At 39.2% G+C, this 72089-nt stretch overlaps 1 protein-coding gene across 1 annotated transcript; it reads left to right on the top strand.

Annotated features, from left to right (window-relative positions):
• Positions 1 to 54378: 54378 nt before the first annotated feature.
• On the top strand, positions 54379 to 66192 carry LOC139120410 (mannosyl-oligosaccharide glucosidase-like). The gene is made up of 2 exons (XM_070684805.1): positions 54379 to 55216; positions 58639 to 66192. The coding sequence occupies exons 1-2, from the start codon at positions 54419 to 54421 to the stop codon at positions 60553 to 60555; spliced, it is 2715 nt and encodes a 904-aa protein (XP_070540906.1). The 5' UTR covers positions 54379 to 54418; the 3' UTR covers positions 60556 to 66192.
• Positions 66193 to 72089: the final 5897 nt, after the last annotated feature.

The raw sequence follows: 72089 nt of genomic DNA, 5'->3' as shown, positions 1-72089 counted from the left end.
GTGCGAGCGTGCAAGCGCGATGTGCCGTATATTGATGAAGCGGCGCGGCATTATTAGTGATAGATCCGAATGGTGTCGTAAACTGTATGTATTACCGATAACAAAAGGCTGGACAAATTTAAATCTTGTAATACTGTGTTCTGCTGAACGGCAAACTGAATTGCCGCTCATTCAATAAACATGAATATCGCTTGGAACTGGCGAGCTGATAGCCACTTGCGCAGGCGCAGCGATGTAATGGGGGTCGCAGAGGGAGAGGCCCTTGTCCACTCCCGGCGTATATTATTAAGTGTTTTCATTATTTCATGAAAGACCTCAATATCTCACACATTTAAACCTTTTATTTATATCAATGTGTCATCATTAATGCATGAAACAGATTAATCGCCGCCAATATAATTTCATCAATAAAATATGAGACATAATTGAGTCGGCAGCGGTTCGAAGAGTGTTAGTAGTAGGGAGAGAGTATTTTATCCAAGAAAAGTGATGTATTTGCCATGACGTACGGGCCGATTTCTCTATTTACCCTTAAAAGCATTCCTGGCGGACTTAAAACCCTCGTCAATAATTCATCTTAAAACAGGCCCGCGCTTTTAAAAAAGAAACCATTTTAAGTAAAAACCCTCTCGCCTTGCCTATGACGTCTTGGGCCTTCGCCTTCCATTTAGGAGTGACGGCCAAACAGGGCGGCGTTTCTACCTGCAATTCACGTGAGGACGGTGCCCGGGCTCACCTAGGGAACTGCAAAGAGAGCGCGAGATTGCAAACAGCTCCATAACCAGACCGCATTAAAAGCAAATTTACAGAGATCGCTTTTGAGAATGGCCTCTTAATGCACGATCAACTACCGGTCCATCACCTGGCTAATAAAAAGAAACGAGTCGGCAAATAGAATGTGACATGGGTAAGATGGCTCGTTTGAAACTTAACCTATCACCCTTGCATACCCGTAAATCTTTCTGCGCGCAGACGGTTTTCATATGTGAGAACTGATATTCGGCGAGATTTCCAACTGGCTCTTGTTCAATAATTGATAATTCCCTTCATTGCTTGTAAATTTCCTCGTCGTGTAAGGTGAAACTGCTTTTTTTCCACTGGCTAGCAAATAATGAAGGCCCTGCTCTTTTATTACCTCTAAAACCCGTCAGGTGAGAAACACGTTGCATATTAGCACAAGCGTTCAATTTTAGATTGAAAAGACCGTCCGCCTTTGCCTCCTTTCGATTTATCATTTTTGCAAGTAGACTGGGGAGACGCCTTTGCCAGATTTAGATAGGCGCGTATAGGACGTGCGCCAACACCTGGTGTAGTTGAACTTTAAAAGACACCAGAACAAATGAATTAGTTATCCATCGATCTCTGTTCGCGAGCTATCCAAAGATTGATAGACCTAACCTTTTCTACAACGAACACTATCTATCTATCCATCTGTCTGTCTGTCTGTCTGTTTGTCTATCTAGCTAGCCAGCCAACTAGCTATCTACCCTCCTACTAATATGTCTATCTGTATGTATGTATGTATGTATGTATGTATGTATGTATGTATGTATGTATGTATGTATGTATGCATGCATGCATGCATGCATGCATGCATGCATGCATGCATGCATGCATGCACGCGCGCGCGTGTGGGCGTGCGGGCGTGCGGGCGTGCGTGCGTGCGGGCGGGCGGGCGTGTGGGCGGGCGTGCGTGCGTGCGTGCGTATGTATGTATGTATGTATGTATGTATGTATGTATGTATGTATGTATGTATGTATGTATGTATGTATGTATGTATGTATGTATGTATGTATGTATGTATGTGTGTGTGTGTATGTATGTATGTATGTATTATGTATTATGTACGTTAAGTAAGTATCTATGTATATGACTATGTAATATATGTTAACTTACCCGAAGGCAGGTCTTACACGTTTGCCTCCATTTAAATTTATCTGATATCTTATTTACATATTCTGATATACACATTCTAAAGTTCTCCTCAGTAGTTTTCTGTCTGTTCGTCTTATTAATTGAAAAGTAGCTGAAGAGGTTACGAGATACAACGAGATGTAATAACCTGTTAAGTGTTGGTTTTGTTTGATCGTGTGTTTGCTAGCTTGCTTTTTGTCCGTTTGCTTGTTTGCTTTTGATTTTGTATTTTTAGAGGGAAATATAACACGACAACCATTGATGGTGCTTCATCCAACGCTAAGGGTAGAATCAAAAACTTGAATTATCTTAATTAATAATTTCTGAAGTTTTTCCATTACCCCCTGATCCCTTTAAAAACAGTTTCTTGCTATTGATCAAGGCTTTATTTTAATAATGTTGTCTCGTCTGAAAACTTCTTCGTCGGATAGGAACTTCTATCAGTCAAAACGCCCCCACTCCCCGAACGATAATTTAGTAAACTAGATTATTTTATTTGACATCGACAGTTTCACGGCCTCCCTCGTCCTGTACTGACTATTCGATCTGACGAGTTGGATATGTTAGTCATCAAATTGCTGTGCCCAAATAGCTTACCATCTTCCCTGGGGCATTGAATATTCGTGTCTCAAAGTAAGACAAACGTAGTACTTTGTGTGCAATGGGCATTGTGGAATTTCACATACAGGTAAACAATATTGTGGCACAGTTTCCCTTGTTTGTGCTTATAAGATGTATCCTCTACCACCACATATGCATGCATGCACGTACTCAATTGCTTTAACTGACGTGGGAACAGTTCAACTCACTGAACTTGGCAAGATTCCCGAAGCCGACCGAATCATGTTGAATTATGCGGATCTGGTCTACACAATGGACGACCCTGATTTCTTCCGTTGGCCGCGGCTTTTGGTCGACCCCTAAATGAAAGCACCGCCACAAAGTAATAAAAAAGTTTCCATACCATGAAATGAGGCGTAATTTCCACTTCATGCCGTCAATAGCCCCGGTAATTGCAACCAATCTTTGGTAATTGATCGCTCACACCGACAACATGTACTTGTAATTAATGACATTGTCTGACCATCACAAAGATGCGCGATTAGAAAAACTGGCAACAGAATCTAAAGAAGTTAGAAATCGTACACTGACAAATTATATCTGTACGGAATTTTTTGGGGGGGAGGGAGAAATCGCAAGTGAACTAAAAAAGGAAGCCTGCACTGAGTCTAGGGAGTTGATTTCCATATAGTTTCTGTCCTCCGTTACGGATGAAAAGCTGTATGAAAAGGAACAGCAATGATTGAGATATTTACAAAGTAGATATGTATGGGCTTCTCGTCGATGGCCGATTTAACAGTTTTGTCCATTTACAATCTTGAAAGATATCTGATTGGTTATTAAGCTGCACGCTGCCACTAAATATTGCCTCTTTCTCATTTTCGAGAGTTTTCTTTGTGCTTCAAAGCTGCCAACATATTCTTAAATGGGGTCGTTGACCTCGTGACAAGCCTGGATAATAATGCTTTGTACCTTTTAAATTCATGGACCTACCATTTCACATCAGATCATAATCATACAGACTTTGAAAGATTTCAACCGGAGATATATGTATGTATCATTTATGTGTATGTATGAATGCATGTGTATGCATTATATACAATGTACACATGTTAACATTTTGTCGTTCGCAGCGCGTGGATGGGCGAGATGACGTTTCAAATATTTAACAATATTTGCATACAAACTTGGTGATATCCTTTTCCCTTTGATCATGCATGGTAAATATTAATGTTTTACAAAGTTTATTGGCACGTGGATATTTGCAGTTACAATTGACTAGTCCGAATTCAAATTCACGGAAGACCTCTCTGTATTTCTGGCGGCCGCGCACAGGGTTATCGGTGACATTCGCATATACCATCAACACCACCAAGCTCCGCATAATACTCTTACTCACAAATCTGGCCATCTAGGGATACAGCGTCTCTTGCACTGCCCTTGGGACGCGCGGCTGATCGGCTTTGCGGACAGCATCGTTGCCCAGTACAAGTCCGTCGCATGACTGATCGGATTTGAGGACGCCATTGTTGCCCATAACTTGTAAGAGCTTTGGCTTTGTAGATGTGACAAAAATATATTTTAAATTAGCTGAAAAAAACGAATGTGAATTTCAATAGACACGTGGTCCAGATATCACGCGTCAGAATATGTAGTGATATTTGCCAACTTAAAATGGACGAAGAAGAGCTATGTTACACATCAACGCCACATTAACACTATCTCACAACACTCACATATAAATTGGGTCCATTTCGACAGTCTCAAGCTTTCGCCGATTGATTTTGTTTATTTATTTACTCATTTTAAAATATATTAAAAAAACCGCCAATTACCGAATGTCCCATGTCGTAACGACGAAACATATATCTATTTGCGACCAGACAAAAGTATATAATTCAGTCAAAATATACTGTTTATCATTCCTAACTCTTTTTTTAATGTTGACTTTTTAAATTACCATTATGCTATCCGTTTACTGTTAGGAAACTGGCCAAGGAAAAGTATCTTTTTGTCTCTTGGGAAATTCTGTTACTCATAATGAATCATTATTTATCATCCATGTTTGGGAATTATCGAGTCCGGCACAGCTTTGCAATTTTGGTGTTTTCGGTCACCGAAATTCTGCAATAGACCCGCTCATTCTACGTCATTGAACATCGGTAATTGTCGGCTGTCCTCGGCTAGGGTTTATTCGATGTCAGAGACTTAGTTACTAAGAAGGAGAAATCGGTGAATCTTTATCGGTCAGTCGAATAGAAACTCCTCAATCCGCTTATTATAGGATATTATGACCGGGAGATCACGATGATGATAAATATAATGAAATCGGAAATTGCCGGGAAATTTGACAAAATGTTTCGCCTTTGCATTCAGGACTGAGAAAATTGGCCACAATTGAAGATTGAGACGAAATTGCAAGAGTGGGCGGCCGAGTATGCTATTTGTTCCTATTATCTAACTTTATTTGTTAAAAAGACAACGCTTTCAAGAGTTTTAACTCTGGCAGCTACGATAAACATTGACCTCAAGGCCTAGAAATGTGACGCAAAAATCATTTCTGGACGCTGACAACCTTGACGAGAGTGCGCCAGAAATAACTGATAGAGGCTAGAAAAATATTACTTAAGTCATATTAGAATATACAAAAATATGCAGATAGACATACAGATTGAAAATTAAGCGGCGATTCGCAGTTGTGTTTTTTTAGGGGGTTCGAAAAGGGCACTAAAATCAATAATCCCACGTGCCCACGCCAGTTTTCTATTCCGGACACGAATCTTCACATCATTGAACAAATTAAATCGTAAAAGGCCGAACTATTGTTTTTACTCTGACAATTTAATTAAGCATAATCCATTTGCTCTCATGAGTTGACGATTAGCAGCGGCTTTTATTGAACGCAAGCTGCAATCAAATTTACATAGTGGACAAGATAATAACGGCGGTCCGACTGGCGTTGTGGTCATCGTCAACTTTCTTGGTAATGCCAGCGATGTTAAGGTATTAATTGTAAGTGTGTTTCTTAACGGTGTTGACCTGTCGCCTTTATTTTTAACGGAAATTGACACCCTAGTAACGCTTTCACATTATACAGTGGAAGTAATTTCATTGGTATTCATATTTTGTTGTTGTTCTGTCATATTTTTGAGTTGCCGAGTAGGGATATTCAAAAGTGACGTGAGTGGACGTTGATTACTTAGAGTATATTTCCACTTGCTGTCTTACCCTGGGGAATAAAGAGTTATTTTAGAAAATTAAGTGCACGATGCACGCTAACAGTAGCTGAATATTCCTTGGAAGTTTCGGACATGCTGTGTGTGCTGCGTGGCGTCCAACCGAGCAGACTTAAATATGAGGGCGAACAGGTGGGCTGTAGACCTACGAACGCTGTAAGTAGTGCGTGTGTTGTACAACAGGGCAAATTGAGCCTGTGCAGTGGCGCTGAAGCCTTAACAACAGAACTGTGATGTGTGTTGGAGGAAAGAGGCAAAGGATTGTGGGCTGAGGAGCATGTTCTTTGCTAATGTTCCCAGTAGGAGAACTTCAAAAAAAAATCCCCGGTGTTCGACCGGCAATACAACAACATGTGCACGCGGCAAGTGTTGTCGGGCGATGGTTCCTAAGCATTAGTCGCAGTGCCAGGGGTCAACTCCAGCAATTGTATGGAGCTTTGTCGTCCTTTTTCTCCGCGAAATTGGCGTAATTACAGAGCATTTTCGAACGAGCAATCTGGGCGACAAAAAGGTCTTTATGCGCCCCTTCTCTGCAATTTCGCTCCACCATCGCGAGAGAACGGAATGTCGCAATGAGACACAGAGTCCCCGTTCAGCGTTATTCATGTTAAAATTGAAGAAAATCGTCAGATGACGTCGCAAGGACCTACCGAGGCGACCGTCTCCTCCAATTTACTGAACCGAGCAAAGGAAAGCCTCAACTTGAACCGGAATCTTGCCTTCTCTCGCGACAGTATGGTGACATGCATAGTTGTCGAAAATTGAATTTGAGTGAGCTCGCAATTAAACTATCACAAAAAGTGGACTACAATTTCCCCCTTCAATCGGAAGAAAGCGAATAGCAATTTTCCCCCGTGAGTCCCACTTCCCGTCGGATTTGTCCTCCTTGTAAAACTAGTTATAGAGTGAGAGACGGGCCATGGCGACGGTGTGTTATCTTTCTGGCACAATAGAGACAGAGACTTAAAGATTTTCTTGTTGAAAAGGTACGGGCAATTTACCCGCCTTATTTCTTCCTATTTAGCCGGCTCTGAATTCCCCACTCATGCTTAATTGCCCCGCTCTGACCAACCAGGGACCGAACGGGGGGAACAGAGAAAACAAGCGACGGGCAATTAAAGACCAGCCCACCACGTTTGCATAATTCTCCGGGGGATGTTAGCGGGGCTATTGTCCAATGTTAAGCTGGTTAAATTGCACAGTAAATTGAGCGTCTCGTCGACTGCTTGTCTGCTATTGTACTGAGTCAAGAAGAATAGCAGACGTCCAGGAGAACATTTCGGAAGGAGAAACACACGTTGTGCCCATATCTCGTTCAGAGTAATTTTACCCAATCCTACGTTCACATGGTTTTCCCCCTTTTTCCGCGGAGTGTCTCTAAAAAATAAACGCCGCATCGGCGCGAAAATTTTGACATTTGCGTATGTTGTTCCTTTTCGGGTTTCTTATCGCAGACATCTTTGCTTGGCAAAGTGCTCGTATTATAAGACAGTGGCATAGTCGCTAAAGCAAAGCCCCGGAGGAGAGTGATTAGGGTTTACCGTAATTTAGAACTTTTTGTTTGATCCTTGTCTATTGTCTATTGTAGCGTTTATTGCCCACACATTTTGCTGTGTGTGTTTTCGCCAAATTATGTTGATTTTCGAAGTTCTCACCCCGATGGCGCCACGCCTAGCAATTAACATGGGATTTTAAGAGGGCAATTACGAAAAAAACGTCCCCAGCAGAAAGAAGAAGGCTTTCACTGCAGTGGTGACTCTCATTTCACCTTTTGTGTCGCATAGTTAGTATGGCGCTGAAGTTCTCCCAGTGTAAGGACACAATAAGCGTTATCGTGGTATGTTAAACTTATCCAAAACAAAAGAGCTCCATAGGAGATACACTTTTGGGAATCAATTCAATTCATGTCCACCGTGTTTACTTAGAAATTCTTCAAGTGTTTGCTTGGTCATTTAGCACGTTTGTTTTGTGAATTTAGAGACATAAAGAGATTGTGTTGGTTGTGCAAACTAAGCGGTGAACGCACAATGCGCAGTTAAAGTACACAAGCTGTGGACACACTCGCTCTGTTCCAGGCCAAGTCTCGTTCACTGTGTAACAACTGATGTGACTTTTTGTCCTCAAAAAATCATCACCACTAACTTTCATGCAGGCAGACACCATAAACTTTACGAGTGTCTGAAGGTAAAATGAGTGCTAACGATGTCGCCACTCCCGGTATGCCAGTTCCGCTTGAAATGGCAAACCACCTTTTTATTTCTTTTGTTTTTGTTTTTTTACCTGCATCAAAAGAACCGAGAAAGAAAATACAGTTTAGTCGCACTTACATTAAATGCAGAAGAAAACCGAAGTCCTCGGCTTCAACTCTTACCGTTTTGTCAAAGTAGTGTTTGTTTCATTTATCCGTAGTATTTGCGTTTCTATTCTGAAACGAGTAACCGAAATACACCCTCCTAAAATACAAATGATGCGCAGAAGGAGTACACCTAAGTGCAGACGACACGTATAGCATGATGCGACGAGATCTTCTGAGATGAAATCAAAAATAGCCATCGTACGCTCCTCCAATTATGTGCTTCACACCTGATCTACTCCTGGGGTGGAATAATGAATTGATACCACCCCGTCGCAACCCTTTACACAACAGAATCATTATCCCTCTACGCTTGGGGAATCCTGGCGTCTAAATGAAGGGAAAACTCTGACATTTCAACTCAAAGTGAGATGACGGAGGAGTGTTTTTCTTGGAAAGGTGGGGTATAACCAGGGAATATAATCTTACACGCAACTCACATGGGGTTTTTAAGCTTGACATGATGCTCATACTTCGAGCACGAGACACACTTACGGTTTGCAAGGTACAATTTCGATTTGGCTTGAGAGAATGTCAATACCCTCGACAAGTGCTCTTTTGCTTGGTGCTTACCAGAACGGACCACTTCAATTTCCAATTCCATTTCTATGATACGAAATATTAACAAAAAAAAAAAAACGCAAGTCGATGAAGTGGAGCGATTCAAAGTGTCGTCTAATTTTTTTGCCATTGATTTTCCTTTTTAACCCGGCAATTTGGGCAATCAGACGATACTTGTACATCGATCTTCTCGGGAACTGTGACGCCCGGATACAATATGGCAGCAGTGCCATCTTTGTGACGGTGAACAATACTTCTGAATTCTGCCAATAATCACCGGCGCTGGGATTGTATAGGGGAAATGGAACGTGCAGTATTGGTAATTGTCGCTGAAAAAAGTCAGAAGGGTTTGTCGAGCGAATTGTTAAGCGCCAATTATCAGATTGTCAGCAATTAATAAAAACTTAATGAGTGGAAGTTGTGTTCATTTCACAGTGGGGGCGATCATAAACATTGCAATCACCACCCTTACCTGTCAAGCCACATCAAATCAAGTCTTTGTTGGACACCCATTCACGGTGCAAAACCGCCCCTCAGTAGGGATCAGTCTTGACGTGAATGGCGCACATTTTGCTCCAGTGACTTGCAAGCGATTGTTTTCGTTTTAAGTCGCTTGATTGACGGGGCGAGTCTCTTTTCTTCCACTTTAAACTGGCGTCGCTTCTTCAAACATCAGCGAAGTGCACATCTAAATTTAGCTCGGGGAGATACAGAACTTTCAATTGGAGGATGTATGATCTCGGAGGACGTTTTAGCATTCTACTTCGCGTTGTCTTTTGCCAACAAAGGAAAAAGGGACGATATCAATACACAGCGTTTGCTTAGTTCTCCTTTTTGACATTTGAATAATCCCGCTACAAACTCTTTGTTTCGAAATCCAACGTTTCGGAAAAATTGCCCGAGTTATTCGCTGCCTCGGGATTGAAAATAATGACAGTGGACTTGTCCGTGGCGTCTGCCTGCATGGCTGATAGGAGTCGCCAAGTGTGTGGTCAGGTGTTGTCAAAACTACTAATTTGACAGGTAAATAAGTATGAAACAACGTTACGTAAAAGGCCGTCAGATTGGATCCGAATCGTCTTCACGATCGGCGTGCCGTTGGAGGGTTCACTATCTGCTCTTCCTGGTTCGGAGCACGATGCCACCACGATTTCGTATGCAGTGTGCATGGTGTACGCCAGATCTGTTTGTATACTTTCTCTTCATCCTAGCACTAGTGTATGCTCAATATCCAGAAAAAAACATACGATGATAAAACTCGAGGTTAGGGAAAAGAAGATGAAAGCCGTACCATGAAAAAGGCATTTTAACGCAAAGTATCCACCATTGCTAACATAACCAGCGTCGGTAGTTATGTTCGCGGCAATATAATTTCAATTCAAGTGAAATTGGAGAAATCCAAATCCGAATCTCAGTTAATAGGGACTCTTTTCAAACATCATCATTATTTAGGTAATTGCTCTGAAAATACTAAATTAACCAGCTCGCCAAGCAGACCATATCGACAGTTTATGAGTAGACTGAAAGATTCATTCTTTTATGGGCCTCCGCGTGGTTAGGGTCGGAGTTTGAGGAGACCCATACACAACTGAAACTTTCAGACTGTCTACTCGTCAAGGAGCCTTTTTACAATTTCGTGTCCGGATCCATATACCTTCCCTACACACACACTCTCTCTCTCTCTCTCTCTCTCTCTCTCTCTCTCTCTCTCTCTCTCTCTCTCTCTCTCTCTCTCTCTCTCTCTCTCTCTCTCTCTCTCTCTCTCTCTCTCTCTCTCTCTCAGTAACCAAGGTCATCTGCGCATGAACTAGAAACCTTACACCACGACTAATCGCATCGTCAAGTGGTTTACATGTTGCATGTTCTCTTTGGAAAGCCTTGAGAGTTGAACCCGCTTATTTTTTGAAATATCCTTTCTAAACTCCTTCAAAATAGCGGCTTGTGATTTTAATGCTCCCGAACACACGCGCCTCGAATGTTATCCCCTAGAGCATTCACATATCGTCGAATTACGACCAAAGTTTACCGTTCAGGTCTGGAGGGCTTTTGCTCTCGCCCTCCTGTTCGGCGCTATTATTCCAACTATACCTACCAGACACTATTGTAGATTCCAGGCAGCACAATTTTAAAATAACTTTAAAGACGTTCGTTTATTTCATATCTCTCCCCTGTAATCAAATGAGTATAAACAGGAATGGTATATTTCTGGCTTCGCTGAAGCTACCGAAATACCACATCGGCCTTCAGGGACTAATTAATTCAACAAAGGCGCATTTCTAATGGGCATCCAAAAAAATAACCCCTTTCCTCGGGAGTGGGGGTTCATCGGTAGAGCGAGGCAGCAAAATCATAATGATGTTAAACTCGTTCCGATTAAAGTTGCAGACACAGGGCAGTACACAAAGGTACCGTTTCAGCATACGGAAAATAATAAGTGAAACTTTGATGAGGTCATCATGCTGCCGACTTTACAGCTCTTGAAATGCATACAGTGTTGAGACTTCTTTTCTGAAATTTTCTCTAAAATTTCACAGCGATAAAAGCGTGGTGTCTATATGATGGAGATTTTCATCCTTGCAACCAGAAAAAATAAAGATCGCCGGCTTTTAAGAAAACTGGCACACGCATCAGGGAAACTAGACGCCCAAAGGCAACGCGGCATATTCAAAACGTACCTCATGCCGTCCAGAACCCGAGGCTATACGAATTAGAGATCTGGCAGAAGGAACAAGCACCAAAATTAATATAAATCGTAGTCATTTGACTAAGTGTAGCGAAATGACTATCAATTACTGTGATTTGATTGGTTATATAGAGATAGGACCGTTTAAAGGGTGACTCAAATTTTTCTTTCAAAGATTTCTCCGTTTTTTTGGATGTGAATCTACAAAGTGGTCGTTCGACAGAGGAAGAAAAAAATAATAGTATATCTGGAAATAGACTATGGCGCCATTCATTTATAATGACGTCACATCAATACAAGTGTATTGACAACTTAATTTTGTTCGTCTCTGTGTGCACAATGACGAGGAATCAACGTCTGTCGTTGCAATTTAAATATGATTTCAGATATGTTCTCCCTCTCCTAACCCAGTTCACGGCTATTCATTGGATCAACTTAAAGACAACGCTGCCTGTGACTACTTACCCGTGAAAAAAACTTGAGGCGAAAAGAGTGGAATCGGGCAATTGGTCGTTGAACCATTTCAAAAATAAAACACGAGGCAGTTCACAGTGCATCACAAAATCAATTAACTCTCCTTAGCGTTTAGTACTGTGGAAAACATTGATTTGTTTTTCAATGACACCAAATTTGTGTCATTTATCGATCAAAGAACCACTCACACAAAACGGGCTTCCTTGTTCACGTGTTTATTTTCCTGAGCCGTCGGGTAACATCTACATCTTTATGGTTTAAGCCGTCACTTCGACAAGATACTTCTTTCCACACAACCACCGAGGTTCATCGGTGCTTCATTTGCAATGCATTATGGGAGGGTGCCGTTGTGCGATGTCCCAGTACCACCGTCACAAGTGTGGAAGTTGCAATAGCTTGTAACTTTTATTAAAAATTCGTTGCATGTTTTTTTTAGTGTCACCTTTTCTTCGATTGCTCTCATCAAGATGTGATTCTTCGCTGATACTCTGTAAAACAAACACCAAATTTTACTGCAATTTTTCTTTCAGTCATGGACAACACACTTATGCTCCTGTTACCATAGAATACCACCAGAGCTAACATTACTGATATTTAGTGGTAAAAATAAGAAACTTGATGCGGAATGTCAACCCGGGAAGTCAAGATCTGGATGTTCTCAGCATTTTTCCCCGTGGGACTGATTGACACGCCACGACTGGGGTGTTTCCGATGAACACATTTTAGAAAGTAATGAATACGAGAGGGAAAAAAGATCGCACCGAATTCCTTCAGGGCAAAAAGATGCATGGGCTCAATAATATATTCCTGGTTCAAGCAGTCAGGATGTGAAGATAGAACAAGCATTTTTGAACAAGACAGACACCGGTATACGATTGCTTTATTTGGAATGGTATCGGCCTCCGGGCACTTAAAGTTTTTTACATGGGAAAAGCCAAAGTACCGAATTCATTTATTGCATACGGCATACCCACCATCACATTGTCGCATTTATATCATCCTGATATATTCCATGCAGACCTACACTTCGTTCAAATACAAATAAAAAAAGAGTATAAGATTCCGAAGATATCTGTATGCTTAATCGACTTCCCTTTACTACAAGATTCGAGGGTTATGATACACTCCGAAATATCATTTACTTACCACTTGTTACTGTTACTGCTGCTCGTTTTCTGTTACTTTGGTTCGTTCAATACTTGAGGGGAAAAATTATATGTATGTATATATATATATATATATATATATATATATATATATATGGCATTACATATGGCATTTTATATATATATATATATATATATATATATATATATATATATATATATATATATATATATAGAATGCCTTGTTTAAGGAACCTCTATAAACCAAACACCTCTGTAAACCGAACAGTTTTCTCGGTCTCTTTGGTGTTCGGTTTAGACAGTTTTTATACTGGTTTTACTACTTACAATAATGTTCATGCATCTGGCAATTTTCAGACTAACTTTTTATTAGGTACAAATTAACTTCGCGTACAAAGTTATAACATCTGTTACTTATAATAACTTTTATGTATCTCGCAATCTGTGGACTAACTTTTCATTAGGTCTTTACTCTCATTTTTATGGAATTGACACACACGCACAGATATATATATATATATATATATATATATATATATATATATATATATATATATATATATATATATATATATATATATATATATAATTACGTGTGTGTGTTTAGTTTCTGTGTTCTGTGTCATCAAGTTGGAAATGAGATACAATATTTCCCTCCCACTTTTTGTGTTTCACTTGCAGTATTACGTTTAAACGGCTTTACACAGGGACACGCACTTCCACAGCGAAATTAGCTGTACGTTCAATGTATCTTACTAACTCTTCGGAAAGTTCAAACCAATAGCGCGCAGCGGGTCGGTTTTCACTAATCCGCTGGTCGCCAGGTGGGGTTACCATTGACGTCCCATCACTTCTTTCGGATTATCAGCCGATGGTCCCTGGGGAGGACTGTTCGTAGTGTAGGGTTACAATCGGTATCCATGGCCGAAAAGACGTTTAGGTTGTCACGGTGGAAAGTCGACTCTGTGGGTACGTGCGCGTCTGTGCATGTGTATGTGCGTATAGGACGTTCTTCTTTACAACAAAAAGCGGACTGACCTATACCAAGTTCTGACTATCACTCACGGTCAATATCAACAGGTGGCAATGTGTTCATCTTGTAGAAGATAAACTGTTACAACTGGTCTACGACTCCTTTACGGCTGGTGAACACCGTTTCCCCAAGGGTAGTGGCTACATTTCTGGAATAAATCACTAGATAGATTCAAATCATGTTTTGAAGTCGGATGGCTACGGTATCCAAAGATATCTGATTTAATCCATTTCGCTTTTCATTTTCGAAGGTGAGAGTTCCTCCCTCCTCTAGATATGTTTTCCAACAATAGAGTCTTTCTGTCTGTCTGTCTGTCTGTCTGTCTGTCTGTCTGCCTGTCTGTCTGTCTATTTATGACTGTTTCTTGCTTTGCAGCAGTCTTCTCGACATTACATTTCAAGCACCATGTCCGACAGGTGGCAGTGGATCAGAAACACATGATCGCAGAAGTCCCTGTTCATTCGTGCTCTTACTTGCCTTGCACTCTGGGAGACACCAAACTCGAATAGGGAGGGTGATGTGAATCGTAGAATGCCCAAATAAAACACGGGTGACTTTTTGACAGCTCGAGAATGCATAACTTAAAATCAAGTTTTATCGGAAAGCCGTTTTGTAACCTGTAAAAAAACAAACCGAAATATAATTGTTATTGGTGACGCGGCGGAGATAACAAAAGAAGCAAGATGTAGATCGCAAAGCAATTTTGATGGGTGTGTGTCATTCTGTTAAGAATCAAAGGCAACCAAGCCATTATATTTTGTCTTCCAGCGATTGAGACAAAATCACGATTGGCTCCACAGGATGTCCCCCTTTGTTGCAAACCGTCGATATACAGTTTGTCCTGCAGCGGAATAGAACCTCACAAGAGATTCGCATTAATTTCGGACCCATCTTCGGCGCAGGAAGTTCCTCCGGGCTGCGAAATTTACATGAAATGATAAGAAGTGTGAATCGAGACGGCAGAAGAGGCGAAAAAAATCTACACAATGGATTTTAAGAGTCCTTGAACGACTGTTGGCTGGCTATACAAGTGCCACGCTTCTTTCATTGTTGTTGCCATATGGTCGAGTCAATTCGTCTGTTTTGTTACTGATGAGCACTTATAGTATACTCGTCTCTGTCACTTCATCGATCGCCCTCTCTACACGTGATAACATCGCTTTCAAAGACGCTATGTATATTATGTCAAGGAAATGACTGAGAAGTTCTGAATCAGAGCAGTTTCTATCAGAAAAAGATATTAATTTTTTGTGTTATTTGACTAAAAACACAATATTGATGTGAGTGTCCAGTGATATGTAAACGGTGTTATAATGTTTATCAGTGCATGGCGTATCACTGAAAAAGGTGTAAGTTATGAAGAAATGCGATATTTCGATTTTACTATTATGGGAAACACGTCATGGTCGTGACGTCATGGCCGGGACAATACTCGCTATAAACTCTCTGTCACTCACCAGGAAGTCAGATTCCCACCGTTCACATAGACTGAATACATTTCCTGTGCAAACAAAATAAGAATACAACCCGTGTAAAATGAAATGGGCGAGCGGCGGTCGCCCTTTTCCTCCTTTGTTTGGCGTGTAAGTAGCTGTTTGACGTACAGCATGCAAAGCCCTAGAATTATGTCTTGACAAATTTTTGTTTAAAATTGTTTTTCGTGCATTCTATAGCGTAATTGGATTGCCCCTTGCTTAAAGTGCAGACACATCTTAACTTATTACAGTCCGATGAAATGGATGTTGTTGATTTGTCAAGATATTAATCCTCTCAATGAATATTATCCGGTGACAGTCTCCACCGTTCGCCGTCAGTTTTCTGATATTTCGATACCGCGTTAATCTATAGAGTTAAATTTATGACTCAAATTTTTGTAATAACCGCTGATTATGTTAAGAAAAACATTCTATGTTTGTCTTTGTATGTCTAAATGTCAATAACTTAGGGGTTTTCTACGTCTAATTTCATTTTTCAATTATGGCTTTTCTATACATAGGGTTATTCATTCTTTCTGTGGCTGCCGCGTGGCGCTGTTTATCGGCAAATAAATAGAAAATAAATAAATAAATAAATAAATAAATAAATAAATAAGTAAACATGTACACATACAACTTGCTTCAGCAGATGAACTGTAGCATGATTCACAACGGTTAGTAACATCCTCGACTAAACCATTGATGACACCCGGAATGTAACGTAAATAAAGTGAAAATACGAGTAACCTTATGAACACATGTGTCAAATGTATATGCCGCTGCCTCTGTTCGGCTGGTAGCAACAATCCTTCTCTACCTTTGACGGATAATTTGGAACCCTGTGCGTTAGGTGTAAACAATTAAATAACTTCATATATGTTCAATGCTTTGGTTCTGTTTGTGTGATACAATTTGTTATTTCTTCTCCCAAAATCACGTCGATATGGCTTGTGTTAAATTAAAGTCTTGTAAACGCAGCTTGTTTTAGAAATTTGGCCTCCTTGTTGACCTAAGTGGTATACCTGTGTGTGTCAGGTGCTCAGTGATATTGTCGAGAAAGGGATTTCACTCACGTGTCTCTTTTCAACAATAACACTTCAGAGTTGTATTTTCAACTGCGCCTACTCTCTGTTACTCTGTTACCTTCAGGAGAAGATCTTCGGAAGAAAAATGCACTCTCTCTCTCTCCAGAATAAAACAATGGACACATTATCAAGAGTGACAGCTGTCCTTCGTTTAAAATGGTTATTACGATACATTCGAATTGATGACTTAATGGCGATATAAGTCAGATTTTCAAGTCCAGTGAACAAGTTGTGATTATTATCTTCCTTCCGCATCTTCCCTGCTGATTGCCAAGTTCAACAGACCAACTCTGCTCGGATGTCATGTCTCCCGGGATATTTACCTGGTGTATATTTAGTATTCCTGCAGTTTTGTGTGTTGTGGTGTATTTTTGTAGGTCTTGTCAGCATTAGGATAGGTAAAATATGAAGGGCAAATGTCTTCCTCGGCAGGAAACAGCCTTGGGAGCCGTGATGTTTGTATTTGCAATCGCCGTGGTTTGAAGTGGAACCTGACTTATATAAACTAACATGGAATGACACTAAAAAATATGAATATAACAATTATATAAATTTTACGATTGCTAGTCCATGAAAGTTGAAAAAACTACGAGTATGCATACAGGTCATCGGATAGGCCAATTTTGATCATCGTCATTGATTTGAGCATATTTGTTCATTATTGTTCGCCAAACTTACTGTATATCAGAGCAGCAAGTTATGACGACGTTCGGAGGATGATCATTGTTAGTTTAACCGCCACAATCATCCGGAAATACGATATATTCGCGCCCCTTCTGACAATCCCGTGAATTAATTGGACCACCAGGGCGCATGCTCGGACCCAATTAGCACCCACATTGTTGGCTTCGACGGTGATGGGTTTTCCTGTAATAAGGACTAATTTTCCGGCACGAGTTTTTGAACGTTGTTGACGCTGAACACCGATCATTGGGCAGCTTGTTACAGGGAAGGAAATTCCCCCTGTTATGTTTTTTTTCCACGTTTTGACATCTACTGTATTATGCGTCGACGAGGAGATGACACCGTCCGCTATTTGTAATTTTCTCGTGCCCCGAAATTACCCATCTCCGCAGCTTCGTATTCTCCTGGCGTGTATCCGATTCAAGGTGTAAATTTCAGCAAATAGCAGGCAAGGGATCGACTTTCGACCAGTTAAGGCCGTATCTTCCGTTAAAGTGCGTTGAAAGGCTATACCAATTAGGAAGCCCCTCTTGCCATAGGAGAAGGTGATTTCGGCGTAAACGGCGGAAATTGGTACATGCCATTAAGCCTAAGTGGTCTCGATGAAAAAAGGGTCGACTAGCAGACCACAGAGAGAGAAGTCAAAAATGATCAACAAAATTGCAATATTTCTTGCAGAGACACCACTTTGTCATTACTGAAGTAAATTGATTTTTGAAGGGGGGAATACAGGGGAATGTGGGTTTCTGATGAAGTCCTGGCCATTGATGTGATGTAGTGTATTGTGCTCTTTCCCCCCTCCCCCCACCTCCAAAAAAGGGGGAGCACTTTATTCGGCGGAGGGCAAATTAGGCGAATACGAAGCCTCTGCTACTGTGCCACTTGTTCATTTCACATTCATACGATGTCGATTACAAAGGGACACGCGACATCAAGTAGTCCTAATAATCGGTGAAAAGCTGATTTCATACACAAACCCCCTGTGTTTGATTTCTTCTTCTACCCGTGTCAACATCGGGGTATAATGAGCAGCAGAGGGTCTGCGCAGTAAATATAAAAACCGAACGACTGAGAGATCGAGTGGCCTGCGCCTCGGCGTATTGAAATAACAGAATGCGATCGCAATCTCGTAATGGGAAAAGAAACTGGCGATATCGGCACGCAACACATCTCTTTGTTTGTGTCCATATCATGCTCTATGTTTTCGTTTATATTAGAGATGTCAGCATCAACGCTGATGAGACCATCTGAGAGTGGTTGACAGCCATTGCATTAAACCAACCAGCGATTCTTTTGATAACGTCTTATTATTGTACATATTTACTTCCAAATATATCACTCTGTTATGGACATATTATTTTTTTGTGCTTCTTATCAAATGCTGAAATTTCTGCTTTTGAACCTACTACAGGATCATGGACTGATATGGACATCGTTTTTTTATTTGTTTTCCTTCGGTAATTATTTATTTGCTGAAATAAACAATGTTTTGAGACAAGTGACCTTGGAGTTGATCAGATGAAGCTTAGTCGTCGGTAGAATTTTTTCAGACATCACCATGTTTGACCCGATTAAAGGGCAAAACTTGTCAAGAAAACAAAATAAAAGTCATCACCTTTCTAACCTAAGGATCCCACTTCCTTGGAGATCCAGTTCCTGGTAGCATGAGCTGTACAGTTCATTTCTTAATTCTCACGATTACACTTGGTCACCACAAAAATACCGACATCGCAGTATTAAAGTACCCATTTGCCAAGGTATAAAAACACTAGCTTTGTTTCTCATTCTAGGTCTCACACAGAAATGGTGCGGTGACGCAATTTTTCATTTTATTTTATTCTTATCGTAATTCTTTGTTTTGTAATGTTTTTGTTAGATTTGCAGATTACGACTGCCAGCAAGGAAGTACAGAAAAACAGGAATGTTTAAAATTTTCACTCACAGAAGGGCGACGACGATATATTCACTGTTCAGAACTGTGCAGTGAGTACAGCTTGACTCTACACATATATTACCATTTTCTGCAGTGAGTTGCACGCAGTGTCATTTTTTATACTATAGTTTTCGAGTGAACTGTAAAAAGCTGAAAAGATTGGTCTTGATCGACATGCGGGTGAGAAGTAAAGACTCTCTTGACCTAAACTTGTCTTTGACAGTCATTAAAGCATTCATTTGATGCTTCTTTCGAATTCAGTGCACAAACTTAGCGCGTTCTTCGCTACGACAGCATTTGCGTTTCAAAGTTATTAAGGCAGTTTGCACCTCGAAAATGAAAGACTTAAACTTTTGCTCAAACTTCCCTCAGACAAACTTTCAACCATTCTCTTTCAAAATCGACAATAAAAACAGGGGGTTCACCATGCAAACTTTGGTGTCAGAGAAACAAGTTACCCAACATTTACCGATATATGAAATTCAAAATGGCCGTCATCTTTGTGTTATCTCAATGGCGGAAAATGATATCCAGATTTTCACAAATCTAAGCCGACGAGAACTTTATTTACGCCATAAGCTTCAAAATGAGACCCCACAAGTGGAAAGCCAAAAGAATACCGTCAGAGTTTGAGAGTCCGAATATCTATCTCCGAGGCTCATTCTATGCCTTAAAAATGTAAACATTTAAGAATTAACTCAGTACCTGATATTAAAACAACAGGAAGTATTTAATTAAAGATGATTTCATGGCGGAGAAAAGATGGACAACATGCAAGTTGACTTTCCTTGTCAATTTATCGTATCAGTTTGTTTTAACTTGTTAAGCACGATAATGATAAGCGATGTGTACACTATGCCAAGTGTTTTATTTCTTGGGTAAAGCCTGATCTCAACAAAACGAAATACTAGTAACATTTTAACCCTACGTAGTTCTGCAAAATAGTTTCCGACCACTTTGAATAACTCTGACACTTAAGTCGCAGTATGCCCTTCAACGGTAAATAGTAAATTTACCGGTTTAAAAATAAAAAAATCCGAAGAAAGCGTATAATTGTAGGAAACCCAGCAATCAGATCGACCAACTTGAAGAAACCGAAGAGTTTCTTTAAACACACACATATGAGTCATACGGCAGATTTCAGTTTCCTTATTATTGTTAATGCGTTTGGTTGATGTCATGTATATTCTTTGAATTCTTAGTAATGCCTGTTAAGCATGCGTAGCTCTGTGTCTCGAATTATTTAACGACTTTTATTTATAGGCAGACCTACAGCGATGTGACGCATCAGGATGACAGAAACCATAGACAGTAGAAGCGAGAACACACCAGTAGCTCTCCCGCATTTCCAAAGATGTGTGACACGTTTTGAAATCGCTGGAGAAGCTGTTTATTCACAAGACTGCCAACATCACAAGTCATTACAGTCCAAAGTTGATTAAGGTGTAGTACGCACCTCGAAAGTGAAAGACTTCAACTTTTGCTCAAACTTTCCTCAAGGCCTTTCAACAATTCTCTTTCATAATCAAGAACAAAAATCAGGGGTCACCGTGCAAATTTTCGTTCTAGATTAACAAAGTACCAAAGATTTAACGATATTTGAAATAGCGTTGATCGCGATTTCGGGCTTGTTACTAAATATAGCTGCACGCGCGCGACTTTCGGACAAATATGCTGAAATTCGGACAAACTTTGTCGTTGTATGCGCGGCTGTTGTTGCAGCTTGTAGTCTCAGTCATCAATTCATAAGTGTGACGCTAAATAGCCATTCTAACACTCACAGGTTTTATTTTCGTCGTTTATGCGGAAAATGCGGACAAATGTTTATTTATGCATATTAATGAGAGAGAACAGTGACGTCATTTGCGATCAGGACTATTCAAAATGGCCGACGCCCCTGTGTTTACTCTATGAAGAAAAACAAACTTTTCGATTTCGAAAAAGACGGTAAAAATATTTCTTACGCCGAGAGCTTCAAAATGAACCAACACAAGTGGTAGATCAGAATAGAATTAGAAAAAAAAATTTAGAGTCAAACTATCTGTTCTCGAGGCGCATTCGACCTCAAATAAACTTGAAGGGTAAAGAACAAAAAGTTACTCCATTGTGACAGATGCCTCTGATAATAGAACTCGTAAAGTTGCCGGACAAGTATTGGACCTTTCGAAACAATAAATTCACTTCAAACGACTGAGCTCGTAACCCTTCAATTTTTCATCCACGATTAATGGCATAATGAACTCAGAACACTGTCTTGGCATTCTTTTGCTATCCTAGTTTGTTTGTTTGTTTGTTTGTTCGTTGTTGCTTTTTTGTTATAGACTATTAAAGGTGTTGGACTATGGCTTAATTACCGATCGGGATATTATCGCGTCATGTGAAATGATCTAGAACCTAAAACAAAAATTGCAGACACTCTTTGCAAGATTTATTGTAAAAGGATTTGATTATGCAAGTTTTGATCGGAAACACAACAGTTTTTTTTTAAATCAGGTGAAAAACCTAATTTTAGAAATTATTTAAATTAGCTTTCATATGATTCTGATTTAAACACCACAGAATCTACCAATATCTAGGTTTTCAGAAAATATAAACTTCAATCGGATTCCGAGCCCAATTATTAACAAGTATTAATTTTTGGAAGGGCCCCATACATTTGGCCCTAAAGCTTTACATGTTATTTTTAAACAAAGTTTCTTGTTTTTTATGCGACTTAAAAGGGAGGCGCTTGGCCTAAAGTCGGATGTGACTCGCACGACCAATGTAAAACACTGTATCCAAGGTCTGCTGGCGATTAGTGGAAGTAAAACATGTTTGTGGTAATGTCATTATGTACAGCGTAAGGTCTGTTGCGGCTACTTTCCTGGTAAAATTGGAATAAGGAAAGGGGTATAGTAATGTTATTCATAAAGTACGGGGTTTATGCCTGTCCTCGTAAATCGTACAGTTGACGTCATGCATAGAGATATCGTGCATGGAATACCTTGTTTATAAACAAGAAAGTCGCACAGGCGCAGTTGTGACGACGACGACCCCCCCCCTTCCTTTAGCAATAAATAGCTAAACTAATACTAAATGAGCAAAACTCCAAAGAAAGAAGCGGTTTATTTTTGTTTGTCACTTTGTCACTTCATTAGGCCTTGAAATTACGACTCGGTGAACTATTCCTCAAGTTGACTCAGGATTCACACTATACTGGATTCCCTTGGTTTACAACGCCCTCATTTTACTTGACAAAGAAAAGACTCTGCACATGGGGTGACCACCGCATAGCATACGTTCCAAAAATACACTTCTAATGAAATAGACGTGTTTCTGCTTGGCTCATTGTAGCGCTCCCAAAACTCCACGCATCTTCTCTCCAATTACGGTCGCTAGACGTAATTCACTCACTCGATCTCATAGGCCTTACGTACGACTTTTAGCATATGTTTTACCAAATTCTCTGACTTGCTCGGCTAATGACACGTCTGCAGAGGGTGCGATTCACCCTCGAAAATCCGATTACTTAAAAAATAACGATGTGATCGTCGGGGGTTCGGATTATGGGGAATTATGGGACAAAGTTTGCATCGTGGCGATGGATAGTGCGCTACTTTCCTACACAGACTGCCTATGAGATTGTGACAGTCCTTTGGGTTTCTTGATGAACCTGTTTGTCCAAAATTCAGTGACTGTGCAACTCGACGCAAGTTGTTCTTTTTTCAATATCTTGATATGATTAGTACAGTTGCAATGAATGCAACCTAACAATACAGTAGGTTTGTCGGCGAGGTATGTTGACCCGAATGTAGCTGTGGAAACGCAGCTATCTGTTCGGAGTAGCGTGCGTCGCTCTGCGAGTTAAAGGTCAACCCATCCGTGGCGGGGTTGACCTTTGACCCGCAGAGCGACGCACGCTACCCCCGCCAACAGATAGCTGCGTTTCCACAGCTAACCCGAATGGTGTATATACCCTTGTAAACTGGTATGCTCTCTTGTTTCCTGCATGTGAAATTTCAGTAAACAGCAACGATGGTGATTGTCGATTATCCTCCCCACAGGCCTGCAGATATCATCTGTAGGCCTAAAAGGAATGAATGTATGTATATATGTATGTATGTATGTATGTATGTATGTATGTATGTATGTATGTATGTATGTATGTATGTATGTATGTATGTATGTATGTATGTATGTATGTATGTATGTATGTATGTATGTATGTATGTATGTATGTATGTATGTATGTATATGTATGTATGTATGTATGTATGTATGTATGTATCTATGTATGTATCTATGTATGTATGTATCTATGTATGTCTGTATGTATCTATGTATTTATCTATGTATGTACCAGTTTTGCGTATTTGAGTGAACTTATGTGTGTATTGCACATATGTAATAAGTACGTATATACGTGCGTACGTACGACGTATATGTACGTGGGTGGGTATGGCAATATTAACACAGACAAGGAGTGTGATATTAAATATCTAGCCGTCTGTCTGTATATGGATCTGCACGCACTGCACGAACTACCTATCTTTGAGTGCCATTTCTTTTATACCTAGAAATTGCATAGACTGAAATATTCAGACCCATATACGACCGAATCTTTCAGTCTAGAAATTGCACTCCCTTTTGCACGTGACAGCCGATTAAGTTGCACGAATTATCATCCTCTTGGACGTTCTAATCTCGTTGGCTGCCTATATCTTTCATACAATTGGTGAACATGTAATTGATTAGACACAGAAACTGACCAATAAGAGACAAATTTAAATCGCAAAATTTTCTACAGGGCATCAACCAGAAAAGACTACATCAAATACAAATATAAATTCTTGTCCATTTCGTCACAGAAACATGCGTTAAGTATTTTAAAGTTCTCGCTTAGACAAAATCATATTGCATTTTAATTAACGACATCTGAGAATGTGTCAAGTGTTTCGCTAAGCCTTTCTGAAGTACAAAGTACCAATGTCAGGTCATTCTAGTTACGACTCGGATATTTTCTTTTCTTTAATGGTCAATTGAGACAACGGAAACAGCTGCCATTGTTTTAGACAATCAACACTGCATGTCAACAACTTTATCTAAAAATAAGAAAAATTGGGTATTATCTGCAGGGCTCTGATCTACACACGTTCTGTGACTTGTCAAGGCATACAATTGTAGTGTGACGAATAATCGCACAATTTGTAGCGCTGGCTGCCTATAGAGAAGACCCTACCTTCGTTGTATGTCATTCATTCCCTTATTTTCATATTTTCCCCTTCCCGAATGTACGAAGATACTGAGACACCAAGAAACTTCCCCATTTCCCGTTGTATCAGAAACGTTACAGTTGTAAATCGGCATGTGTAAATCACGTTGTGAATTTAATACCCAATAAACAAATGGATCGTTGCTTATCCCGGTTGAAATATCGCACCCATCACGCACTCAGTGAGAGACCCCTGACCCTGTCGCATCATTTGAGATGCACGTTATCATGGAAACAAAACCATTCTGACGTGTAATCTCGGACTAGTCTTGTTCCTCGTAATAATGTTTATCGCCAGCGAAAAACAAACCTCTTCAATAGTCTCTTGAAGCAAACAAATCTATTTGACTGTCAATAACCCGCCGCCGGTGAATGTAAGGAAATACTCTAAATATCGCTTGAGCTCTGTTAGGCATGTTTTATGTTCAACGGTAAAAGTGTCGGCCAAAAACAAGATGAACGCGTGAAAGAGTCGAGAAATGACAAGGATGTCCAGTGCACGTGGCAATACAAAATAGAAGTCCCACGAGTGCACAGCACTCTCATTATAACCAGAGTGGAAGCCCTAGCGGTCCGTAGATCGCTCAATTAGTAAGTCAGACTGTCAAACAGACGCCGTCGAGATTTTACAATTAAGCATCATTCTCGTCTTTTTTGTCTTTCAGGATTTTTTTTGCATTCTTAGAAGCACTTGACTTTACTTTTCCGGCCCTAATGTCAGTGGTGAAAATCTACCTTCCTGTTCAATTATGTCAGGATGGCACACGGAGAAATGGTTTTATTTGCACAACTTTGTCAGGGAGAAGTGTAATTACTAAGAACTTTGGAAAATCTTTGATCTGCTAAAATTTGGATCATGGTCGAGGGGAGTTCTCTATCTACTCGATACATGCATTTTATAAAACAAACCTCACATAGAAAACAGGCACGCTTTCTCTCGTAAGAGGGCGCTTTTATCGCCCGAGCGCAAAGCAATATTCATCATTCTCTAACTCAGGCTACATGTTGATGGTGGAGATATCTTCTATGGATATTTCATTTCGTGAATAGACTTTGCCTTTTCAAAAATAAAAGAAATAATCATCTTCGGTTATCGTGGAATAGAAATTTCCCAATAGTGCAAATTGTCGACTAGACAAATAACGCCACATTTACATCTTTATCGGTTTCTTCTCGAAAGGGAGACAGTTACAAGAAAGCGCCGTATATTTGCGCATGCGTTGTCTAAGGCAATAACAGAAACTTCCCGTTTTACAATCTCGTCGAGTAAAAAAAATGACAACTTTGAAAATAGAAAAAGCATATTGCGTTGTACTGATTGAAAAGGGATGTGAGAGAGAGAGAGACAGAGACAGAGACAGAGACAGAGACAGAGAGAGGGGAGCAGAGAGAGCGATAAATGTATGTATGTATGTATGTATGTATGTATGTATGTATGTATGTATGTATGTATGTATGTATGTATGTATGTATGTATGTATGTATGTATCTATCTATCTATCTATCTATCTATCTATCTATCTATCTATCTATACATCTATCTATCTATACATCTATCTACACATCTATCTATACATCTATAAATTTAGGAAGGTAGGTCTTGATGTTTGATGAACCTTAGCATTGCGTCTCGATAGTAGGCTTGGTTCAACATGACAGTTCGTAAACTTGTCTGAGTGTGACGTCATATATATATATATATATATATATATATATATATATATATATATATATATATATATATATATATATATTATATATATATATAAGTATACAGATGTCCTCGTGGGAAATTACAGTGCTCGATGCTATAGCGGATAGTTATAAATAATAACACAAATTACTTAAAGTAAAAGGTAATAATATCTGTTACTGAAGTAATTTGTGTTATTATAAATATATATATATATATATATATATATATATATATATATATATATATATATATATATATATATATATATATATATATATATATATATATAGGGGATGGAAAGAGCAAGTCATACCGCCCACCAACAGCATTTAGCGACATAAATCCTCCCTTATACTTTAGTTTCTGAAATCGGGTATGATTGAGCATTTTACGGTCAACTATTATCATCGTAGTTGGACAATCGTGCCCTTTTAACGGAAATGGGGAGAAGTCTTAATGGACGGAATTTAAGAAAAATTATGATAACGAACGCGTTTTAGAACACAAACAGGTCCCAAGTTCCTTTTACAAGATGCTCTATGATGAGAGATCAGGTGACGACAAGGTGTGAAAGCGATCGTAAATTATGATGAGAAATATCTCAGAATGAGATGTGATTATTCTGTGAATGCTCCATGACTTGTTAGCTATTTGGAAGAGGCAAGCATTAGTGATGACGTCACGCCTTTTATTACCGCTGCACCAGTTTAATCCCATTAAGAGAAAATGATCTTCCATGAGAAGGTGATTTCATATCGACGCCGCGGCCTTGTCGAAAACATAATTTTAGGAGCATTATTTTTTTCGACGGTACAGCTACTTATGAGAATCACAATTCGATGGTCGGTTGAACATCAATTCGATGGCGGAATTATATTTGTACAACCATCCTCAGCGGACGATCAGCTCAAGAGAAAATCATTCCCTCACACAATGGTTTCAGTCCACGATGGACGCTGCTGCTTTTTATGCACATGCATTTGATGTCTTGATTTAACTGATTACGGAAGTGTGATGTAGTGGTGGGGTCGGTGGAATTTAATAGCGCGTTACGGAGCGTCTCACTCGGCTCGGTCGATAGAGTGAATGGTTGGTTATGGGATTAGTCAATTTGTAGGCTGACTTGTGGGGCAGAATATTTGCCCCTTTCTTTGACTGATTCGCACGATGATGGTAGAATTACCGAGTAGAGCGATGGCTTTAATTAGAAGGCTCTTGGATTGTTCGACGGACAGAGAAATTTAACTGATAAAAAATAATCAACTTGTCGGACCGTGATCGAATATTTATATGAATATAGTGTATCAAAGAACCTGTTGGTATACTTCACCACCTGTTCTTGGACTCCACCAATTACTACATTCTTACCCGGTCAAAGTTTGCAATTTTCCACCAGCCCTTAGAAACTTCGACCTGTCTTCTCGACAACAAAACGGTTTCTAAACGGACGAGATCAACTGGTCGAAAATCAGGATATTCACATATAGGATGGAGCGATGACGTCATTGATTGATGCTCTATGGCTGAATTCAGCATATTGAAAGAGTCAGTGGCGGAAGCAATACGGCACTGTTTATGTCTCCCTGGCCTTCAGTTCATGGTCCGGCACGACTTGTTTGATCGGCACAAGGGACCAGAATTCTGTGTGACATCGTTTTGCTCAATGGCAGAGAGTCACAACTCAAATTGGACGCGGTAAGTTAATGTATGCGTGTGCACTTTCTGTTTTTTTATTGTTGACATAGCTCTCAGCTAATATGTCAGTTAGGCATACATTTGACAAGACTAGATTCCCCCATTGAGATCCCGATACAGTATTCATGTATGAAAATATACAGTGGTGATCTCTTTATAAATGTTTAACATGTAATTTGATGCTGACCCCAGAATGACTCCATCATAGGCCACCTTAAACCGAACATCTTACTTTAAATGGCATGTATAGGAAGGATGCTTGTGGTGCTCCACGGGTTCATTTTTTTTTTTTGAATTGTCTCTTAAAAACATTATTCTTCGCGTCATTGCATATTTCTTTGGACGGACTATGAGGCAGGTTAACATCAGACGGCGGGGCTGATGCAACTTTCTAACTATGGGAGAGCCCCCCTCCCAACCACCACCACCACCACCACCACCAGACCACTCACCACCGTGACAAGAAGTGGTTTCTGTACCTCCATAAATGACCAAAATCCAATCACAACACCATGTAAAGAACTAGCCGAACAACATGATAATTCTGACGTTACAATAGCGTTACAGTTCACTGGAAGTTGCTGTTAGTCAAACACGGTTATCGATAACCTATTGGCATCGCCTATGAATGATTTATGGTCGGGAGAAGGCGTTGTTAGTGATATGCATATGTGAGCTGGGTTCCAACAACTAGAGGAGTTGGCTAATGGGCAGATGTGACTCACCAATAGCTGTGTTGAATAAGCACTCATGGAGGGAAGTATTTCAGTATGCACATCGTGTAAACTAGGGGGTACATTATACCGGATACAATGTGTGTCAATGTTGTCCACTTTTATACATTACAAATCAAAATTAACTGACGGCGATTGATCATGTAAATCATTTTCTTTATTTTCACTATTGCTTTATTAACGAGGCCATCATACATGTATGTGTATATGTATGTGTATATGTGTATGTGTTCATGTATTTGTGATCATGTATGTATGTATGTATGTATGTATGTATGTATGTATGTATGTATGTATGTATGTATGTATGTATGTATGTATGTATGTATGTATGTATGTATGTATGTATGTATGTATGTATGTGTGTATGTATGTACATAAATATAGGTATATATGTATATATTCGTATCTATATACTTATTTGTTTGTTTGTTTGGGTAGATTGGTTGATTGTTTGATTACTTACTTACTACTGTAGAGAGTGATGGCTTCTCTAAGTACAAACTAGCGATCGATACTGTGAGGTAACCGTTATAACTACACTAAAGTCATAAATGAATGACTGAATGATAAACACAATATTTATTCATGGTTGACTTTAAGACTGTATTCCATGGGATTGGAAAAACCCAATTAAATGGCGACTGTTCCCTTTAAAAGAATTTGATTGGTCTGTTTGACAATGCGATAGTGACTGTCCGTCCTTTGAATGAAAAGTGAAATGGACTCGGATTCGTGTTTGATTCGGGCGCAGTGCGAAAGTCAAATAGACAAACTTTTGACAATTTACCTATTACAGCCCCATTTGCTTTAAGCCTTTGAGTGGAGTTTCATAAGGCTTTCACGTTTTAAATCGTATTTACAATTCCGTCTGATGGACTCTCTCGTCTCTCATGGCTTTGCAACAATAAAACCAATTTGCGCGGTCTTCTTTTGACGAGAAATACATTGGGGCGATACAGTCTTCACAGAATGCCAAACAATTAATATATCAGCCAACGTCAATCATTGATCTGCAGAGCCGAGCAATTTTACCAGATAAAGTGGGTTAAAAAAATCATCTCCTAAACCTTCAAGTGAAAAAATATGTCTTACTTTACAGTGTCATTTGATTGAGAGAGGATTTCAACGGAGACGCCGTTATTCAAACGTGTCTGCTACCTCAGAGCGATGCACAACTCCTTCAAAGATTTACCAATAATGTTTTCTCTTGCCTGGTAGGCGATGTTCTACACCTTTAAGAGATCCTGAAAATGTCAATAATTAATGATGTACTCTGTAATAACAGTCGCAAGCTTAACAAAGAGCTAAATTACGCCACTCGTTTTGCACAGCAAACACTGGGCAATAGAAAGATTATCCTCGTTCTCGGAGCGAATGAAAACGTATCCTGTATTAAAAGACTTAATAATCTGACCCAGGGGCAAAGGGAAAAATCCTCCTGGTACTTCTGTGTTGCGCGTATCGAGTTACTACAAACCATGATGGAGAGAACATTTTTTAAGGTGTGGATGCACTGCTGATGGTCTCCAAAGCCCAAAAAATGGAATTACAAATCTGGAAATTAAAAAAAATCCAAATAGTTGAAGCGATGAACGCTCGGGGAGGCTTGATTTTTTTTTCATAGCATGTGTACTGATCGCCGACGGAGACATTTTAAGACCATATTATAAAGAATGAGTGCTATCATTGTTTCAGTTCGCCGGGGAAATTCATCTTCCAGCGATCACGGCCGCTCGGATGTGAACATTTGTTTGCGTATGTCCTTTACTGGCGGTCAGTCACAGAGCCGCTGGAAGCCGCAGACACAGAATGAGTGCTGTCCCAAACACACACACAGACAAACACTCACACGTCCCTTTGAATTATTCATTTTCTCTAACGTCCCTCCTTCATTATTTATAAGAGTGGAGCCGGAGATCAAATCTGATCAACGTCAGACGATTTGGCTCTAACTCCAAGGTATGAGAAACAGAGAAATGAAAGCCCCAGCAGAAACGACATTAATCGCCATATAGCGATCTCGATAAGGCATAATACCAATCGTGGAGTTTTTGATCCGGGTAAATATAGAGCTTGCAATATTTTATGAAAAATCCTCTTAAAAAGCGTCCTGATTTATTTTTTATTACCCAAGACATAGATATGAACACAACTTCTTCTTTATCAATGCAGAGTATAATACGGATGTAATCTTGGTAATTTTCGTATTTGGGGGATAATGATTCTCTAGAGGTTTCGTATGCTGTATAACAATCATTTGAATTGACATTTCATCCTGCTTTACGACTGATCATATTTTCTGGGAATAAACATTGATTTTCTTTTTCATTTGCGGGGTTTTGAATGAAAAGGGGAAACTGATAAGATATTCGTATTCGTTTTGGCCGAGAGGAATGGACAAGGAGGGGATTAGGAGTTGAGGGCAAGACGTGAGAGGATTGGATGGCGATGTTACCTTGGTTTTACGAATCCCCCAAAACTTGGATATAACGATGGAAAAAAAACTGTTTATTTTTACTGCACTGATTAACCTTTCATGTTTGTAAGTTATGAAAACCACGACATTCACTGGTGATGGATGTGCCCAAGCAATGTAAGGAACTGTTTACTGCTCGGCGCTGGTGAGACACATACAAAACCTAACTGATCGTATTAGAGATATCGCCCTCTCACGTCATCATTTGTTGTGTAAGTTTGTCTGTTTCTGTTTTCTATTAGTTTGTTCGTTGTTTATTTTTCTTGATTCTTTCTGTGATAGCAATTCACTGTTCAACCCAAGCGCTACTAGCTCACATGTAGCTTTTGGTGTATTTTCCATTGTATTTGTAATGCACAGTTTATTGCTTTACTAAAAAAATATATGTAAGAATGCTTAGCGTTCTTCTTGTATACACAGCGTATGTGTCATGTCCAACATTATTGTTGACAATCGAACTTAAAGGTAGTATGCGCCTCGAAAGTGAAAGACTTAAATTTTTGCTAAAATTATCCTGAAGGAATCTTTCAACCATTCACTTTCGAAATCAAGAATAAAAATCGGGGGCCACCGTACAAATTTTTGTACTAGAGAAACAAATTGTCCTGAAATTCAAAATGGTCGCTATCCCTGTGTTAACATTGGAGAAAAATAAAATTTTCTGTGTTCAAAAAAGTAAGACGGTGAACGTTTATCTTACACCAATAGCTTAAAAATGAACCCCCACAAGTGGTAGATCAGAAAAGAATTGAAAAAGTTTGAAAGTCCTAATATCTGTCCCCGAGGCGCGTTCTACCTTAACTTCGAACTAGAATTCATCACTTGACAACAATGAAGTTGCATACTGTGTACTATGCGTTGTATTTGCAAGGCGAATACTTTGCATTTCAACATCATTCAGGAAAGAGAAGAATACGACTGTGATGGTTTTAACTGGAGCAAAGATAACGAAAATATGAAAAGGTTTGATGCCCAAATATGCGCACAGGGCGCGAAAACCTGAAAGATAGCGCGGAGGATCTCGTGCACTTCTCGAGTAACAAAAAAATCCCATCGCTCTACAGATCTGAGGTCCTTGAAAACGTTAAACTATCATCCTGACATATACACATTGTAAAGTGGTAAATTATTCAAACGCTGTCCTCCACTTACGATGATTTAGACGACCCGATGAGAAAGGACGTTTAACAAATACAGCATCATCCTATGTCAGACGAGCTGTTACGCCAAGTCACGCGTCGAATGCTTATGGCTCCGTTGATGACATGAATATCGTGTGAACGTGGCATTTTACATCAAATCTTGATGGTTGGAACTTAAGGGCTTTTAAATGTTAATGGTTTGCATTCACTTGTTTAAAAGCGTATACTAATGACGAGAGAACGTTGAGAGGCATAAAGCCAAGTCAATGTACCGACAGCTTGATGGCATTTTTTTTCTCTGTGCGTCCTGGGCCAGCTCTAAACGATGTGCCCGGTTTGAATCTCATATCTTCTTGCGTCAATAGGAGCCCTCGAACCTGAAAGACTCAAACTTCTGCTCAAAATTTCTTCAAGCGAACATTAAACCGTTATCTTTCGAAAGCAAGAATGAAGACTGTGGGCCAATATGCAAATTTTGATACTGTTGTTACCCTATATTTACAAATATTTGAAATTCAAAATGGCCGTCATCCCTATGTTAACTCTACGGGGAAAAATTAAAATTTCGATTTTCACGAAAATAAGTTAAGTTCATTTACTCAAAGAGCTTGCAAATGAGCCTACACGAGAGGTAGTCTGGTCAATTTTTTAGAGTTCGAACATTTGCTCCCGATATGCATACTACCTTAACATTGAGAACGATCGCCTTCGTTTCGACAGATCATTGATATTCGATAAAGAAAAAAACATTTTTCGAGGTTTTGTCTGGAAGTCTGCAATCGCATTTTTAGTTTTTAGTTTTTAGTTTTTAACGAACTATTCAAAACCCAATGTTTAGTGGCGTTGATTTACTATTCTCTGCTAATCTATTTTGGGTTTTGCTCACTTAATCTTTGCTGAGATATGTATCTTTGACTTCGATTCAATTTAACTTTTCAGCGGCAGATGTACCCGCAGAGCAATGTTTTAAAAATAAACATATTTTATTTATATAATTTATGTTTGACCTGACTTAGCAACAACTAAATAAACAAACCCAGAATAGATGAGAGGATGTTATCTTTTGTGATGTAACCAACACTAAATTCACCATGGAAACATCAGGAGCAAATTCAATTAATCGTAAAGACAATAATTGTCATTCTACAGTGTTTTAGAAAAAAAATCAGTGCCGAAAAGTAGGAGTGGTAGCTTTGCGAGGAACATTTTTTTAAAAGGAAAGGACCAGCAGCTGTCTATTTGTGTTATTAATGTCAACGACAGTTATTTGTTCTACCCATCAGCCAAGTGTTTTGAGATAAGCAGTGTTGAGCTTGTCAACTCAGCCTGCTAATTTGTGCATTGCACTGTTGTTGTTGACGAGTTAATTCTGGTCCGGACTTGAATTGAAATGTAAACAATGACTATTCATTTTACATTTGTATACGTCGTGTTGAAAAGCTAAATAGTAGGTCTTTCAACATGCCTTGGGGAGTAGAACAGGAACTTGCAATTGACGTGAAAACAAGGAGTACACTAAGAGTGAAAAAAATCATCAAATGTTATATCCACTGATCCTGTAAATCTCCCTGACCCAACTGAAAATGTCACGAAAGAAGTTGTGACCATGTGTATCCCCATCCAAAAACCTTACAGGGTACACTTCGGTGACGTGTATCCCGGTTTAAAAATGGATGAATGAGAAATCAGTAAGGCGAACAGGACATGGCAAAAAACACATACATGTACTAATAAGCAATGTTTTATCCATTACCTCAACAAAGTAGTTGTGGCATTAGGGATAGGTGCAAACGTGGCAAGTAAAAATTAAAGGTCTGTTTCTCGGAACAACCATTTCTTCTTTTACCTGCATGCTGTGGATGCTGTCGAAAACACAGGAAACTCGGCCATTAATGATTTTGCAACGCAGTCTAGGGTTCAACAGTGATCATGTTAGTGTTTTTTCATTACATCGTGGGTACACAAACTGCAAAATAGTCAGGTATATTTCTATGTCATTGTATACTAGCTAATCTTTGCATTTAAGATCATAAAATTACCGGGGAAATTCATCGGTTCAAGTAGAAGAGCTCCCTTTTTTCAACGCGAGAAAAAACCGACTGATGTCTGTCTTTTCCTTTCAATCTTGATTATTGCGCGTTATGCAAATCCTAACTCTGAACAGGAAGATCCCGAGAGAATGCCTGCAGACAGACAGAGATAGAGAGAGTTATGGAGACAGAAAGAGAGCCAGAGAGACAGACAGAGAGTCAGAGAGACAGGCAGACAAGGAGAGGATCTGCTGGTATGAAACTAGCGGTACGTGATGCTGTATAATTACGTGAACCTGAAGAATACTGCACTGAAAGATACCTTTAAGAAGTTTCTGCTCGTCTAAGCGTACTCATCCTGTCAAGACCAAGAAATCACCCCCCCCCCCCCCCCGGAACGATGCTAAATTGCGCTATGATTCAGAGTGCCTAGCTACCAATAGCCTTGTTATGTATTTAAAAGTGCTAAATAATCATCAAAAGAAACGTTTCAATACAAAAATAAGCTATGAAACCCGTAACTAACCAATTATCTCTGTCTTTGCGGGCCACGACAACACTGTACTCCGGTAATAAAGCAACTTCTGTCTAGCGACACCAACGCCTCAAATGAGTAAGGAACTTGGCTAACTAAAGTTCGCGGCCTAGGATATCTGTATGCGTGTTGTCGTTAGACATGGTCGTTGGTGTTATCGCAGTTGCACCTAATATAGGCCGATAACAATCGGCCAATGCTTTAAAACATCAGTGCACAGCGAAGGTGATTGTTTAACGACGATTTGCAAGTCTTATTAAAGGGTTTTAAAAGTCACATTACATCTAGTAGCTATACGCTTTATATTTCTAGCATATCGCCTATGCGAGGTCCTGATGACGTCATTACCGATTACGCCTTTACGACCACGCGTTACGGAAGAGGACAACTTGATACAATATCTCAAAGATACCACTATCAAATAATCAAATAATATGATTTAAAAATAAATATGATTTAAAAATCACATATTATCATTCACATTAACTATTTTGAATCTTTACTTCTTCTTGAACGCTACTCCTCTCTCTTCAGTCTCTTCCCCTCCCTCCCCTCCCCCTCTCTCTCTCTCTCTCTCTCTCTCTCTCTCTCTCTCTCTCTCTCTCTCTCTCTCTCTCTCTTTTGGCAGTGCATATCAGTTGTCTATCGATGGTTTAAAGTTGTGGCCGATGGTAAGTATTTACTTTGAGACAGCTATTCCGCCCACGACAAGTGCCAACTATACACAGTGGACATTTCCAAGCTGAGCTTTTTAATGTCCCACAGTGTTTTCCACGTGAAGTTGTATTCCGCACATCCATATGGATGGATGTTTGAATTCTAACTCCGAAATCACACAGTCCCTGTATTTTGCATCCACACTATTTTTAAAGCGACAGGGACAACAATGTATGGTTGACAGCAAAGATGCCAACAGCGATCACAGCAAGACTTAAGGTGGCAGGCACCATCTGACATTCTTTGACGCATACACTATAAGGAAAAACACACAAAGTTGTGGTTGAGCCAATCAAAATGAAAAGTGAGATCAAAACACTCCTCAATCTTCTTTCTCCCGCAACATGGCTGTCGCAAAAAGTGTCAAAACACAATACACAAGAGAGAGTAAACTGCCGTACTGTGTAATTGAACATGTTTGTCACTTTCACTCACTAATACTCATATTGAAATGAAACCCCCTAGCACAAATAGCGGGACTTTCTCTATGTTAATTGTTTGTTGACTAAATAAGTACGAGAAAAAAAGATCAACATAAATGTATGTCGTACCCTGCCTGACGCTCAGTTACTTAGCATTCTTTAACGACTCAATAAACATGATCAATAACTTCATTATTATTTATTGATACCACTGTAGTAATTTTAGATGAAGATACAAGAGGACCTGGACAATTTGTAACACCCAAACACATTGTGAAGAAAAGGTGAAATTAATTTCTCGTGCTAATTATCGCCTACGCTGCACACAGACAAGGACATAGACACGCTCACGCACACAAACAGAGAAACAAACTAACGACACACGCAGAGATACAGACATACAGAATTTGATGAGAGCGTTGGTACTTTAAGGTGCTTGGTCGTTTAGGTGAAATAGTAGCGCGAAATGGAGAAAGATGTGTATGTTGATCTTCACCGTTTGTTGTTACTAGTAAGCTTACAATATTACATCTTCAAAATAGGCATTCGACAGATTCACTGTGAAAAGAAATAACTAAGAAGTACGTGCTCCAAGAAAAGTAAATAATGTGTGCAAGTTCGATTGAAAGGTATAACACAAGAACATGGGAATTTTGGACGTATATGTGTTTTAACCTTGTGGTTTGGTGACAGACGTTAGGTGCGACCACCACCATTATGATCATCATCATCATCATCATAATCATCATCATCATCATCATCATCATCATCACAACCACCAACAGCAGCAGCAGCACCACCACCACCACCACCACCACCACCACCACCATCATCATCATCATCATCATCATCATCATCATCATCATCATCATCATCATCATCATCATCATGCCTTCGTCACAATAGTCTTCATCATCACCTCTCTGTTACAACTCTGACATTGACTGTTATTTATTGCACATGTTTCAAACACGTCTTCCTCATATCATATATAGTTCCATGAGATTGTCGAACGACAAGTCGTTTCACGCCAAACAAAAATATCTACTCTGATAATGGGAATAGCGCACAACGTCGCTTTGGATCAGCTAACCGCTTAGCGGCATTATTTCCCTCACATTTGACAATCAGGTAGATAAAAACCTATAAATTGTTTTCGTTTTTATCGCCATGCTCTCAAAGCTACTTTAAAATAAGTTCTTTTGCTTCTTCTTTTTGCATTCCAGGATTTCAAACTAAATCATACAAAAACGCGACGTTTTCAGCTCAATCTCCGACAGCACGCATTGGAGTCGGCAAAGTGTACCTGGGAATAGCGAGGAAGAACTAACTTTCACCACACGATTGCACGTAATTACAAAGTATCAGTGAAAGTAGTGCAAAAACCGGTTTTGGACGACATGGAGAGACGTGCGAGGTGTGATAATTACAGAGAAAATTCATCACGGTAAACTATCCCCCACCGTGTTTCTCGCTTTGTTCGGCTGATGACAACTGTTCATCAAATGTGCTCATGGTGGCAGCTCACACACACATGCGGTGTTCACAGGGGTGATATTTTCGAAAATTGACACGATTTGAGCGTATAATTAAGAGTTATGTCTGGTCCTGAGGAGTAAACATCGCTTTCCCATTTCAGAAAGCCGCATTTCTTTCTCAGGTTTTATTCCCCGTGTGCTGCCAGAGCACTCGTTCTACCGTGAATGACGTTTTCTTTTTCCATATTTGACACGATGCACGTCTCGTGGGGATTTTCATCACACCAGTAAGAGTTGTGAAATCACAGACTTGACCGCAAACAGTTCAAATCAAAACAACTTTCTTGTGTACGGGACGACTCTACTAAATATGTCCAAATCGGTTTCAATTTCGGCGATTCCATTTAAATAGGACTTAATAGGATATTTCGGAGGTCGGAAATGACGAGGGGAGCCTGTATCGGTATTCACTAAAGCCAACTGAAACTATGCAAAGTGATATCAGAGAAATGCAAACGCAGACTCTAAATTCTACTGTTTTGTCTTTTGTAGTTTTCAGGAGGTAACGTTGACACACAGTCCAGGGGCAACAGTTTTGTTATCTCCATACGAGTTTGCCACAGATTTGAAGTGCATTGTCAAAGCCATGGGTTTTTTTTCTTGATCTGTCTGTTTCATGAATAAAATAAATGGTTAATTGCTGTTCATGTGAACATATTAGTGTCTTTATGTGTGCTTGTGTATGTATGTGTTTATGCAACATATATGGTATAGCTTGTATGGATTCGATCGCATTAATATTATCCTTCACCTTTGACCCGCAAATGCACATCCATCTCTCTCCTACCGCTATCCATTTTTCTATTTCTTGAACCTAAGAGCATCTTTTATGTGCTTCTCGATAGACTAGAGCGTAGAAAAGCCGCCAAGTTAAAAGTACTTTGGAGAAATTTCGCATTATCTTTATCTGCGGGGAATTCGTTGCGTGGCCTTAATAGCTCGACCAATGAGACAAATACAGCAATAAAATATGACATCGTGTTAAAAAGAAGTCTTTAGCGTTAAATCACCCTTTTCTATCGATTCGCACGACCGCTTATCGGAGTGATGTTATGGAAAGTGGTTTTTTTATCATTGCAGTTGGATGCGCTCAGGAGAAATCGCTATATGTTGGGTCGTTAAGGATGGTGATAAACAACGTGAATAGTCCAATCCACCTTGTCACCTTGAGAGAGAATTTTGATCTTCAAAGAAGTCGGTGCGTTGCTGTCGTCAGAAAAGCGACACTCTTTTATCTTGCCCGTTGACAATGTACTGTTATCTTGGAACACCGTGTCATTAAATATACAGGTGTTTCTTTAAGTTTGGTGAACGTTTAACGTTTGCCAATGGGGGTTTATCTCTCCTCCCTGTCAGTAAGTCAGGCATATCTCTCGGCTGCAACAACTTCCTTGCAGGTCATTTACGAAAACCAATAAGATCTGACCGCAGTCGTGTAAAATAAATCTTTGGTTTACAGTTACTGAAGGAACTGAAATATTTGAATGTAATCTTGTTTGAGATATCCTCGTTTCACCATGTAAATAACTACACGTCCTCAGCTGCAAAAACGTTATTGTAGTTTATTTTATTTATTTTTTATTTTATTTTATTAGATACACAGATCAACGGGCAAACCCACCAACAGATCTGCGAAACAAAAAAGGTCACACGATCACAAAACAAATGTACGAGACAACCATAAAAGTAACACGTTACATTAAATTGAAAAAAATATACACATATCAAAAAAGAGAACTGTTAAAAAGACTGGATAAAATAGTTTTAAAACTACAAAGTGTAGAAAAAATATCTATATTACATTTGAAAGAGATGTCGTTAAAAACAGACATGCATCTGGGCACTGTCGAGAATTTTCTGCAATTAACAGAACACAAGTCTGGTTAAAAAGGGGTTTCTTACGTAAATTTCTACTGAGGGCATAAAAGCAGATTTGATTTAAAATATTTGGTGAATCATAATGTGCATGGATTATTTTGTATAAAAAGCACATGTCAAGGGTTAGTCTTCTATTGTGTAACTTAGGAATGTTCAGAATTCTGCAATAAAATGGGTAGCTGGATTTACTGCAGTGAACATTGAGTTTGCGACAAATGTATTTCACAAACTTGCTTTAAAAACTTAACGGGAGTGTGTTGGGTCTATGCAGTGATAAACTTAAAAAGTTATGACATACAACTTTCTGAAGCTTGTTCGGAATTCCCGCACATCACTTCAGTTATTGTCACAGTCCATTACACATTGTCTCCACGGTTTCCCGGTCACGCACGCATGCGCATACTTGTTTAACTACAGCTTGTCGGAAGTGCAGTGAGCGGGAAAAAGTTGTATCAATATTCACTAACGCGTACAAAATTGTGATGCAGAAGCGAGACTTTTCAACGGCTAAAAACGCATCACGCGGAAATACTGTGCATTCATAACCTTTGACGTGGCTCAGACGAACAAGATGATTGAAATAGCGATATTATTGCTCTGCGCAGAAACAAAAAACTGCGGGGAAGGACAGGGGGAAATTCAAAGAACAAAGGCACGATAGATGCATGTAGAACTGGCGTCTACACTGACCAATAACCTGTAAGGCAGGCAGATTTGGAGTCGAACCCTCTAGAGCGGACGAAGCTAAAGCCCTGATTTCAGAATTTCAGAATATTCTCTCAGTGGAATTCAAGGCCCCTGTAAAAATCACCCCGCCTAAAGATGTTTGCATTATGTATACAAATATGCATGTTTACACGGAGCAACTTTTTATTTTCATGGCGAGCAAAATGACAACATTACCGCTGTACTTAATCGCACAGGATATCTATCCCCGCCCAAAGTACGCTCTTATCTGGGGCTACAGGGTTCAACTATGCTTTCAAAAAGGACATTATCTCGCGATTCACGAGGACTGTAAATAACGATTCTCCGCGTAGATAGAGTGTAGATCTGTAGACATAGCAATAGCTTCATTCTGGCGGAGTCTCTTATCAGATGTTCGTATGCACTTATCACAATACGCATCGCTGGCACAATGGGTCTCATTTTTTCAGGGCCCAAGAAAACGTCAAAAGTGTTTATTTTGTGACATATCTTCGTTAGAAACGATTGTAGTATCGCGTTTGACGACGTGATTTCTGCGCAGTCTTTGTAGCTCTCTGACATTTTGTAGGATGCAGAATGTGTTCAGGCGCGTTCGGTGTTAATACTCTGTGGGCAGGTCTTTGACGCAAGACTTTCAATAGCGACAAACATGCTTTCTTGGCACCTTTTGTCAGCACTGAAACTTGTTTTGTCAAACTTGCGGCGCAGTGATTTGAAAACATTTCATTTCTTGACACTCCCGTTGTGTTGCAAGCTAAGTCGGGAAAATAAAATCCCTGCCCTCGCTGTATTTTGTTCATCGACAATAATTTTGGATAGTTCTTGCACTTATCGCCATTGCATTACTGTTGTGTGATGATGAACGATTCAAGTGAAATGGACGAATACACGCGAGAGTTACAATACCTTAGACGCGAATTTTGACTGTCGAATTTGTATTTACGGTCGCTTGCGTGAAGATGTGTCTATGTATTTGTGTGTGAGCGTGATTGCGCGTAAAGTACAGCGTGCGAGGTACTAGAGTCATATAGTTTGTCACTCTTTGTTTGCATTACTCTCGTTGTGGACTTCCCTCATAGGCTATTTGTCCATCCATCCATCCATCCATCTGCCTATCTGCTATAATTGTTTGTCTACAATAAACTGACTGTCTCTCCTCGAAGGGTGTGTTTCCGTGTGCCGCATACTATGCCCGTCTCACTGTTTATCCGTCGAACCCGGATTTGTCCAGCAAAATCTCTACATCTTGATATTCATACGAGCCCTCCCTTTGTCTTAACAACATGAAGTTGTCGTCTTCAAAGACCCATGGTCCGTCTTCAATCACTGGTTGAACCGAACCCTCGTTATGAAATATTGTTATTGCTAAAAAAGGATGCCGTGTCTCCCTTGAAATCGTAAGTTAGGCGACAGTCCCACGCCCTCTGTATATGACGTTGAAGGCTATGCTGTAGCCTTGTAATTGGACAACACAACGCTTCAAAATAAGTCCATTTAATCTGTCAAGTCTCTATGAGTCCTCATATTTCTTTTCTTTCCTTAATTCTGGACATTGTAACGACCTAGCAGTCGTGACTCGTCCTATCAAATCTATTACCATCCTTTTGTGTGAGCTAGTGAATTGTGAAATCGTCAGCTATTGCAGCAAATGGTCTCCGGTGCGGATGCCCTTTGTGGTGGCGAGAACGACCAATATCAATTATTAATAGCACGCAGTGATGACTGTAGCTAATATGAAAGATAAATTATTGAATTATCAACCGGTAGAATATTCTCCTTTCAACGCGACAAGTCGAAAAAGAAAAAAACACAGCTCGGGAGAAGATTTCCGCCCTCAAGCAAGTCAAAAGTATTATCCCTACATGGTGAGACTTAATAAACCGTCTCTCAGTGGAACTTCATCTTCCATTTTCTCTTCAAGGGGGGTCCTATCAAATTACAATATTCAAGAAGTGAAGGAATACCGTAGGTGAGGACCAGGAGATTGCTCGCTGGTCCCACTTTTCAATGGCCAGGAAATTGGATTTCATCTCAGAGAACGCAGAAGAAGCCCTGTGGCCAGGGCCTTATGAAAAATAACAGCGTGTCATTAGCGACAAACAGTCAAATATTAAGACGTTTTATTGAGATCTCAATTTTATCTCCCCGTATGAGCGATTGCACGGATTCGCACGGGCAGCGTTTGCCCCTGAGCACAAACCAATATATGGTATTGCACAGTGTACATTTACTTAGTTTAAATTTCTCCATGCAGTGAGTCTCCGAGGTACTATTGGCGCCTTCTCGGAGAAAAGAGAAGATTCTGCCATGAGACGCCCTCTCTTGACTGCAAGAAGAGATCATATTATCACCGCAGACTAAGGGTTTCTTGATAATATCATCGATCAAAAGAGAGAGAGTAGATTCGATTTGCGTCCCATAGAGCGATTATTATCACTAATTGTTCTTCCACCCCCAGTAAAATTATCCAGGTATCCAGTATAAAAGGGTATCAGTTGTTTGTTTGTTCGCCGATTCCTTTTTAGATAAATAAAAGCTTCTGCCTTGGGAATTTTCTCTTTGAATAACCTGTCAGAATTGCAGGAGTGGAAAGCTGACAGGCTTTTCAGTATTACCCAACAGACACCTTATTTGCATGACTGCAGCTCGATTTCTGTTATTGTGCTTGTTTTATTTGTTTGTTCGTTCGTTTGTTTGTTTGTTTGTTCGATTGTCGGGGTGACTGAATGCATAAGGTCGTAACAAGATTATTCGAAATCCTCAACAGAAATAAAGGTCCGGCAAACATGTCAGCGTAAAAATACACAAGACGTGAATGTTGACTTGCATTCAGTCCTGTTGTGAGTTTCCCAAAGATACCAGGCGGAAAACTCGCTTCGCACAATGTTAAGTCTGCATCCCTTGAGATACTGCTGAGCAACGACGTGTTCCAGCGTAATCAACATCCAGACGACGAGGGCGTGGCTTTTGCACATTTCTGAACACCTTCGAAACTACCAACATGCGCACGCCAGGTTATGCGAGCTTGCATGGAAGAAGAGACAGCTCACTAGATCCAGATACTTTTACGAACATGAAGAGCGCCACCATAGCCAACAGAATTCATAACATTTACCAACTAGCTGCTGACTCGAGGGGGGCGCCCTTCTACATATCTTAACAAACCAAACTTTCCGTGGTATGTCGGTTCAAAAATGTCTGCTCCATGCTACCAAATCCTCCAATGTTATTTGATTTCTTACAAAATCCTTGGTGGGTTTTTTAACATCGGGTTTAAATGCACATAAAACTGTAAAGGCGGAGGTATTATACAGTACGATTAGCTCTGTCGAACGTTTATACCAGTACGAGAGAAATAACCGTTTTCCTACTACTATATCAACATTGTGTACATCATCAAAATTGTCTCCGTGGTGGCCATTACAGAGCGGTCACCTTTTTATAGCGGTCACCCGGTGACAGTCTCGTTACATTTTAAATATTAAAAGGCCTTACACTTTTACAGAATACCTCTCTTTGGGGTGGTCCATTCGATTTCTGGGGTGGGGCTTGAGAACTTTTGAAAAAAAATATATTGCTGGTGGAAATTGTAAAAGATATGACCTGTAAACACTTTCAACACCCTAGCAGGTTAAAAATAAACAGCATATATTACTCTGCATAGGCAATGAAAGAGCAATAACATGCATAAATCCTTACTGGTAACATATAGAACGTTATGTGAAAGCGAATTTTTGCTGTACCCAAAGACATTGTACAACATTTTGGATAAATATTTGAACCTTTGTTGAACTCAAAACAACTTTACAAACTTTCTTAAACCTAAAAAAGCTACCTGTACTCCAGGGATATGTAACAAAAGGCAACCCTGTCTCTACAAAAACGTCTGTTTAACCATTTTCTATGAAGTTTTATAAAACAGCAAATTTCTTGGAATTTTCAATCTTAAAACCAAAGTTTAAACTTCAAGCAATCAGAAAAACATTTGTTCTGCAAAGGGTTTGTTAACATCTGAAAGGCTAGGCTATTCTAAATTCATCACAGTTAATTTTGTCACAGCTTACAAGTTTAAGTATCTGTGTATGCCAAAACCTGTAGGAAACCGGAGAGTGAATTTCAAAAGAACTATACAAGCCGTTTCTGGGAAGATTTATGAATACCAATTAAAAATAGAGACAAAATTCGAAAATTAGAGCAAATTGCAGATAGGTGGAGGTAACATTTTTTAACATTTTTTTATGATTTGTATATATTGAATAATCAAGAAGTGTCAGGATTTGTTTTGGGAAGGTCCGTATGATGCACCAACATGCAGACACCAGTCCTGGAGCCTCCTGGCCCTGGTCATTTCAAAATTTAATGATGTTACACGATACTTGGAGATATCCTGTGACTCATTATGACTTGTACCATTGGAGATTCCTCGGGGAAGTCAACAATGCCTCGCATGTGCCGACAGAGTCAAAGATTAGTTTAGAAAAGTCTGAAAACACACTTTTAAGTGCATCGTTCTTCGCTTATCTCATTTTAAATGATTTTGAAAATTTTTGATTGAAAGAGGAGATAGCATTTTTGTAAAATTTTCCACTGATTGTGTCTTCAGCCATACAGAATAATGTGACGGAAAGTAAGCTTAGGGAGACTAGTTGCACCTGTTTTATGAAACATAAGTATATTAATTTTTGCCAATGGAAATTACAAAAGAAAGTTACTTGCTGACTTTTCTCAGAGAATGACCCCTTCAATCTGTCATAACTTGCTTCCCAAGTGTATATCTGCATAAGATGTGTAATTTAATGAATATTTTGACATTTTACTGCTATATCTAAACTCACTTTTACTAAATATTATTAAACGATTTCGTAAAAGTCAGCCCCCCTGATTTCCACCGATCCCACTCCCTGCAAAATACGAATGCTCCCTTATAAAAATCAGTATATCTGACTTTCAATGACCTCTGTCGAGAAATGTTCAGATTTTAAGACAAGGAATGATTACATTGTGACCGATTTTTTATCCACACAATTGTGTTAGACATTAATGGCATGTTAGATCTGTACGAAAAACAGCGCCGCCACCGTCAAGCATTTCAACGTTGTCAAGTTCCCAAATGCTTCATTATGCTGAATGTTATACAAGTTGCGTTTAAACTTTGAGTTTGACGGTCACTAAATTGTGGATATAATTCAACGTTGCATATATTAAATGCTTTATTACAATTAGTACATAATTCCCTCTCTAACTTGAACATCTTTCCATTTCCCCTCTGATACTGGAGTGAGTTGTCAGATTCCTTTGTGTATTTCTTCTTTTCAACGTCAATCATCGATTATAATGTATGCGAAAAGTGAGAAACAAACCCTTGGACATTATCATGGAAGAGGAATACACATAAAGTTAGATTTCCTCTCCTCGAGAGGTGCCAAATGATTGCTTGCTACTTTTCTTTTCGACTTGGCATAATACCTGCCCGTGATTAATCTTCTAGTTGATAATCAATCATTCACAGCAAATGATGGTCAGTTCATACATCTGCGACATCTCGTTCTCGGAACTTCTTGATCGCTTCCGTCATCATAAGGGACTGGTCAGTTTCTTCGGCCTGGGGGGGCGGTGGATTATTTTTTGCCGACGTCAAAAAGTGGCTGACCCCCCCCCCATTCCAAATTTTGAAAACAGGGTGACCCCCCTATTCCAAATTTCGAAAACAGGGTGAACTCCCCCCCCCCCGGTGCGCGACATAGGTAAAACAAAAGGTGGACATAAATTATATATATATATATATATATATATATATATATATATATATATATATATATATATATATATATATATATATATATATTACATTTTACATATATATTTATATTTTAAATAGTCATTTTATGTTTTAATGAAATTGTTAACATGTCAATTGTAAGGAATTTCAAAGTGTCAATCTTAAAGTTTGAATACAGTACATTTTGAATGAGCTGTATTTTGAATGAGCTGTGAATGTCTTTCACACTTTCTATGCTTAACCAGATGTCCTGAACTGTTGTACAGAAATGGATGTCAATCTTTAATATCAAAGAGGAAAAAGCGGTGAATCAAAAACTTTGATGGGTGTTAAGACTTGCCAACCATCCAATTAAATCTCGTGAGGAGCCATAGAGAGCTTTTTTAGCCAAATCTGATGAGTACAGTGTCTGAGAGGACCTTTTCTTGTAACATTGAAACCATAATAGCACAGCTAAAAATGACAAAAACTGCCTTTTTTAACTGTTATTTTGTTCATAAAAAAGCATCTTTCTACAGAAAACCCGTGACACAAAGGAAAATAATTGCATCAATGAGAAGGAAAGATATCTTGTCATTTTTCTATCTCTAAAATAAGTCACTGTATCAAATATATATTGTGAAATATTTGTGCATGTTGCTTTCTCATACTGAATTCTCATAGAGAGAACAGAAAAGTATCAGGAATTTGTCATCCTTTTCATATGACATGCAGATTTCATAATGTACACTTTCACTTTGCAAACATCAAGATATCTCTGATTTATATTAAAGTATGGCGCCCGAAGGGTGCGCCGAAAAATATGAAACATCCTGATATCTCAGATATATATGCCTTGTATATTAAAGTCATGCACCTGAAGGGCATGCTGAAAAATGTGTGATATATTAAAGTAATGAGCCTGAAGAGCACGCTGAAAAATATTGAACATACAGATATCTCTGATGATGTATGCTTGATATGTTTAAGTTGGGCGTGCTGAAAAATATGACTGATTATTAAAGTTACGCGCCCGAAGGGCGCGCCGAAAAATACAACTGAATGATGAAATTTGTGGCTGACAGTAGCATTTTAGGCAATGATGAGCCTGTGTCAAAATTCAAAAACACACTGACCCCCCCTATTGGGTATTTCAAAAACATGGTGACCCCCCCCCTATCACCAAAGTCAAAAACAGGGTGACCCCCCCATGAATCCATCGGCCCCCCCAGGCTGAAGAAACTGACCAGTCCCTAAACTCTTAAACTTTGCTTAAGACCATAGAACCCCTCTGTCTTGTACTCTGGTTCACTTTCGTTTTTACCGCGAAAGTCCTGTCATGATGGGAGCTGAAGAACTGACTGACATGGGCCGTTGAATAGCCTGGTTCACGTCAGTCTGTCTGTCTGTCTGTCTGTCTGTCTGTCTGTCCGTCCGTCCGTCCGTCCGTCCGTATGTATGTATGTATGTATGTATGTATGTATGTATGTATGTATGTATGTATGTATGTATGTATGTATGTATGTATGTATGTATGTATGTATGTATGTATGTATGTATGTATGTATGTATGCATGCATGCATGCATGCATGCATGCATGTATGTATGTATGTATGTATCTATGTATCTATGTATCTATGTATGTATCTATGTATGTATGTACAAAATTCATGTATCAGGGTTCGAAATTAACGGAGTCGTCCCTGTACAATTAAACTATGCCTTGGAACTATCAGTTCCTTGAAATGGTTCTCCCACGGTTCTACCATTCATTCACTTCGTCTTGGAATCAAACCACAGAGTACAGCTGAATGGGGTGTGTTGGCTCCAACTTGAAGCTGGCTTGCAGATTTTTTTGCAAACAACAGGTAGTTATCGTGTCTAAACATGGTGAAATTTTAACAGTATTCGTTCATATTTTACTCTTAATCTTCTTCTGCCATTTAGGATGATAAAGAGAGGATATGGACTATAGTGTATCTTTTGTCGTTTGTTTGTTTTACTCTGTTTGATTAGCCTATGGGAAATAACATTGAGTGTTTTGTTATTTGAAAGGCACTCATGTCTTACATTCCTGACTGCATGAAAATTAGAGTAGACTAGGGATGATGTTAGAGTATGATACTCCTTATCTTGTCAGTTTGTCAGTAATAGTTAATAAGGTTAAAAATTAACCGTATGGTTTGGGAGAAAGTGAAAGCGGACTACTTGGTCTCTTCTCAGGACTACTTATTTTCGGAAATGACATGAAATGAGACAGAAGAAAAACATTACAGATACCAGCCAATAGACGATATGCAAAAGTAGTTCAAGATGAGACGCACTTTTTGTTTGACTGTCAATTTTATAGGTATCAGTTAGAGGAAAAGTTTATATTCTGTGTTCAGACTGCACATTGCAAAACAACAATATAAAACCACAGAGTAACATAGACAGAGTGGCAACACCTATTGTTTAAGGCGTGAAGCGGTTACGTAAGCAATCCATGTTTGCCTCGCCTCACGAAGCTCTTGGGTCTCTTTTCCGAAGAGTGCCGACAATGCACCCTTCGGTAATTTTCGGATTTTCACCAATTGTTAAGCGAAAGTATGTTCGACAAAGTTTGTGTTGTTGTTGTCGTGTGGTGCTGATCGGAATTGATGTGCTGGCAAAAACGGGAGTGTTTTGAGCTTCAGGAAAGTGGGTTTTACCGTTTAAAAAATTCCTCTCATATTTTTATGAATATATAATGAGTATGTTTGAACCAAATTTGAAAGTCTTTTATCGATACTGTCTGGTTTAACTCAATGGTTTACGGTCAGTCAAACCGTCTTTTACACGTGCGTCAAGAAAGGACATGTTTATGAAACTGCTGGCGTGTTATGTTTTGATCGGCGTGAAGCAGTGTTTCTGGCCTGAGAGCTCACAAAGTAACTATGGTTGCTACGCGACTGGCAGTACGATGCCATCTCGTCGTATGTTTCGCATAATCTCGTGTAATTATCAACCACAAACAAAGCCTCCAAAAAGTTTAACACCTTTGAAGCTCATTTTAATATGAAAAGCCAATAGTCTACCGAGACGACCATGGAACAAAAGGCATGCAAGTGTTGCCACTCTGTCTATGTTACTCTGTGATAAAACAGAGAAACTATCTTGAAAGTTATCATCAACTACAATCTTGCTTTTGCGATCTTCGTAGAATAACACCATAATTTTAAGTTATTCAAAGCTTTACTTTTTTAATTCTCAATTTATCTTTCTGTTGTATATCTCCTTTGTATTTATATTACTACACTGTATCCACTGCTTATAAGCTTATATGATTGTGATGAAGTTATCGGCATAAAAAGGGAAATCGTTTTAGTCCAGTTGGCATGCGATTCCATTTTTTTTATGAATATATACTACTGTTCAGTACATCTGCATAAGCTTACAGACTTTTTATAACTCGTTTTAATGTTAGAAAGTCATAGCCTGTATGCGTATACATTAATGTTCCTGTTTGACTAAAGAAAAACAGAGTAAACCCTAGCTTGTGAGCGTAACTTTCGAAATGCTCTCCCCATTTGATTCACGGGTCGATTAGGCATTATTTGTGATGATTTTTCTATTATTATCATAAAAATGATTATGAATATTAATAAGTTATTAATATAGATGTCATAGAATGTTAATTTTTTTTACAAACGATGTCGTCTACTTCGTGTAAATACCGTCTGGAAACCCCATTATCGTGATAATTATGATTATTAATAAATTATGATTATGATTAATAAAATCATATTTTACAAACTGTAATCTGCTTATGTGAACAACCCTCTGGAAACCCTTACATAGTTTCACAATCTATGCCAAAATATACAAGTGACACCATTGCCCATGAAGGTTCAGTCTACGGCGAGAGTTACCAGTCCGGGTCAGCTCCAAAATTGGAGCGCTATACCATAATATTTCCCCACTCTCATTAGCCAATCAGCGGCCAGCGCGCCATCAGTAAAAATTGTATTTCCTGGCAACCTCCACATGCGTCCTTCGTTACGTACGCCATACTGTGTCGAACTCCCGCGCCGTATTCTGTCATAATGTCGAACAGTTGTGTGGCCACTCTGTCAAAACACAATTTCAAAAGCGCGCACCAGTTTTATTCTGGCTTAGACAACCAAACCCCATATATCGCTGTGATTCCTAGACTCTGGCTTGAAGTCCTGCGAAATATAAATCGTGTACCTACACAGATCGTTCAGAATGGCATTTGTATCGGTGATGGCAGCGATACAAATTCTACCGTATGGGGAACAGTTGTGTGGCCACTCTGTCAACACATTTTCAAAATCGCGTACCATTTTTAGTCTGCGTTTGACAACAACAAAACAGGTATCGTTTTAAAGCTCTGACATTGCTCTTCTTCCTTGCAAAATGTTATACGCGTACCTACACAAATAACCTTTATAACAGTATTTCTAATAGAGATGACGAACATCCACAAAATGATTCTCGGTACTTGAGCGAAATCGATAAACTGGGGGTAGAAATGAATCGTCAATATTTCGAATATTTGTTCACTAATCGGACTCCTTGTTGGACATGACCTTCTGCAGAACACGGGGTAATATGTTGACTGTCGAAATTCGTCGAAATTCACAAGACAGGGGCTTAATAAGCGGCCCAAAACTGCCGATCACACTTGGTGGGTAATTTGTGACCCAGCGTGACCTGTACTTTATTAATGATGTAATCTGGTCGATGATTGGCTGAATGCCGGAATACATTATCATAATGAGTCTCCAATTTTGGAGCTGACCCGGACTGGTTACTAGGCCTACACAGAGCTCTTCATATACTCGTACTCCCACTCTGTGTAGTAATATAATTTTATTAATCATAATCACAATTTAGCCTATTAATAATCATAATTATCACAATAATGGGGTTTCCAGACGGTATTTACACGAAGTAGACGACATCGTTTGTAAAAAAAAAGTTTTAATATTCTATAACATTCATATTAATAACTTATTGATATTCATAATCATTTTTTATGGTAATAATAGAAAAATCATCACAAATAATGCCTAATCGACCTGTGCTTGATTTGCCCTTTTCTGTGAGGATCCCCGCACACGCAACACCCCCTTTTAAAAATCACTGGTCCCTAAGTATAATTCGCATAAACTTTATAAAGTGACACTTCTCGAATGGGTCGTTTGTGGATATCGTGCTTCAAAATCTACGATGCACCTGTAAATTTTGAAAATATCATTGCCGGAAGAGATTAATCAACGCATACCATATTCAGATTCTGCAGTTTGCAGCCGTGATCGACTGCATTGCGAGCGATTGGTGTATGCCGGCCGGGTCGAGCCGGTCGGGTACGGGTGGACTTTTCTACGGTTCACTCGCAGGCCATTTGCGGTCATAACGCAAGCGCACTGCGATGCTGAAGTTATTTTCGTATTCGTTTTCGTATTCGTTTTCGTATTCGTATTCGTATTCGTATTGGAGTCACTGACAGAAATTGTTATTTTTAGTCCAGGTTTCAGGTATGAAACGTGCAATATACGATATTTACTGAGGTTTAAATATTGTGATAATTTGTTTCGTAATTCATCTGCCAAATTTGGTTAATTTACATAAATTTGCATTTGTAGATTTTAAAGAATTTGTTCACTTCATTTATTTGAAAAAAAATACTTAAAATCGGTTGGGATCTGGTAAGGCAGCATCTTCGCTAGCCAATGTCTCTTGACCGGGCAGCTGGATGCACCCCGAAATCAGGTGGTCAGTGCCAAGTAATGGGACTCGTGAGAGCGGATGCAAAGGAGCTGCCCTGGACTGTACCATTGTTTTGCGGGAGGGCAGATTTTTGTGAGGCGCTGCAAAACGGGTGACTGTTGAAAGCTATGATGAACGGGGGACTTGTCTAGGACAACCATCTGAATAAAAAAATGTGAAAATTGTTATATCCGGTCATCCTTTTGGACTCACTTTAGAATGATCATATCCATTTACAATTTGTATTTCAAGTATTTTACTTGATTTTGATATGGCTCTACGTAAACCTGAAATAAATTATAATAACAATACAATACAATACTTTACAAAACTCAGGGAGTGCGGTAAGGCAAAAATTACAAATTGCAAGTTACGACTAAGTTGTACGTGCTGCTACAGGGGAGAAAGTAACATAAATCAATGACAATAGGTAGTTTATCTTTCAGAGTAAAGATGTGAGCAATATTATACATAAAACCGGACCGACCGATAATTCATGTATTACATTCAATCAGGGCTCAAAGTAGCGACCATTTTCAGTCGCATAGGCGACAAAATTTTATGAGATTGCGACTGAATTTTTTTCAAGACATTTCTCCATACCGTATACGTGATCAAATACAACATATATTCGCTCAGTGTTCACGGAGCATTGTCCTGAAAGGCCACGACCCCAAAATACGCATTGAATAAGCATAGCCGTTGAGCGGAGTTACTCAAAGGTTTGAGCGCGTTCTCTCCTCTGCACAGCGCTGCCAATGTGTCTGCTGATGTTATCTTGAATGATCTGTCAAAATATCCCATGAATTTAATGATAAATTTTACTACAATCCAATCAAGTATCAGAAGCAGTTTTAGTGCTGTCACATCATTTCAAATGAACCAATCATAATCCCAGCATAAAATGTCATCAAAATATAGCTGACAAGGGAAAACAAGCAACCAGTAACTGCAACATGTTTCATGCGTTCACGTGCGTAATGAATATTTGCGTTAGTGGCATGTGACCGGCTAGACCATTTCCGGAAATCGTCCTTTGGAAAGCAGATCAAAGCATCGGTTTCATCAAGCTTGGACTGGATTATCCTGTTTCATAAAGGTTTTTGTTTTCAGCTAGATCTAAATAGCAAGCAACTTTGTTGAAATATCATGGCAAATCTGCCGGGTAGCGACTGCAATTATGTAGAACCATGGAGGTAGTAGAGAACAGACCATGGATGGGACTGTGGCGATGACCTCAATGACCCGAGCGAGTTCGATACACGCCACAAGTACCGCTGCGATATCACAGCTAGGATTAAATGCGCATATGCGTTTGAGTTTTGTTCTCTTGCCTACAAAATATCTATCGAAAGTTGATAGTTGCTGCATTTCTATTCAGAGTTTTTGTTGAAAAAAGTAGCTATCTACGGCTAGCGGCTTAATTGGTCCCCCAAACTAGTACTGCTGAAAGTTTTTGGAGTGGACCTGCAGAACGGAGTTGTAGAGCGGGGCAAACTGCGTAACACTGAAACTGGATCGCACAGTAACAAATGACGGAAACCGATCGAGCCAGTTGCGACAGCTACTAGACTAGCTGAAGTCTATTTATCATAGAATACAGGTATTTCTCGATATTTCGCGATACAAATTAATTTCCATGCATTCTGGTGTATCTTATCATAACGCAAGTTGATCAACATGTTCTGGCAATGACAGTTGACGCAAACGCAAGGAAAGAAAAAGAGATGGGCCGTACTGAAATAAAGACTCTGACAACAGCTCACACATTAATTTAATCTTTATTAGGGAAACAAATGTACCGATCGGGACATAGGCCTATGATACCATTTTATTCATCTCGTTTTCTTTATGACGCTTTCCCACATCATATGAGATGATATTTTCTTTGCGACAGCAGTCTAAATATAGCATGTCATCGACTTAGGGGCATGCGATAACGTTGAGCCCTGCATTCACTGTCGTTATGACGATCACTTTCTCAGAGATATCAGTTTAAAACAAGAAAATTACCTTTTAAGTTTACAACTCGTCATATTGGGCGGGTCAGCTAAATTTCCATTATCGATAATAATGATGTCAACAGAATGTTGAAGTTGGTTGTTGTGATAAAGTTAATACGAAAACGAATACGAATACGAATACGAAAATGATGTTTGTTTAAAAAATCTTTCCTCCAAAGACTACTACTGGCCCACAGGCGCTAATAGCTTGGTAGTCTGCTAAATAGATCGATTTTCGGCTCGATCTATCGATCCCGTGGTCAGTATGCCCGCCACTGTAACCTAGTGTGTATTTTGTTACAATGGCGCGCATATCGACTACGGGATCGATAGATCGAACCGAAAATCGATCTATTCAACAGACTACCCAGCTAAGGAGTGCCTGTGTACTGGCCGTTTGTTTTTAAAATCTCTCCTCTAATTATAGCAACGATATCTTTCAATCTAGGGCCTAAAAAGATTGGATCTTTTTCAACTTACATTCTCAAATATTGAAGTATCGATATATTGTCATATAAAAAGCACTTTAAGTTCTGTAAAGACAGTACTTTTATATAATACGTACGAAATTTGGACTAAAAATAAAAATTTTGTCAGTGACTCCAATACGAATACGAATACGAATACGAATACGAAAACGAATACGAAAACGAATACGAAAATAACTTCAGCATCGTGAGCGCACTGGCTGTCAATGTTACCAGACAAAAATGTGCCCTCTAAGTTAGCAAAAATTGATAAATGAAAGGCGCGAAAAGGGTATTTCTGAACCTCCTTTTATCGGTAAATTGATACAACATTCTCTATTTATCGCAGGAATTGCTATCATTACTCACATGGTAGATGTGAAGAGACCTGATATAGTCTGTACCTTTTTTTCAGTCAGGGTGACTTCGACAAACTTAGGGAGTCTGTGCCACCTGCTTTGTGGGTTTCATTTCCCCTTGTGAATAAAACATGTCTGATTCGGATAAAATTAGCATGAATACCGGCGATCGTGACGGAGAGCAGCCGCGCGATTTCCGCCAATCAGAGGGCGAATCGATGTGTACCCAAGATGGCGATCTACTAGATCTCGTGGAAGAGGAAAACACTGGAAATAAGTCAGGCGAAAGTGACCAAGACACGGTCGAGCAGATTCAACGTGTACCTGAGAATTTCAGTGATGTTTTCTTTGACCAGAACGTCGACATGGTAAGAAATCGACGGGCTGTGCGACGTGCTAGCGAGGAGAGTGTCGGTGATCGGCAAGCAGATGGAATCGGTGATGTGGGAAAGTACCTGAAGCCGGGCAATTCGCCGCCGGTCGGGTTTCGGACCTTTGTGTTGATCGTGCTGATAGGGTGCCTCCCTGTCGGCTACTTTTGGTACAAACACGTCCTTGCTTCGCGGGTGTACTCCCCGCTCGACTTGCCACGGGTCATAACCGAAGAGATGACCAACGAATCCCCAGAACGGTACTGGGGAACATACCGGCCCGGCGTGTATTTCGGAATGAAAACACGGACGCCACAGAGCATGGTTACCGGTATGATGTGGTTCACTCAGTTCACCAGGGAGAGAACTTTGCCCCTTCGACACACGTGTGAGCAGTCTGACAGTTTGCCGAGGTACGGCTGGCTACGACACGATGGCATAAACTTCGGCGTTCAGGAGATAGTCGACAAGAATTTCACGCTAATGACCGAATTCGTTAAGCGGCCTGGAGGAAGTCATGGCGGTGACTGGACCGTTCGAATAAGCGGAAAAGCTAGGGTAGGTTTACAAGAATATGTGTTGTTGACTCACCGATCCCGTCGAGGATTTCCTGTAAGAGATGTTTACAGTGATCTTTATGGATATTTCACTTTTCACTGTGCTTAGCACATGGAGGTAAAAAAGTCCTCCATTGTTTAATGCGGCAGATTTTATGACATTTTGCATTATATTTTATACGAAGGTAAGTTTAATCACTTCCATACGGAAGTGTATTTCGCATTTAAAGATGTTATCGTTACCAATAGTAGAATGCATTTTGTATGAACATTTGTTCAGGAGACGCACAACTAGTTTTTGTATTCACCTGTAGCCTTAGCCTTTGAATTAGCTATAATCGACAGTCCTTGAAGTCAAAAATAAATTACAAGTATAGATGACTGAGTTGTAGCTTAGAAGTCAATTTAAGAAACAACCCCAAATATAAGTCTTAGTCTGCCGATGCGATGTAGTGGACGTTGTTGGGTTTAATTATTAACAGTCGGCATTTACCACAAGCTTGTAAGTAGGCAGGCAATCTGTGACATCACTGAAGCCAATCAAAAACATACACATACGAGCATGTAAAATGATACATAACATGACCTTTCACCCGTTCGCTCATTACGCAGGTGGGTGTGTTAACAACACAATGCATTCCACGAGATTCAATGTGCACAACAGTGTGAGATAGCCCCTATTAAAATTTGTATGTTTCAACATATACACATTCTGAATAAGAAAAGTCATAAACAGAGCAAATCCTTGTCATTTGTTTGTGGTCGTCCAACTCCAAGGGAGTATTCTGATGGGCAGTTCACACAGGATGGAGCGTCTCTTTTGGCACAGCACTACACTTTCATTTGTTCACAACCTTTTTATTGCTCATACTTAGCTATAGGAAAGGAAATAGAACACCTGCACGAAAGAGTAGGGCAGATATCTGCCAGCCATCAGCCCATAATAAAGCGGTACAGATAATTTCCCTTCATTGAGAGGCGAACCTGTGGTGAAATATTTGTAAAGCAGTCCAGTCTCCCACCTCAATAACCACATTAGTACTGTTGTCGACTAGGAAAAAAAAACAGTCCAGAAGTAAATTTTCTCCTACGTTTCCTGAAAGAATGTTGAAGTACACGCATTAGGCAGGCAAATACAATCTATTGTGTATGTATAGCATAAATTCTACTTAGGACTGAAATTCAGTTGTCAACAATGATGTGATGTCATTACATATGAGGGCTATATTGACAAAGTACACTTCAAACATGATTAAGGAAGAGTAACAAGGGCCCGCATTGTACGAACAGAATACACATAATAAAAGGTATCAAGAGTTACAGTTAAAGTACAAACCACTGCCGTGTATGGCAAATGAATCCTTCACTGTGATGTAAGTTAATCTTCATGATGTAAGTAAAGAATCAACCTATAAATGGGGTTGCCACAAAATTTCAAAGAGGTCCAATTTTTTCATGAGTGACAAGTAATCATGTCAATAGACAGTGTAGGAAATTCATTAAAAATAATAACAGTCATCCGGTCAAGTACCTTGAAGAACTTGCCTTCCCGAGAAAATTATTACCTTCCATGATAATTATGTCTGGCACAGTGTATACCTGGCATTTAACATCTATGGTTTCAGCAAATCACAATTCGGCTGTCATTTTCACATATCCTCCGGATAGGTAGGTGTAGAATTTCCCAGGCAAAAATTTACCTGCCCCAGGGCCTGCAGTTATTTCCTTCTCTGCAATAAGGTAGTCTAGGAGTAACATTTAATGTGAAATAACAAAATATGGCACTTGGCACTAAATTATGAAATTTTATATGTTTGGCATTTTTGTATGTGTTTCCTTTTTTTAAACAAGACCAAGGAAAATATTCTGAATTTTTAAATTCGAAATTTGATCTACTAGTAGTAAAAACCAGCAATAGATAGTGGTGGGCACTGTACATTCAGCGTTTTGTAGGTAACAGATTGAATCAAAATAGTCCAGCAGTCTATCATTTGTGGTACTGTAATCCTGTTCACACAATTGTATTACTTAGTTTTTCTTGAAGTTTTTCTCTCAGACCAGTAAAATTGCAAATTTTATTTTTTACTGCTCTGTGCATGATATTTAAGTGTTCCTGGATCTCAGTCTACTGGACAGATCAGCCCAGAGTGCAGTCCTTAACTAAACAAAAATTGGAACATTGCTGCCAGAGATAGCCAGATCATCTGTTTATATTCGTATATGAATTGCAGGGAAATGTCACTGGCTGAACTGTTTACGTTATTTATCGACCTATCTACAAACCTACCCTCCAAATTTTCTTGACAGACAATTTCCTTACAGTGGTGCTATAATAAAAGTGCACAATATATCTGGTGGATTCAGCTCTTAGAGTGAGTGATTTGAATTGCTGTTTCACATCTGCTTTCACTGATGTAGTACATGTGGTTGTGAAGCTGTAATAAATATTTGAAGTTTTCATTTTGTGCTTGTGTACTTTTATGATTAGAATTGCTAACGTTAGTGAAGCGTTAAGAGTGCAACATAACAGAACCCTTGCGAGTTCCATCTGTGTATCACTTTTGAATCTGCCCTCAGTTCTGCTCACAATGAATTCTTGCAGTAAAATACAGAACTGAGACAGGGGGTATAATCTGTAGTAGGGAACTTATATTCACTTATTCACTTCAAAGCAATCATACTCGGGGAAGTACAGCGCTTGTCACTTGACTTTGGAGTTAAAGTGTTAAGTTACAAGTTGTTTGACTCTAGCACACAACATCGAATTTTGCAAAAACTGCCATCTTCTTCGGACAGAAATGATTATGTTTTCAAACTATTAGAATATGGTATTCAGAAAGATGGTATTAACAATAATATGATGGGCACTGCGTGAAAAAAATCACCGTGATATGCTGTGCCACACACCTCAATATCAAGGCTTGATCAGTCTGGCTGAATCACAGCATCTTTCACATGTGCAGTCCATAGATACATATAAAGATCCACCTTTGCATGCAACATAACTCTTAGGGACATACCATTACATCTTTGGTGAAGGGAAGTGAAAGTTAATATATTCAAGTTTTTTCCATTTTCCAAAGATCCATGATAGATTTCACATATTTTTAAAGGCAGGATGCACCTTTTGGACAGATTTTGGGACTCTTATTTTTACAATATATTCTCTTGGTCTCCTACGTTCTTGGGCCTCATGTAGAAGCTGGTGGAGTAAATAAATTTGTCTTTTCCAGGCCAATTCCAACATCAGGCCACAGCATAACAGCATCAGAGTTTGTCAAGCATTTGTGCTTTTGTTACCTCTGAGTGTGAATGTCTATATTCATTTATTATAACTATTGCTTTGAACTCTGATGAAGAGTAGTAATTATAACCTTGCATTCAAGTAACCTCTCTTGTTTGTCTTTTTCCCTCAAATTTCAGAACAAAGCCGCAAATAAAACCATCGTTTCGCTGTTGTTCTATGCTGCGACGGATGGCCAGGGAGAGATGGAGCCGGTTGTGGAAGGTACTCGCATGACAGGTATTGAAGGCATCACAAAAGAACTTGGCAACTTTGTGATCAAATTCCCAAGGGCAAAGAACACAAAAAAGTCCAACTTCTTGAGAACCTACAGTCCAAGCATACATATCGTAAAGGAAGTCGTCTTACGAAGCATGAAGTATTACCCATTCGGGCAAAACAAGAACATGCTGGGACTTGTGGGAGACATTTTGTCTCAGAGTCAGTTTCACGATTATGCACCGAATCTGCTTGTACATCAAATAACAGTTGCTTTGCCGTTTGAGGTGGACATAGTCTTTGAGTCAGGGAGTCACGCCTCCAGAAAAACTATGCTGGCTGGGGCAGACTTTACCAAACTTCTGACGCAATACTCTCAGAAATTTGATGAAAAATTCGAGAGCATATTTAATTTGAAGAAAAAGGGTTTGAAGGAGAAAGAGATAAACTTTGCCAAAGCGACACTGAGTAATTTGATTGGTGGTATTGGATACTTCTATGGAAAATCCATTGTGAAATCAAGGTACACTTCTGAACCAGTTGAGTATTGGGATGCCCCATTGTACACGGCCGTGCCATCACGCTCGTTCTTTCCCCGTGGATTCCTGTGGGATGAGGGGTTTCACAACCTTTTGATCAGCAAGTGGGATCCCAGCATCAGCAAAGAGATCATTGGACACTGGATAGATCTAATGAATGTGGAGGGATGGATCCCCCGAGAGCAAATCCTTGGAAATGAGGCGCGCGCAAAAGTTCCCGCAGAATTCGTCGTGCAGTACAACGAGAACGCCAATCCACCAACCTTGTTCCTGCCGATTCAGTCACTTATGAAGGAACTCGTCAAGAGCAGTGATGCAAAAGATCAGGCTTTCTTGAAACGCATCTACCCTAGATTAAAAGTGTGGTTCAACTGGTTCAATACGACTCAACTCGGTAACGTTCCAACATCATACAGGTGGCGTGGCCGGGACGCAACTACTAACAAGGAATTGAACCCTAAAACTCTCACATCAGGATTGGATGATTATCCGCGTTCTTCACACCCATCTGATGAGGAACGGCATGTTGATCTGCGTTGCTGGATAGCCCTTGCATCTGGCGTCATGGCTGACATCGCAAGGACAATTGGAGAACCTCATCAACAATATCAACAGACCCACGACGTTTTGGTAGACAATTCACTCCTGGATAAACTGCACTGGTCAACAAAAGGGAAACAGTATAGCGACTATGGCAACCACACAGATCATGTTACACTCGAACGACCTCCGTCGCCAACACCCATGCCTCAGGCAAGAGGTCAACGAAAACCACAAAATGTGCCAAAGCCGCCAATGGTTAGAGCGATCAAATCTAAAAATGGACCTAGCTACAAGCACGTCAATGCCCTAGGGTATGTCAGTCTCTTTCCGTTCCTCTTAGAAGTCATCGATCCATCATCAGAAAAGTTGGGTAAAATCCTAACTGATCTCAAAGACCCCAAGCTACTATGGACGAAGTATGGACTTCGATCACTGTCCAAATCAGACCCACTGTATGCCAAATACAACACGGAGCATGACCCGCCGTATTGGCGAGGTCAGATTTGGATAAACATGAACTATTTGACTGTCAGGGCCCTTCACCATTACTCCAGCATCAAGGGGCCTTACCAAAGCCTGGCAGGTGAAATTTACGCCGAACTCAGGACTAACATCATCACAAACATGGCGAAGGAGTACGACAGATCAGGCTATGTGTGGGAGCAATACAATGATACAACTGGACGAGGTCAAGGGTCACACCCCTTCACGGGATGGTCCTCATTGGTAATTCTCATGATGGCTGAGAATTACTGATGGCATTCTGTTTCTGTTTGCCTTGTCCATATTTCTTCACCTATTTAAACTTTATCACAGAATGAACCACCGTATAGTTGGACAACCAAGTCCATCATACTACACTGTCAGAATTAGAGGTAAATTTAATAACACATTATACGATTACATTTTCAGCAAACATAAACTTCGGGCCATTGGGCTTTTTTGTGCACAGTGAAAAGTCTTTTCTTCTTTGATCAACTGTTAAGATATAAAAAAATAGAATATTTTGAGTTGAGTTCTCCCCAGAGCAATTACAGCATATTGGCCATGACTCTTTAATGTTAGTAGAGTAATAGAAACTCATTAACATAACAATGTAGTACATTGTTATGCAAATCAGCCACTATGCTGTCAGAAATTCCTGGGGAGAACTCTTTTGACTCATAGTGTTCCTATTTTTGATGCTGATTTTGTCAGGAAATGTAATTTTACCTGATGTATATATTTTGGTTTCGAAACAATTTTTTGAACACATTGTGACCTTAATATTGTAATTTGGCCTATAATAGGTCTTATCCTCTGCCTGAAAATCAAACAGTCAACATCAGGTATCTCACATGAAATTATGATTGGGAATAATATTCTGTGACAAAGTTGATAGGACAGCATGAATTCAAGTGATAATTTAGACTAGCACACTAGCTGTGCTGCCTTCCTTAGGCATACAAAACAGTGTGCTGAAGTTTATTCCTTCAATTTTATTATCACCTAACCGTCAACAAAACAGTCTGCTAAAGTGTAATCTGTGAATTTATTCTGTTATGATATTTATGTTAATAAGACCAAGACTTCAGGCAAGTCTAGTGGAACGGTTTCCCAAAACAGGTAATCAACAACAAATGAATAGGTAATTTAATTCTTTGATAATACTCTTTTATTTGCTGTAGGCTAAAAAAAAAACAGAATGAATTCTTGTATAAAAATGCTTCCATGCAAGTATACCCATCATTAACAACGCGATGCTTACATCATAAAATCATCATCGTCAATATGCAGACAAATGCCGAAAAGACGATCAGCTTAGCCTTAATTTATTAAAAATTTTATTGGCAGGCGGAGCGACATGATTCTCCGATTAATGCTTGTTGTCACTGTATTCATCATCCTTGTCATGTGTCTTGATGAAATCTGAATTGGCTGTTCCTTTATTAATCTTAATACTGATAGGTTATCTCAAACCATAATCCACCTCAAAGAAGAGATTAAAGTTAAGCCATTGGTAAATTTTAAAATTGGACTGATATCATTTAATAGTAGGTATGCCCTGTACATGTCCTTACAAGCAGTACCAGTAATAATCAGAGAATCAGGGCCCAGGGATGTAGAAAATAGCCTGCAGCTGGCAAAAATAACCGGCTGTTAGCTAAAATTTGCCCGCTGTGAAAATTTAGTTTCAGTTAAAAATCAAGACATTTTGCACAAACTTTGTGCGTTCACACACCACTTGTAAGCACATACACTTTTAATTTTTGCCAACCAAAAATTTTCTTCATTCCTGAGGCCTGCCACAAAGGAGCTGATTTCAAGAAATTGCAATCAGAAGTGTTTGCCATCATAGTGTGGTTTAATCAAAACTGTAATTTGGAGGAGAAAACAGCTGCTGTTGGAAACTGCCTCACACTACAATTTGAAACTTAGCTCTTCCAGCCAGTCCCCAGTAAAAATTCTCTCTGCTTCCCTTTTCCATACTAGCACTGCCCCTTCAGCCCTCTCCTAACCACGAAATTCCCAACATCTCCTTCATTGCTACATGCTATTCCCCTCCCTGTTGATAAAATACCAATTCAGTTGTACTTTTCACCCACCCATTTGGCAATTATTTTGCAAGTTACCCACTTGAAAAGAGAATGATTTTTCCATGCCCACCTGTTACTCACCTGTTACCCTCCCACTGAAAAACAAAATATGTATTGCCTTCCCAGCCACCTAGCTACAGCATGCAAATAGCTCCATACAACCCTGAGGTATGGTTTAATTGTGACTGTTATCCAGACTATACCTAGTAGCCCTCATAGCAGGTGTAATACGGATAGGAAATATCATTGATATAAATTTTTATTTGTATAAATCAGCCTGCAGAGGTACTGTATTATATCTATGTCTGCCTATAGTAGTTTGTCCTGAATTCAGCTACCAGTAATTGTTTTTTCAGCAGTGTATTGGTCTTTACATATGCGCCTATTTTTGAATTTTTATTTTTGTTTTGATATGCGTTGTCATGGGTTTTTGTCTTGTATTGTAAACGGGATCTGAATACAGAAGAAATGAGAGCATTATGCCATAACTATATAAATATTGACCCTGCCAGCATAGGTCATTAACCTCTGACCCAGACACAGCTGCTATCAGCTTGAGACCTGTAGCTGTTCACAGTCGCCAACCGAGACACTGTGGTCAATACATGATCCTTCCAACATTGTTGCCAATGCATGACTGTCATCCCTTGTGATATTCACGTTCAACCTAATAACTTCAGTTTGAAACGTCCAACCCCTGACAGGAACATTTCCACTTTTCTCCCCGCCTCTTTCTGACTTGGTCAGCACAAATTTCAAATTCACGGTGGAAAAAGTTGAATCAAGATTTGAACTGAAAAGTGTGGTCAAATGTTCTGTGGAATATGAGTTTATAGATGAATGGGAAACGCAGTCAGAAGCACAAATTTTTTATCAGCCAGTGGATGATAAAAACAGTTAATAGCTCTCCTATTTCAGCCTTCAATACACCATATGGTGATATTTAGAGGTAGCATTAATGGACATAGATATCCTTTGTTTTTTTATGTGCCCACCGATTCCTGATTAGAAATTTTAATCATATAAGTACTAATTTATTATGACAGTAGGGCGTATTTTCCATCAACATAGAAGATGTTGTATTTTCCCTTTATATGAAGAATTTCTGAATTCATTCTATTATGCTTTGTTTTCATCGCTAACAATTTTTCCATAGTCATTTGCTCTCCTAATATAAGAATTCTACAAATTGACCCAGTGACTTGGCTAACTGGGGTTTGGGGCTGGGGAGGAGGGACAATACCATGTTGCAAATCATAAACTGCAAATGTGAAACTAAACATGTTGCTTGGAGAGAATCAATTTCCTTTCAGCGTCAATTAGGAGACTATTTTTTAGACACGATTAATATCTAATGGGTTGGTTTGATTACCTTAGTAATCTATACTCGGTGAATACAAGCCATTATTTTTTGAAGTCTTATGTCCGGGATTAATTTCCATGCTGCGGCTGACAGCTGAAAGTGTTGTCGTGCCTCCGGGACTTACCTTATTTTATTTTTTGAGCCGTATATTGCTAGCAGTGGACAGGTTGTATTATGGAAATTGGGTTCAAATTTCATAGTGCTCGTATTTCTTTGCTGTGGGTAGAATTTATACAAAAGATGGAAACAAATTAGTGTAATAGATCTGCAAAGTGTACCCAGATAGCTATGAATACATTTCCCTGAAGTTTAACTTTCCTGCAGTGTACAGCTGTTAGATTGAATAACGTATGTAATATGCACAAGACTTCCTGTGTAAACTCTATCCATCGCTAATTTAGGATTTTGCTTTCAAGGCGTAGATATTACATCGACATATTTCCAGGTTTCTGCCCCTTTGACAGTACTGTTGTGAAAGACTACACATTTCAGAGGGTGGGGGTGGGGTTGTCCTCCCTGATTAGAATCAGATGATTAGCTCAATCTTGCTGTTTCCTATGTCTTTGGCTGGTCCTGCCTCCAGAACAATAGAAGATAAGGGACAACAAAGAAAAGATCTGAAATCTACATCCAATTTTAATCAGTTTCAGGTCGGATGTTGTAAGATTTCACATTTCATTTTTATCTCCGAAATAAACGCTGGTTGCTGTCATCCCACTCTAAACCTACATCGGTTTACTTATTGTTTCTGTTGCTACAATGGAAACACTTATGTCAACAATGCATCAGACACTTAACTTATTATTTGTATAGCATTCTTTTTTCTGAAACGTTCTGTCATGTTACAGCTGATTCACCTGTGTACATGCGTCATATTATAGATGTTCACAATGCTGCCAGGAGCACCAACCACAGTCCCTCCACATCACACCAGGGTACTGTTTCTCCACAATGCTACATATTTTAACCAAGGGTTGAGTTATGTATTGATTTAGCAGAGACTTGCCCAGTCAGCAGATTTTATTTTCTTCTTGTTACATTGAATCAGTTCGTTGTGAATACACCGCCCAAGGTTTAATTTCATCGAATACGACATCATTAGATGTTTAACATGTCATACATTGTGTGAATAATTGTTAAATGATTAGAGAATTTTTACATTTGGGATAATTTGAAATTAAACTGCTGTTCTGTTATGCCTGTTTTTGGACCAAAAGAGAATTCTTATTATTGCAGTGTGTAATAAATTATAAAGCTGATTTTTAGTCCCCACGGACACCGTCCGGGGGGACTTATAGGTTTGGTCATGTCCGTGCGTGCGTGCGTGCATCCGTGCGTCCGTGCGTCCGTCCGTCCGTTCACGCAGATATCTCTGAGATGCCTGGAGTGATTTCATTCAAACTTGGTACAAGGATTACTTCATATGTCATACATATGCACATCAATCTGTTTTGTGATACGATCCAATATGGCCGCCAGGCGGCCATTTTATTACAATTTTTTCATGTACAGAGCCATAACTCGGGCATATCTCAACCGATTTTATTCAAAGTTGGTACAAGGACATTGACCTATGTCATAGCTATGCACATCAATTTGTTTTGTGATGCAATCCAATATGGCCACTGTGCGACCATTTTGTTACGATTTTTTCATGTCCTGAACCATAACTCAGACATGTATCAAGCAAATTCATTCAAAAGTATTTTTATCACAGACCTAATGAAGAGGACTCTATCCTCTTGAGGACCTGTAATCAAAATACCCATTAACAAGTGGGGACTGTGTCATCAACGATGACTTGTTTTACAAATTTTTGTTTTCCTATCCAGCTTGATTATATGCAGAACACTCATTCATATATGTAAATTGTCTGAAAGTAACAAATCAGTGCTTCGTTATCGAAGCCAGAGTTAATGATACCTTGAAACAAATAGTGTCGTTAGAATTTGTGTTTGCTAACATATTTTGGACAAGTGGTTGTAAATCGATATGTTCATCTGCACAGGTAGATTTTCCTTTGCAGTGATCTCAATACAAACCCATGGTTTCAGCAGTTTTACAAGTGCTACTGAACAAGATGTGCTGATTGATCTCTTGCAAAATGGACTCACTTACAGAAATGACTGGTGTCAATGTGAAATACAGTTCTGAAGGCTTGAAGGAAATCAACCTTACTGTTAAGAAAATATTGTTCTCTCCATCGCCTATTGTCGAAGTTAGTAACATATCATTCTCATGTCAAGAGAAAATGAAAAACTTTCCTCACCATACATGTAGCTGTTAGTAAATATATTTATGCTTCTTTTGAAACGTCCATTTCCAAGATGCCTATGCCTTCAAGTTCAGACTTGCCAATGGCAGGTAGAATGTACAAATTTAAACTTTCTGGAATTTCTTTTCAGTTGCGTGATAAACCATGTGAATCACTCAATAAAAGAGGCAGCATTTAAAGTGGACTAGTGATTTTATCTTTCTCCCAAACACCAAAACATTCCCCCCCTCCCCACCCAGTCTGATTGAAAGGAAATGAAAGATATAGGCTTCTCATTCACTTTCTGCCAAACTGTACGTCTGCCTTACTCTGTAGAGATAAGAATTGTATCTTTAGCTTACCAAGCACATTTGCCGCTGACTTCAATCAGATTGTCATTGTGATAGAAATTGACTTCCTCTATGCATTGGTGTAAATCTTGGAATGTGTCCTCAAAAAATCTCAATAAGTAAAGAATCCAAGGATCAACCACAAGAATAATGTGTTGATATGAATTTGATTGCACTTCAGGCATATATATATATATATATATATATATATATATATATATATATATATATATATATATATATATATATATATATATATATATATATATATATATATATATATATAGCCTTCTGGGATTGCTGTGGGCAGCAAATTCATTCTCATTATATATATATATATATATATAGCCTTCTGGGATTGCTGTGGGCAGCAAATTCATTCTCATTACACTGTACTAAAAGGCTACTTTAACTGGGTAGGCAAAGTACTCTGCAAAGTATGTAAAAGTAATACGTTTGAACTCATAATACCTCATACACAATTGTTCACATTAAGATACACTTTACACTAGTGTCAAACTACTGCCTTTGTTATACTGTAAGGCTCATGAATAATAAAGTCAAAGATGCTACTTTCCTTGCCTGCGACCCCGGTTCGAAAGCTAGGCAAAATATTGCATGTACTACACTGTCATTACAAGGTAAAACATGGTCAAAGTTACTAGTTTTTGCATGTTATGTACCAGCTATAAGATGATAGAAATAGACAGTACTGTGTTTACCCGGTCAAAGTTTGCCCCCAATATTTTACCCTACTTTACCCACCCCGGCAAAGAGCGGCAAATTAGCCACTTTCTACATAGAGATGATATAGTGAATTTATCAATCCTTTGATAACCAGAATAAACAATGGGGAAACTTTATTGTTTGACACTACGATGTATGATCAAATACGCACGCCTTTATCACCCGTATAAACTATAACATAACAAGTCACTTTTAACAACGGAAAACAGAGCCGAATTTTACTCTGCAATACCTTACCGTTAAAGGATTTACAAATTAAAGCCTTTTTTCGGCTAGGAAATGTTTAACTGAGCAATACTTTGAAGGGATGAGAAATTATGTGTAAACTGACTGCTTTTACACTAGTGTCAAACTACTGCCTTTGTTATACTGTAAGGCTCATGAATAATAAAGTCAAAGATGCTACTTTCCTTGCCTGCGACCCCGATTCGAAAGCTAGGCAAAATATTGCATGTACTACACTGTCATTACAAGGTAAAACATGGTCAAAGTTACTAGTTTTTGCATGTTATGTACCAGCTATAAGATGATAGAAATAGACAGTACTGTGTTTACCCGGTCAAAGTTTGCCCCCAATATTTTACCCTACTTTACCCACCCCGGCAAAGAGCGACAAATTAGCCACTTTCTACATAGTGATAATGCAGTGCACTTATCAATCCTTTGATAACCAGAATAAACAATGGGGAAACTTTATTGTTTGACACTACGATGTATGATCAAATACGCACGCCTTTATCACCCGTATAAACTATAATATAACAAATCACTTTTAACAACGGAAAACAGAGCCGAATTTTACTCTGCAATACCTTACCGTTAAAGGATTTACAAATTGTAGCCTTTTTTCGGCTAGGATATTTTTAACTGAGCAATACTTTGAAGTGATGAGAAATTATATGTAAACTGACTGCTTTTACACTAGTGTCAAACTACTGCCTTTGTTATACTGTAAGGCTCATGAATAATAAAGTCAAAGGTGCTACTTTCCTTGCCTGCGACCCCGGTTCGAAAGCTAGGCAAAATATTGCATGTACTCTACTGTCATTACAAGGTAAAACATGGTCAAAGTTACTAGGTTTTGCATGTTATGTACCAGCTATAAGATGATAGAAATAGACAGTACTGTGTTTACCCGGTCAAAGTTTGCCCCCAATATTTTACCCTACTTTACCCACCCCGGCAAAGAGCGGCAAATTAGCCACTTTCTACATAGAGATGATATAGTGAATTTATCAATCCTTTGATAACCAGAATAAACAATGGGGAAACTTTATTGTTTGACACTACGATGTATGATCAAATACGCACGCCTTTATCACCCGTATAAACTATAACATAACAAGTCACTTTTAACAACGGAAAACAGAGCCGAATTTTACTCTGCAATACCTTACCGTTAAAGGATTTACAAATTGTAGCCTTTCTTCGGCTAGGATATTTTTAACTGAGCAATACTTTGAAGGATGAGAAATTATGTGTAAAGTGACTGTTTTTACACTAGTGTCAAACTACTGCCTTTGTCATACTGCATTGCCAATGAACTATTTAGACAAAGGTGGTACTTTAGTTGCGTGTGCCCCCGGGTCAAAAGCCAGGCAAAATTGCATGTACTACACTGTCATCACAAGGTAAAACATGGTTAATGATACTAGTTTTTTCATGTTATGATACCGCAGTGAAATGATAGAAGTAGACAGTACTATGTTTACCCGGTCAAAGTTTGCCCCCAATATTTCACCCTACTTTACCCACCCCGGCAAAGAGCGGCAAATTAGCTTTTTGGTACAGTGTTAATAACTGACCTGCCATTGGCCGCAGCCGACTATTTGCATGTACATACCCACCAGGTATACAATATAAACAGTCATATTTACGCCAAATCCTAACCCCTGATGATTGCTTAGCGAATGAAACAGCCTGTAGGGTGACAACTACAAGTTCCTATGTTTTCAGTATCCATGCTAAAATTTTAATGTTTGAGAAAGACGCAAACCCATGACAAGAGAAAAGTCACGTCATTGCGCTCATAGTATTGGGCAAGTGCTGTAACAGGGACAACCAACTAAGGTTTTTTTTTATAATACTAATAAGAGGTGCTTACAGCGGTTTCTGAGATTGCTGTGGGCATTTCCCCCTCATATCGGCATGGTGGGGCAAGGTTGACGAGAGGGAAAAATCATATGGTGGGGAGGAGCAGTGAATGGCCTTGTAATGGGGAGGGAAGTAGCGAAAGAGCGCGGGGTTGATTTCCAAGTTGTGGTTCGAAAGCAGTCACGATTCCCCCAGCTGCAAGTTTCAATTTGTAGGAACTATATATACATGTGAAAGAACCTCATGTTAAACTTCCTCGAAAATCTTAGTTTATTATGTTTGTACTTGAACCAGTTTCATGAAGTTTTTTAATCTTTGGTCAATAAATGAAAATGGCCCCTTCGTCATTCATAGGGTTTGAAGATATCATTGACATATACAATTCGTACTTGCCAACGTTGGGTTTGGAAAAACAGATCACTTCCAGTTGATTAATCACAACACTGGTATTTCTCTGGTAGTTTTGATGATTTTTTTTTTCAAAACCACAATATGCTGAATCCCTTTACTCTGTGTTCCGACATAGACCCTCGAGTTTTTCTCGAGGGTTTATGGTTCCGAAAAGTATCGAAAATTTTTGAATACCAAGTAGCACAGTATAATGCTGATAACCAAGGCGACCAACCCGACACGGGGTTTTGTAGCATTTCTTAAGTGTTTCTCCTACTTTTTTGTCTTCATTTGACGAAATTGATGTCAGAAATTAACAAACAACATTGCAGACCAATATGAAAATAACTGTTTGTCCAACGTGACTCACTTGCCCGATGGAAAAAATTAAAAACTGTATCTTTTGTCCACTAAACAATTAAAGAAAAAGAGAAAAAAGCTAAATATAGAAAGTAATCAGCGGTAATTCCACTAAAGCTGAGTATTTTAATTTTTTTGCAATTGTATTTTCAGCCATGCGTACGACTAGCAAATGAAATCAAGTGCTAAATGTCCGGCTAGAAATATTTAAAAAATTTGAGTCATTTTAATAGCTGGACGAAGCCTAGAAGTCTGATAGTGTGTCATTTGAATTTCAGAAATTTCACCTGTACAAAATATGTCTTTAACGGGGTAACAGCCATTACAATTACATAATCTTGCAGTCTATGAATCAATCAACTCGCGGCAGACACAGCTCATAATTATGCGAGATGTCAGTCCACGAGATCATAATTTATTAACGCACACACACCCAACAGACAAATGGTGTAATTTTAAATGCACTGTACATCAAAGTTGCAAGATCTATTAAGCTATTTAAATGCATAATGAAATCATTCCAAGTGTACGAGAAATTATCGCTGTTGGAGAATAAAACCACGATTACGCTTTCTGAACAGTGCACATGATGTAAGTCTTGTCATCAGAATTTCCTGTGTAATCTACAAAATCGGCAATTTGCCTAGGTCATTGACCCCATTACACAAAGTCACGTGGACCGACGTACAAGGCATTTTAGAATAAATGATGATGTTATGTACCATGTAAGCTTTGATGATCTCCCTATGTTTGCAAAAATCGTTTTTCCGGTGATCAAAAGTAAAACACGATAGTCATTTTTCCTGTCTTGAAATGCGTCAAAAACTCCACTACATCGATATATTTACAATATCGCCTGCACCAAAATAGTTTTATTCACAGACTTTTATCGAGTCTAATGTAGTCATTAAAGATATCTGTATTAAACTTTTGATACTCCTTGATTCATTACGAAATGCCTGGTGTTCAACTTATCTATTAGACAACCTGTGACTGTGTAATCTCTAGTGTTGTTAACAGTCGAATTTTAGTCCGGACTGAAAATCACTTGTCAGCCTTACGTTTGCATACTGTACAGATGACACTTTGTTGGCAAAGCTGGAATAACTTTAGGATGCAGAATAAGAGAGCGAATTGCTAGGAATAACTGATAAAAGCAATAAAAATATCAAAAGTTATGGCTATTTTCTGTTAGTAAACCTTGCACAATGCTGCCTGTATTTCAATATGCTTTTAATAATGTTCATGTATTGGTCTTGATGACAGGATAATTGAAAATGTTATCAAAAATTTCCACCTATTTGGTTTTTCAGATGTGAACTTGAAAATGAAGTCATATCTAACACGTTCTCTCCGGACAACAGTTCATTAAATGCAATATTTTGGACTTTGGCTCACTGACAATTTCAGACGACAGTCCCCCAGTCAGAACTTGTGTAAACTTTGCTGCGAAAACGAGCCCTGCCACTCCTTGACGTGTTCAACTGGGAGTGCGCCTACCACTCCTATGACCAAGCTACCCGAGTGGCAGAGGCTACGGATTCGCAGCAAGTGTAAACTATGTTGTTTCCTGACTGTTCGTCGTTTACATGCTGACTGTGACGTCTTTATCGTACTGTTAGTCACGCAAAACTGACTTCTGCACGGGCCAACAGATCCCAGGTTTCCTCTATCAAATTGTAAACAGTTGTAAATGAGAATTGTCGTCCTTCGTCGTTTGTCGATAGTCATATAAAGTTATAACTCAACGATATAGTGAATAGTGATTTGGGCTTCTTGTACACTGCCAAACACGAACTCTCCTCTTTATACAGCAAATAGTCGTCAGGGTGAGAACAACATAAACGACCGCCGGCATAATTGTTTCGGAAAGTTCATCAAACAATACCAAGGACTGTTTGGTGGACTTAAAGCTAAACTTTGTCCCTGTCTCCGTGTCGTTTTTCTCATCCATAAGACGAAAACAATGTGGCTTTTTACTTTTGATTTGTTTTATTCAAAGACTTGTGAAAAAAACGATGACTTTCATATCATGGTGCATATCTTAGAAAACGGTGGACTGTCACTAGGTCGGAAGAACAGAAATTTGAAACTTGTCAGGATTTTTCGCCATATGGGATGGGGCATACATCTCTTGAGGTGATGTTTTGAATACT

The sequence above is a fragment of the Ptychodera flava genome, chromosome 20 (genome assembly GCF_041260155.1).
Source record: "Ptychodera flava strain L36383 chromosome 20, AS_Pfla_20210202, whole genome shotgun sequence".
Classification (NCBI taxonomy): Eukaryota; Metazoa; Hemichordata; class Enteropneusta; family Ptychoderidae; genus Ptychodera; species Ptychodera flava.
Note: the sequence above shows the minus strand (reverse complement) of the source record. Positions and strands in the feature narration are given on the sequence as shown.

Bases quoted from the DNA above. Each gene is read 5' to 3' on its own strand.
- LOC139120410 (XM_070684805.1), top strand. From the start codon at position 54,419: ATGTCTGATTCGGATAAAATTAGCATGAATACCGGCGATCGTGACGGA. The intron at 55,217-58,638 runs GTAGGTTTACAA...CTCAAATTTCAG, and splicing joins GAATAAGCGGAAAAGCTAGG to AACAAAGCCGCAAATAAAAC.